This window comes from Lactuca sativa, chromosome 2, assembly GCF_002870075.4.
Source record: "Lactuca sativa cultivar Salinas chromosome 2, Lsat_Salinas_v11, whole genome shotgun sequence".
In the NCBI taxonomy this organism is placed as follows: Eukaryota; Viridiplantae; Streptophyta; class Magnoliopsida; order Asterales; family Asteraceae; genus Lactuca; species Lactuca sativa.
Window position 1 is genome coordinate 153,136,968 of NC_056624.2, and position 72,089 is coordinate 153,209,056.

A 72,089-nucleotide genomic window follows, 5' to 3' on the forward strand; every position below is an offset into this window, starting at 1 on the left:
GGCTCCTCCTGAGATGCAAGAGTTGTCTACACAGCTGCAGGAGCTATTAGAAAAGGGATTCATCAGACCTACCAGTTCACCTTGGGGAGCCCCGATTATATTTGTGAAGAAGAAGGACGGGTTGCAGCGGATGTGTATAGACTACCGGGAGCTGAATAAGGTAACGGTGAAGAACCATTACCCACTCCCGAGGATTGATGACCTTTTTGACCAGCTTCATGGAGCATCTTGGTTCTCCAAGATTAATTTGCGTTCAGGATATCATTAGATGAGGGTCAGAGAGGAGGATGTGCAGAAGACTGCCTTTCGGATGCGATATGGTCATTATGAGTTTGTGGTGATGCCTTTTGGGCTCACCAATTTTGCTATCGCGTTCATGGATCTCATGAACCACATGTGTAGACCGATGTTGGATAGGCCTTTGATAGTTTTGATTGATGAAATCTTAGTCTATTCCAAGACTCAGGAGCAGCATGAGGAGCACTTGAGGGAGGTATTGGATACTCTTAGGAGGGAGAGCTTCTATGCCAAGTTCTCCAAATGTGAGTTCTAGTTGCGCGAGGTGCAATTTATTGGGCACCTTGTCAACCAGGATGGGATTTCGGTCAATCTGGACAAAGTGGAGGCCGTGATGAGGTGGGAGGTCCCGAAGTCTCCATCCGAGATTCAGAGCTTCCTGGGATTGGTAGGATACTATCGGAGATTCATTTAGGACTTCTCCAAGATAGTCATTCCTTTGACGCGGTTGACGAGGAAAGTCGATTCATTTAGGACTTCTCCAAGTTAGGCTGTATGCATGATTGGAGTGGGAAGTGTTTTAAGACTACGGGATAGCCGTAACATTCACTAGTGGCCAGACAACGGGGCAAATGTTATAAGATTACGGGATAGCCGTAGCATTCACTAGTGGCCAGACAGTGGGGGAAATGTTATAAGACTGTGGGTTAGTCTCAACAATCATTAGCATCCAGATATCAGAGTGTGAGCGAGGCCTGTATCTCCTAGTTAGCGTAGTGTGGGCGAGGCCCGTATCTCCTAATCAGTGGGGTGTGGGAGAGGCCCATATCACCTAGTTAGCGAGATCAGAATTAGGAGAGGATAGATAGATAGAACTTGAGGGAGCTATACCTCCATAGCCCTAGATAGGTGAGACCTGGGAGCAAGGCCACTAAGTTGTACGGTTTGGGTGAGACCCGTGGGTGAGGCACGTGCGTTAGAAGCAAGGCAGGTGGGACCTGGCAGAGACCATAGGGTCAAAGTAGGGGATTGAGGATCCTAAGATCAGGTAGTTAAGCGGAAAGGTAAATAGAGCAGTTTTAGATAGCCGAAGTTCTCTTCGGAAGTTGCTGGGAGCGATTGAGAGGGTGATCAGAGGTTCAGTAACCAGGTGGAATCCGGTATTCCAGATAGTGGACAGATAAGTGTGGACCTGGGAGGACCCATTTCCTTTTGAAGATAGATAAGAGACAACATGATGTCTAGGTAGAAGTAGTGATGAGAGAATTCCTGTGAGAGGAGTAGCTTGCGGATTAGAAGAGCGAAGACACTTAAAGTTGGGTTGGATAATCTCAGAGTAACTAATTTAACTCTGTTGTGCAGCTCTCATTTGATCCTAACCATTTTAGGGATGAATCGTTTACTCGAAGGATTATCTAAACCTCTTGGCAAGTATAAGTATTCTACATTTGATTATAGACAAAGATTGTGTTACCGATGGTAGCATCGAGTTGATCAGAGAGAAAATCTTTGTGGTTGAGCAATTATTAATTAAGGTTTCGGTATGGTGATACAGGTGGACCGTCAGGGAGACAGACCATTATAGATCTTGGATCATGGAAAGATGGAAGTAGTTCCCCTTAGAGCGATAAGGATGATTTTTCATCAGGTTTCGAAGGTTCTACTGGTTGGGTCTGGTTGCCTTGGGAAGGCCACTAAGTACGCAGTAGGATAGTGATACTTCAAGGATGATGATTTCCATTGGCGGTGGAAAACACTAGTTGGTCCAGAGAAGATAGGAGGATAGTTGCGAGTGTGACGCGTGAGATGTTCGCGGGGTAGGTGAAGGTAGCGGACTTCGAGGACAAAGTCCAGTTTAAGTGGGGGAGAATTGTAACACCCGGAATCCAGAAGGCCAAAGAAAGGAAAGGAAAACCCTAAGTCAATAAGGCAACTTGTCGAGTCTGGGGGATGACTCGACGAGTAGGAGCGAATTTTGGTGCGCGGGTAGAAGGACCTACTCGACCAGTTTGTGGACCAACTCGACGAGTTGGTCTGGGTTTGGGAAACCCTAATTGCGAGTCTTTATACCCTATTTAAGGATCTTATTCTCCTTCCATCAACCCCATTTACAGTCTCCAAGTCCTAAACCCTAATCCACGAAACCCTAGAGCATTTTGGGAGTGTGTGAGCCATCCTTGAGTAGTTTATGTGTTCTTGAAGCCTAGAAGAAGAAGAAGGAGCTTGAAGGTTCAAGGAGAAGGTTATAGATCCAGAGTTTTCGTTCCATTCTCTTCACTTTCTGGTAATCAAGATCTTAACTTGGCTTATACTTCATTAATTTTTTTTTGTGGTCACCTTTATGGAGTTTTTGTCCAAGTAGTATGATTTATGAGTCATGGATGTCCCAAGTTGATCATACTTTTAGATCTAGATGCATTAAGGTTTGTAAAGACATAAAGGTGCAAATTTTATGTCATGGGAGTCCCATGCAAACTCGAAGGATGTTATTATGGCCTTTTAAGCCCCAAAAGGCCATGCATGGAAAAAAAGGCAGAGGCTTTACGAGAGCAAATGATGTTTAAGGCTTGGATCTATGTTATCACGCCTTAGTTTGGAATACTATGGCTTTTAGACAAGAATACATGTCTTAAGGAGTTAGGGTTTGAACTTAACCCTTGAAGGAAAGGTATTAACGGGTAAAGTTGGAAACTTTACCCCTCTAGCAGTGTTTCAAGAGTGTATAAGGAGTTTGGAGTGTAGGTCTGAAGGGTAGAGGGCTTAATCTGTTAAGATGGCCCAAACAGACAGACATACTTGGCGAGTTGAGTCGATATGTCCCAATTTGGTGTAAGGTAGAACTCGATGAGTCTGAAGAGGGACTCGAAGAGTCGACTCGTTCTGCCACGTCTGTGAGTAACGAAGGAACTTGGCGAGTCAGGAGGATGACTCGGCAAGTTGAGTCAACTTGGGGTGTTGACTTTGACTTTGATTTTGACCAAGCGTTGACTTTGATTTTGACCAGGGGTAAAATGGTCATTTTACCCTAAAAAGGATTATCAGTTCTTGACTAAGTATTATGTTGGTAATGAAAGCTCGGGGAGTCGAGTGATCAACAGTTCGGGGATCTTCCAGCTGGCAGCGAGAGGTTTATTCGTGAGATTTTACAGTCAACGTGTGAGGTGAGTTTTCTCCAGTAGGAACGAGTCGAAGGCACCAATGCCGACCTGTTTATGTATGATAGTGTATATTGGATTTAGATTCGATGTCGGGGTTAGCCCGATTTAGTTTATATGTTCCGGATTTTGCTCTGATGTTGGGCGAGACCCAATGAAGGTTTATTTGTATGTCACCGAACCACGGTTTGATGTCAGGTGGTACCCGAGGAAGGAATGCATGTTTAGTTATACTTGTTGTCTTTGTGATACTTGTATGTACCTGGTAGGGAGATGAATGTGGGCGGGGGCGCGTATCTCATCACTAGCTGAGTGTGGATGGGGTTTCATATCTTATTAGTAGTAGAGTAGGGGCGGGACCCAAGATAGTCGGGCCTTAAGACTAGCAGTTATAGTGATGTGATTGCTTGTTATGTATTAGCTTGATTATGATTATATGTTTGCATGTGTATAACGGGCGGGGCCCAGAGACAGGAGAGGCCTAGTAGAAATAGATCTTTATACCGAGAGCGGCTCGATGCCAGGTGGGGCTTGATGTCGGATTCGTCCAATGTCGGGCGGAGCCCGATGTAGCGGGCTAGGCCCAATGTTTGCAGTGTGTGATTATGTATATGGTATATGTTAGATTGGGGAGAGTCACTAAGCTTCATACTTATAGTTTTCAGTTTTGGTTTTAGGTACTTCCAGTTGCAAAAAGAAGAGCTTGGGATGACTGCATTTCACACACCAAGATATTTTGCCTAGGATATTTACTCTGATATTTTGATATATGATTTTGATACAGTGATTGATATGATGTTTTGAAATATTTTCACTTATGCTATATAAGATGATTTGGACTACTATGATTTTATTTATGATTTAAAAGGAAATTTTTGGACCATATTTTTGGAATGTTTCACAACTCCCAACTAAACCCTAGGGGTTGTGACTTCCTTGCTACGCGTATGGGTCCTGTGCTTTCAGTAGTACGGGCCCATACTACCTTTTACACCTACCCATATTTGCCTCAAGTATCATCACAACACCCTAACAATATACATATTTATGGTGATGTCTCAATCCTCACTCCTAGAGGAATGCTAAATATTTCATACTGGCCTACCGAACTCACACATCCCACCCATGAAACTTCCACCAACCCTGCAACACTCGTTTATGCTAGCCATACATAACGCTGGACCCTATAGACATTCGAATACTCAGTCCTACTCTAAGCCCACAACCAAACAAGGAACAGGAAATAGAGTTAAACCAAATATTCTCAGGCTATAAGATCTTAATTATGTACAGTCATGATGCATACACTAAGCAACTACAGTAACGATGTCAATGTCATATAAGGAAAACCCTAGGCTATTAGGCATCATATAATCAGGGAATTGTATCATGCGATTCCTGAAGATCCCTAGCCTAGTACTAGGTGTTGTTCTAACATATCACAATATCAAATAATTGTATGGTATTTTAGGGTCTACTTACTGGCTCCGGTCGATCGTACGCTCTGCATCCTCCTTTGATATTTTGAAAACCATTTGAAAATTGTTTTGAAAATATTTTCCTTGGTTTGAGACTGGATTCACACGAGTGTTCCTCCAATTCACTCAAACCAAGGCTCTGATACCAACTTGTAACGCCCATAAAATCATGCCAATTTAAAACTTTTTTAAATCATTCAAAACCAACAGTTATTACAAATTTGTTTTCAAAATGGTTCCATGTCAGAATATCCCAGAAACAAAGTTATAAAATGTGAGGAGTTATACGATCACACCTTTTCCTTCCCACGATCATCCGATGTACCTGAAACCAAAATTGAAACTGTAATCCCAAAGCTTAGTGAGTTCCCTCAAAATACCACTGTACACAACAATACGCATATAATTACAAACAACATACTATGGGTCCAGTCAACCATCAGGTTGGAATACCCCAAGCTCTCAACCATAGGGTTGAAATGCCAACATACTATCGGTCCAATTATCCTCGGGATGGAATACCCCATACCCATAACCATCAGGTTGGAATCCCTACATACTACGAGTCCAATCATCCTCGAGATGGAATACTTACGGCCTACAACCATCGGCTTGGAATGCCCAGGTCTATTGGCTTTTGCACAAAGCAGATAAGCCTCAACCACCAATCAAACATGTGCACATATATATCAGATAATCACGTAACAGTCTATAGACATACAAACCGACCTAACACGTCATAACAACATAATATCATCCTATCTACAAGGATATTGATCTAACAGATCATAATAGTATAACATCATCCTATCTACCAGGATATTGATCTAATGGATCATACTAGCATAACACATTAGGATAACAATCCAAAAAAGCCAACGTTGGTGCCTTCGACCCTTGAGTATAATGAGGAAAACTCACCTCATAACAATCGAACTATAGTGATAAATTCAAACTCCACCAAGTGCAACTCCAAGTCCAAAACCTACATCCACCAATGGTTCACTTCCATAAATTCCCAGTTACCAAAATACCCTCAGAAGTCAAACTGGTCAACCCTTGGTCAAAGACAAGGTCAACGGTCAAATTCGATAATCCATGTTGACCCGAATCGTCGAGTGCAACGAACAACTCGTCGAGTTCCTTAAGAACCCATAAGTCACCCAAAACCCTAATTGACTCGCCGAGTTTCCAACAAACTCGTCGAGTCCATGCGTGTCCAAATGTCGGGGAAAAACCTAACTGACTTGCCAAGTCCTCTTAGTGACTCGCCGAGTTCATTCAAAATCAAATACAGGAAACCATCGTCCGACTCACCGAGTCGGCTAAGTGACTCGTCGAGTTCATGCAGTCCATCAATCATACAAATATTTTTAAGCCACCCCTAAAGCTCCATATTGCAGATTTAACCTCCTAGGACATGGATTCCACGTAAAGTTGCAAACTTTACGTGCATGCATGGTCCTAAATGTCAAAACTAGACTAAGGGAAAGGTTAACTCAAAGGGAAAGGTGCATGCTTTCCAAATCTCATAACTTTATAGCTATAGGGACCAAGGGAAGTACGAATCTAAAGTTACAACCTCAGATCTTGTCCCAATACTCGAAATGACTCCCAAGTGTGCTAAAAATGGCCCTAAACCAAAACATAAAGAGGTTTAGCTAGAGGTAAACCAAGGTAACGACTTGTTACCTTCAAAATGATGCCAAGACGAAGTAGAGTCAAATCCAAAATCTCCTTTTTGCTCCAAGCTTTTTATACATCACACCTTATTCACACAAAGCACCAAAATCACTCTTTAAACCTCATAATCACTCAAGAACAAGGTCAATAGCAGTTAGGGTTTCTCTTAGCCGACAAATGGGTGGTAAAGGACTGGAGGGAGGGACTTAAAGTCCTTTAAATAGGGTGAAAATCCTAAAAATTAGGGTTTCATCTCACAGCTCCTACCCGTCGAGTCCAGGTCCTCCGGCTCGTCGAGTAGATCCAATGATCCACGCGGACTAACCCGCCTCTACACGACGATTTGGGGGCAACCAACTCATCGAGTAGGTCCATAAATATGTATATAATACTTTAAAACTTTTACCTGGGAGTCGGGGTATTACAGGATGTTACAGTTAATGTTTATGATAATATTGTAGAATCATGTGCTATCCCTTCCCAACCGGCCACAACAAACGTAAACATCATGTTGAAGTCACAAATTGTCAATATGTTTTGGTAACAATCACCTTCCCCCTACTTCTATATAAACCTTGTTTTTTTTACAGGGACAACAACATGTATCAAAGTGTTATCAAGTGCACCAACTGCTCATTTGAAAACCTATCGTAGCCTCCTATTATGTCCTAGAATGTTCAGATTAAAAGAAGTTAGTACACTTCATGACATTTCAGCAACATTTCATGACATTTCAACAACAATTCATGACAATTCAACAACATTTTGACATTTCAGTATCCATTAATGACATTTTAGCAGAATATGTGACATTTAAGCATAAATTTAAAACATTGCAGCAAGAACTTATTATTTATCAATATAAAAAACAACATCATCAAAGATTTGATAACATTAGCATCAAGATTGAGCAAGAACAAAAATATCAACAATGATTCAACAATCAAAAATCGAAAAATTAAGATGAAGCATGAAAGATGAAGTTGCTCCACCAAGAAAAACAAAAAACTCAATATAAACCCAAGCAGAATCGTTGTCTTCAGCAGAAAAAAATTATTGAACTCATGAAACCGCCGATGCTGGAAGGAGATGATGATCGGTGGGGGTTGCGCCGGGAGGAGGGAACGCCGGTGGGAGGTGCGACGGTAGGGAGGCTTCTTCTTACGACCGACGATGAGATGTAGGAAGAAAAGTATGTGACACCTTTTTTTTGATGGGTGGGCCAGAACCTGATCTTGTTCGCACCAACTCACCATGAGTCCTCTATCCATTGTCTCTTTCAAGAATTCTTTAGGCAAAATCGCTAAATCCCTCATTGTCACATCTGGTCGAACCACCCATAAGAACGATTGCTTTCTATTTGCTAAACCCCATGCAAACTCGATCAAATGTGTGTCATTCATCGTAGTCACACTTCTATAATTGACATATATAACATATCCTTCTTTCTTCTGGTCTAGCCATTGCAAACATGAGGAATCTGGCTTCCATAAACTCGAATTCAGTGATTGTACTGGGCTATCATGTGGAACATATTTGGCTAGTAAAGGAAAAGGGCCGATTGTGAAAATGTTGGGGTAATTGAATTTAGATGTAATGGCTTCTAATACTTTGTGCTCTAATGCATCGAAAGTGTTGAAGATGATCGCTGGAGCATTCAAGTTATTTTGAGCCTCCTCCCCCATGAAATCCAACATGATATCATCGAGATATGTTGTTCTAATGAAACTTGGAACATCTTTATAGCGAATATTGCTCATCCTCGGGATCCAATCGATTGTTTTTTCCAATGTTCCATCCGTTAGATACTTGCCATCTACACAGTAAAACAATTTAGATATGATTATCAAAAGACTAAAAAGTTTGAAACATATACACATTTGCTAACCTTTAAAAGGAACAATTCCTCTTTTGATGAACTCTCGATAATGTAAAAGACCCATGAAAGCACTACTAGAAAAAGGTGGGGTTTGCTACAAAAGTTTCCTAGGACCAAAAATTTCTCGCTACTTCCTACGCATTACTGAGGAATTTCCGAGGAAAACGTGCTTCTGATATTTTCTTTGAAGTTCCTTGGTAATTGGTAGGAAATACCGAGGAATTATCCGTCCTCGGAAGTCTCTCGGAAGTTCCTACGCTTTTCCTACGAAATAAATATATATTTAACGTTCCTAGGTAGTTCCTCGGTAGTTTATTTTTTTACCATTTTATTATTATAAACAAATGATATCATTTTTTTATATGGCAAAATGCCTCACATTTATGTTAGAAGTATTTCATTTAAGTGGTTCCTAGGAAGCTTCTTAGAATCAAGAGATTCTGAGGGATTTCCTAGGGAATTTTCAAACAAAGATTTCTCACCAAACATGTCAAACTTTTATCAATTATCCTACGGTCCGAATCATTAATTTAATACAAAAAAAAAAACTTATAAAGTTAACACAATTAGACAATTTCTTGGTGATTTCTCGAAAATATCGAGGAATTACCAAGGAAACAAATAAAAAATATTTATTAATTATTATTATTATCATATTATTATTAATTGTTATCATAAGAATTCTTACCATTACTAATAATATTATTATTATTGTAATTATTAACAAGATTATTATTAATATTATGTATATTATAACTATTATATTTTAATTATATGAAACCATTTAGTTTTTTATTACGATTTTCGTCAATTATATTTAATATTGTCATATTTTTATTATTATTACATTTACAATTAAAAGTGATAATATAAACAATCTTATGGCAATTGGAAATACCGTCATTTTATATTATTATTATTAATATTATCATTATTTTTATTTTCATATTATTATTATTATTATTATTATTATTATTCATACTAAAAATAATCCTAATGTTAAAAATAACAAAGCTAATCCGTTGGAAATGTGTAGGAACTTCCGAGGGATTTCCTAGGACTAATATTTGTTTTTCATTTGTTCGAAGTTCAAACGTATTTTTTTTCTTTCCATATTATGTACAACTTTTATTACACACTAAATACTTTTATCTTACAGAGTCATACGTATTATACACATACATAGCCATACATATGAACACATACATATAGATTTAGAATGGTAAACAAATATTTGAAGTAATGGGTTATGATGGTGCACACATATGTATGTATGTGTATATTGTGTATAACTTGGTGAAATAAAGTAATTCATGTATAATGAAGTTGGAAAAACTATAGAAAGGAAAAACTTCATTAAAACATCAAATGAAAAAATAGATTATGTTCCTAGGAAATCTCTTGGAAATATGTAGGAAATACCGAGGGATTTCCTACACAACATAAATTTTCTCACTAATCCATTGGAAATGCATAGATATTTCCAAAGGATTTCCTAAGACCAAAACCCGTTTTTTACTTTTTCGAGGTTCAAACGTTTTTTTTTGTTTCATATTTTGTAGAACTTTGTTATACATTATATACTTTCATCTTACCAAGTTATACATAGTATACACATATACACACATATCGATTTATAATGGTAAAGGAATGTTTTGAGTATTGGGTTCTGATAGTGTACACACATGTATGTATTTATATGTCGTGTATAGCTTGTTGGAATAAAAGTAATTCATGTATAATGAAGTTTAATAATATGTAGAACGAATAAACGGTGTTTGAACATAAAAAAATGAAAAATGGATTATGTTAATAGGAAATCGCTTGGAAATGCGTAGGAAATAGCAATGAATTTCCTACACAATACAAAATTTATACTAGTCCCTTGGAAATACATAGGTATTTCTAAGAGATTTTCTAGGACTAAAAGTCTTTTTTGTTTTTTCGGGGTTTAAACGTTGTTTTTTTTGTTCCATATTTCGTACAACTTTGTTATACATTAAATACTTTGTTATTCATTTAAATCTGATACATACATACATGCATGCGCTTGCACCTTCGTAATTTATTACTCAAAACATTCATTTTTATTCTCTCTCTCTCTCTCTCTCTCTCTCTCTCTATATATATATATATATATATATATATATATACTAGTTTATAACCCGTGGGAACCACGGTTATAAAATTAATTAAACTTTTATAGTAAAAATTTAAAATTATTAATCAATTATTTTATATAAATTATTAATTTAAGAGGTTTTTTATTAGTTATGTGAAATTATAATCGTTGATTCAAATAAATATGTAAAATTAATTTTTTAATATATTAAATATTTTTTATTTGTGAATTAATGAAAACAATAATAAAAAAATTTAAAATTTAAAATAGAGAATAAATATATTGACAAATAGCATCATATTAATGAGGAGGTCTAATAAATTTAAAATGGAAAACTAATAAATTGACGAGTGGCAACACATTAATTAAGATGTCTAATATGGTGACACATGACAAAAGAACTACTCTTTTATTAGTATAGGGATATATATATATATATATATATATATATATATATATATATATATATATATATATATATATATATATATATATATATATATTTGTGTGTATGTGTGTAACAAAGTTGTACAAAAAAGAAACTAAAAAAAATGGCGTTTGAACCCTGAAAGATATAAAAAAAAAATTATTTTCCAAGGAAATCCTTTGAAAGTTCCTACGCATTTCCGAGGGAAATGAATATTATTTTTCCAACTATTTTATATTGTAATCTACATCTTTCAACACATATTTAGATATGAAATTATTATTATTATTATTATTATTATTATTATTATTATTATTATTAGTATCTCTAAATATTATTCAAAGAGAACCCTTAATTCACCAATGAAACAATCATGACCATTGATTGTATTTCAATCATATGATTTTAACCATTAGATCAAATTGATGACATCATCTTCTCCAAATAGAATTCAAACATTTAATTATAAAATCTTTAAATTTAGCGATTACGTTTCAAACATAATTACATTTAATTATAGAATCTTTAATTATTGAATCTATTCGTACTTTCTAAAATATAATTCACAATTCAAGCGTAATTACATTTAATTATATAATCTTTAAAATCAACAATTATGTAATCAATTAAAGCATATCATTATATTTATATATGAGGTATCAATTTCTCTATAAATCTGGCCAAAAACATGAATAGTCGCCCATCTTTCTTCTTTATTTTTTTTCTCTTAAACCATAATTCTCTAATCCTCTTTGTCCTCATGTCAATGGTTGTGCTTCAGTTGATGTTTTGTGTGTTCATAACATGATGTAACACCATAAAGTGATTCCTTTTTGCTCATGTATTCTTAGAATTTGCGTATTGCCTCTTCATTGCATCTATAATTATCACACCTCTATTTTGGCTTCACACAAATCTCTACAAAATGAAGCAAACATCACCTTCAAGACATCTTTTGAAAACCTATACCATCATTAATCCTAATTAATATTGTTCATAGTTTAACTCCCTTATTTATAGTTTTTAGCTTCAAAATTCAAACTTGATTAGTTTTTTCTTTTAACAAAAACTCATTAAATAAGCATATCAATAATTATGTTATCTTTAATATATATATATATATATATATATATATATATATATATATATATATATATATATATATTAAAACAAAAATCTTACGATATCATCTTAAACAATTTTGGTCATTGATTGTATTTCAATCTTATGTTTTTCACCCTTAGTTCAAATTGCCGACATCATCTTCCCCAAATGGAATGTATTTAATTCCAATCAAAGTTTTCCAATTGTCAAACAAAATTAACTTAATCCATTGAAATAGAATGTATTTAATCATAATAAAAACTTCCCATGTTTTAAATCTTGAATTTCTGTTTATCAAGATTTTTAAATGGTCAACTCTAAAAACATATTCCTAAAACCATTTCAATTAAGACATTAAATGTCAACTATTAATATAAATTTGTTTATATTAGCAAACCATTAATATAAAATCCATTTTTATTAAACAATCATTAATACCAAAAAATCAGATTCAAATTATCACATACATATATGATTCATCCTTGAATCCACTGCTCACACTTATTTTCAATCGTTTTTTTTCCAGACCTTCTCCTACAACATCATTCTTATTGCTTATAACTTTGATCATCATTCTCCATTTCAAAACATCGTTGTTGTGCACAAGAAGGTCAGTACATTCTTTCGCTTTTTTATATTTTTTCGATTATTTTTTTGTTCTTGTATTAAATATATGTATTCATATATTTCGATTTTCCTTGTCATAACTTACAAGAAATAGATTAACAAATTTTCTGAAACTTTTCAAATAAATAGGAAAATATATTACGTACCTTTAATCTAGAAAGAAAAATATACTTTGATGGAATCCAGCTAAAACATAACATAGCAAAGTACTTTGATAGAATGACAAATGCACCCTACCCATTTTCCTATTTATGGTAATCAATTTTTTTGTGTATTCATTTAGCATGATACTTCAATTTTTATCCGAAGGGTAAATCATTAATTTAGTATATATAATGTTCATCAGAAGTGTAAATCAGTCATTTAATTTAAACATTGATCAGATCGTGAGCCATTACTATGTTTGTTTGTTTGATTATCTCAACCTGATTATTATTTATGATTCTATACAATATCTTAAATTGTTGGCTGAATTACATGGATTTTTTAAACTAATACCCTCATCTAACTTTAAATGATCTTTTTTCAACTTTGATGGTATGTAACAGAGTTTTGGCTAAAATTTTCAATTTTGTCGACATATAACAGGTTACGACTTAAATAATGATATTAGATATTTGGGCAATCAGGTTTTCTTCGGTTCTTAAATTATTTTGAAGAAAGCGGTCCAATTTGGTATTATTGATCTCACAAAAGGCAAGTCTCATGTCTCTTTTAACGTATGCATTGAGTTCAATAGTAACTCAATAGTTTATTGTCTATATTTGTTTTAAAAAAAATGTTAAATCTTTATTTAATGAACGCAAGTCATTAAAGGTGCAAGAAGTGCAAAGTATTAAATATGAGATGATCATGACTATGTCAAGCCAAAATAAAATTCTAAAGTAACAAATCTTAAATTCAATAGATAAGTACTTGTAATGCATAATACATATTATACCTCCCAAATAAATAACCCAAACTAACATCTTCCCCAAATAAATTACATTTTAACTAACATCAATACATTATGATTATAGTGTCTTGATTTTTAATTATACATTATAGAGAGTCGGTTAATATATAGTCAATATTTTTATATTTGTATTGGTTTTGAACTACAAAAACTATATTCAAATAATAAAAATGAAATGGAGCATATACGATGGTAATAATGCAAAAATAACCTTCAAATTTGGTCTGATACAAAAAATAGTCTAAAGCTTATTTCTAAAAGCAACAAGAAATAACAACGAACTTTCAAAAAGAAATGAGAAATTGCAGCGAACTTTTCAAAACTATCAAGAATGTATAATATAGGATGATAATAATGCTAAAAAACACCGACTTTGGTCTAATGCGAAAAAAATAATTTTATATGAAAATAGGATTGCAGTAATACTAAAAGAACCTATATGTTTTTTATCTGATGCAAAAATGGTCGAAACATACTTCTAAATCGGCAAGAAATAGCAATGAACTTTTAATTCATATTGAATAACCATTTAATAGCTATATGTAAAAGATATAAATACTCAGCAGTTAAGACCATAGGTGTTACTTAAATGTCCGCAAACGTCTTGAAGTAAGCATTCATTTTTCCATTATTTTATCATTATCATAAAATAAAAAAAAGACATCATCATGTGTTTAAATTGTTTAGTTCGTCTCATAATAACAAGTAAGTTGTGTGCCAATTATGTATTTTTGACATTTTCAATGAGTCACGGACAATATCTAAATCGAGCAAACATAACTACTTTTTTATTTATTTGTTAGAGTTTCTTTATATTTAATATTGTGGGGGGTTAATGTGGTTCATTTAGAATAAACATAAATAAGTTGTTATTTTTTGAAATAAACAATTCTATTTTGCAATATAACCATGAAATAACAATGTATTTTGAAAGTACATTGTCAAATGTTGGATTATATTTGCGTTGACCCGTTTTCGCTCATGGTTAGCTATATGTAGCTATTTCCAATGTCATAAGTAAAAAAGGTTTAAAGGTACTTTGTGATGAGCAAAGTCGTTCAACTAATAAAACAAAAAATATTGTCTACGAAGAGGTCCTTCAACGACTATATATATTTACCAACTTCAGTATATTTTCTACACATTTCAATAATACCAATAACCCTTATTTTCTTATAATTATTCTGCAATATCTATATACATTTATATTTTATTTATTCGTTCTCCCGCGTTTAACGCAGGTCATAATCTAATTATTATATATATATATATATATATATATATATATATATATATATATATATATATATATATATATATATATATATATATATATATATATATATATATATATACTAAAAATAATCCTAATAATGGTGTTATTTAAATAAACCTAAAAGGGTACTTAAGCCCCGAAAAATAATATTTTAAATAACTATGTAAATAATTTTAATTAAATCTATTGATAAAATTCTAAAAAGTGTTTGTGATAATAATTTCGTTCATAATAATACTATAAAAATGTTTGTAAATATATTTATAAACAAATGTTTGATTTCCTTGGTAATTTCTCGGTATTTCCGAGGACTTTCCTACGAAATGCCTAAACTTTTTGAAAAATTTATATCCTAAATATCCCATCCTAAAAAATTCAACCTTTTCAGTTCCCCCTAAATGCTCTCTTTTCCCGCTTTTAAGCTTACCCCATAAAATTGTGTCGCCACATTGCAATCTGATCTCTCACCTCCTTCTCTTTACACACACTCTCTCTGATATCTCTCATCTCGTTCTCTTCCCCCCTTTCTCTCTATTTTTGACCTAGCGACCCTCACTGCCACACTACAACCCACCATTAAAGGCGGTTTGGTGCATCAGTTGATCTGTAACCCTCCGCCACCATCCAGTCAATGTCCGGCCAGTGAGTCCGTTCTCCAGTCTCTTCTTATGTGACTTCGTCTTTCTGCATGTAACCGCCTCGACGCCTCTGTCCGCCAACGCCCTTGTCGCCTCCCTCTGCATATTGATCTTGTGGTTTTTGTTTTCAATTTTGACCAATATCTCCTTCACATTGAACTGCAATCATCGCCTCTAAGAATTGTCGGACCTCATGGAAGGTAAAGTCCTTCAATTTTCTGCATCCTCTTTTCCTTCTTCAATTTTCTGCATCTTCTTACTGTCGGTAGGTATGAGCAATCAATTACTACATGAATCAGAAAATTAATTCCCACTTTTGGAGATTATATATATAAACACTTATGAGATGATCATTAACACTTTATTGAGGTCTTTGACTTTTTTTTGTTTTTTGTTTCTTTTGCAGTTGATGCCGTGTAAGGTCTGTAAGCTCATATATTCATTTATCTTATTGTCTAAGTATGGAAATGTTATTTGGGTGAATTAAGTGTTTGATTTATTTCGGTTTGTCTTGTAGTTTCAATGTAGTTGAAACGGAGAACCTCTAACCCCATAGAAAATCAACTAGCTGAAGCAGTTTGGTTGCCTGATGGGCCGTAAAAATTAAATCAAGGAATGAATTGGTAGTGAATGACTTAAGCTACCATTTATGTTGCAGCAACCAAGCAAGGGATGGATTGCCTTTATGCTTGAAGTGTTATTGGTATAGATGTCAGTCCAAACTTCATCCATCTAGTTTTCTGTATATAGTTTATGCAAATGTAAAAATTACCTCTTTATGGTGTGTTTTCTTATAGCATCCAAGAATAAATTTTGCAGGAAAGATGCTCAGAAGAGTGTAGTGTTGGTTGTTAGTAATGAATTGATCAAAAAAACATGGGAGAAAAGAATCATAGGATACGAAAGGGTAAACCAGTCATTTTTAACATTCAACTGTTTATAATATGCTTAGGTACAAGCTGAACTTGAAACAAATACTACAACAAATTCATCAAGTTGCAGCAATGGTCTTCTTTAGTTGACAAGGTATCATTTGTCTTTATTTACATTCCACATCCACCAAACAGGAATGTACAAAGGAATGGAATCCAATTCCATTCCATTTCAACTCTTTTTTTGGTTTGGAAGGGCAATAGACTTCTTGGTGGAGCTGTTCTGTCAAGGCTGGTCCATGCAACAAGCTTGCAATCTACCTAATGACCCTTATATTATTGTTGTAAACACTAGCTAGTACCTTTTAAAACCATTATCTTATTTTTGTGTTTCAACATTTATATTATGTTTGTTTTTAAACCTCTGTTTAGAAGTTATGTTGTAATAAAGAATATTTTGGATTTATGTTTATTGTGTTTGTACATACACTTCAAACATAATCTGGTCATTTGTATTAGATTTTTTTCTCTACATTTTGGACAGAAAAGAATCTGGTTTTGTTTGTGTTTATTTTGATTTTTTTTTAAATTAGATTTTCTAAGAAATGCCTAGGAAAAATTATTCTAATAGTGTCACTAAAAACTGTCGTGAAATTTATTTATATCTTGTTTTACCCCTTTGGCATGGTTGGGAGCATATTGAAATTTATTTATATCTTGTTTAATATCAAGGCCATTCCCCTTTAAAAATTGCAATTAAAATTGCAAATAATGTTCGACTAGTTAAACCATCAACATAATAGTTTTTAAAATCATTTTCCTATTTGTAGATCCCCAGCCAATCGGCTGCATGACCTCATTCTCTGCATCTTTCTATTTCTACTAATTAGCATCTTTCGACAATTTGATAGAAAGATTCCTCGAGAGACTTTCAATTTGCGTTTTGAAAATAATTTTGATGTTAAATAATTAAAATAATGTGATTAGTTATAATAAAACATCGTTATAACAAAAAAGTACTTTGGACGTACTACTTTCGTTGTCAAAATCGTAATTGTCATATGATTAGTAGTGTGAGTGTTTATCGTTTTCTAAATATTTAGTAAACTAATAGACTTGCATTTCTATACATTATCGAAATATTAATGCTCTAAATAGTACTCTGTGTTTTCTATCAACTATAATAGCAACAACTTATAAATTGTTTATAACTAAATCTTAGTTTCTTTTATATATAGAAGTCTATTTTGTTGGAAGAAAACTCGTGTTAAATTAGAATAAGTTACTAAATATTAGTGAATCTTTAGACTTTCGGTATATATTTTATTTAATTACTTGTGAGTCTTATGTATTATACGGATTTATGAAAAAAAAATTAAATATAAACGTCTAAACATTTATGGGTTTGAATTTAATAGAAAAACACGAAAAATATTGACATGTGACAACACGTCGTCTCTCGTTCTAGTGTTGAAGCTGAGTACCAGGGGTAGCTAATGTAGTTGTTGAAACTGCTTGGCTCCATAATCTCCTTCTCAAACTTTATTGTCCCATGTTTCGTGCTATGGTTGTCTTTTATGACAATGCCAACGCTATGTACATAACATCTAACCCAACTTAGTACCAAAGAACCAAACATATGGAAATTAATTTATATTTTGTTGTACACATCCCTACTTGAGAGGGATTTCCATAATTCTTAATAGTTTACTACATAAGAACAAATATAAAATTGGTTTTTATTCCAACTAAATGGTTGACTCTAATTATGACAAATTTGACAGAAAAATTGTAATCTGTGTTTCTTATTCATATCACACAAAAGCAAACAACCCAAAAGTATTTATACTCAACAAAAGAAAACCTAGATAAACTAGGAAAAGATAAATATGTCAGCTAATGAAACAAGATAACTAATGGATCAAAGATAATGACTAATAGAGAAAAGATAATGACGTCAACACTCCCTCTCAAGTTGGACTGTGAAGGTCACGAACACCCAACTTGCCTCGGAGATATTGGAAGCGATCCGCACCAAAAGCTTTGGTAAAAATGTCTATGGGCTGATGCTCAGACCGAATAGCTAAAGTTTGTGTTTCTCCACTGGATACTCGCTCACGAACAAAGTAACAATCCATTTCTACATGCTTTGTGCGTTTGTGATAGACAAGATTAGTAGCAATATGACGAACAGCTTCATTGTCACACATTAACGGAGTAGCCCCCTTTTGGGCCTCATACATGATCTTTCCAGAGCATGGGTCAGCACTAAGATCACAAAGTAACCACCTCAACCATAACACTTCACATATCATACTTGGCATAGCTCGGTATTCGGATTCTACTGAAGATCTAGCAACAACACTCTGCTTTTTCGTCCTCCAGGAGACAGGTGAACCAATGGTAATGAAGTATCCTGTACAAGAACGTCTTGTTGATTGACAACTCAACCAACTTGCATCACAATAAGCTATTAGGTCTAAATTGCCTTCAGCCTGCAAAAATAAACCCTGACCTGAGGTAGACTTTAAGTAACGAAGAACTCTAAAAGCAGCATCCATATGAGATTATCTTGATTTACTCAAGAACTGACTTAATTGATTAGCACTAAAAGAAATATCAGGGCGAGTCACGGTGAGATATAGAAGTCTACCAACAAGGCGACGATATTTTGAAGCATCTACCTCAGGACTAGCATCTTCTTTTTCTAGTTTGAGATTTTGCTCCATAGGGAAAGCACTAGGACGACACCCTTGGATATGACAATCTTCAAGAATGTCAAGAGTGTATTTCCTTTGACTTATAACAAATCCCTTGGATGATCTAGCTACCTCAATACTCAAAAAGTATTTGAGTAGGCCCAAATCCTTGATACTAAATTGTTTATGGAGATGATCTTTACCCTCTTTGATTTTGCAATTGTCGTTTCCCATAAGAAGCACATCATCAACGTAAATGAGAACAACAACGTGTGTAGTTTTAGCATTGTAAATAAACATAGAATGATCGGCTTTCGATTGCTGAAAGTTATCATCAATAAGAGCTTTAGTAAACTTCTGGTACCAGTTTCTCGAAGCTTGCTTCAGACCATAAATCGATTTTTGAAGTTTGCAGACACGATCTTCTTTTGATTTGAGAAACCCTTGAGGCACTTTCATGTACACTTCTTCCTCCAAGTCCCCATGTAAGAAGGCATTATTTACATCAAGTTGATGTACCTCCCAATGTTTTTTAGCAGCAACAGCAAGAGCACAACGAACGGTAACAAGTTTTGTAACCGGTGCAAACGTTTTGTGAAAATCAACTCCTTCGATTTGTGTGTACCCTTTTGCAACAAGGCGGGCTTTATACCTTTCGACTTCTCCATTCGGCTTGAACTTGATCTTATAAACCCGTTTCGATTCAATTACTTTCTTTCCTGGAGGTAGAGTAGTTAGAATCTAAGTACCATTCGATTCTAAGGCTGCAATTTCCTTTTTCATCGTCTCTTGCCAATTTGGGTCTTTAGACGCTTGCAAGAAGGTTTTCGGTTCAATAGTAGAGGTAATAGTTGCAAGAAAGATACGATAGGGCCTAGAAAACTTGTTATACGTGACATATTGAGATATGGGATGTGGTCTTGCTGTATCTGAATTGAAAATAGTAACAGAGGGATTGGTAAGTCGATGATAAAACCATCCAGGTGCTTTGATTTTGTTCTGACCCGGGTACTTTGTCGAGGAGTTTCCGTTGGTAAATTCGTGCTAGGCTCATGGCAGAACACAACAGAGTCATCATGAGAGTTATTCACATTTTCATTGATTTGTTCTTCACTGTTATTGTTTCCATTTGCATCCCCCTTTTTTGTTTCGCTTTCAGCAGCCTCTGTAGTAGGTTCAGTCACAATTGTAGGACTGTAATTCTTGATAAAAATTCTTTGCATTATTCATACATTCCGCAAAAGTATTATCGTCAATGTTTTTATATCCTTTATAATTGTCATCAAAAGGAAAGACATTTTCGATAAAGGTTACATCACGGGTGACTTGAATCTTGAGGGTATTTAAGTCATACAATTTGTATCCCTTTTTTCCATTGGTGTATCCAAGAAAGATACATGCTCTCCCTCTTTCACTAAACTTGTTGCTTTTGGCAGTTTTGTTGTGAGCATATACCAAGCAACCAAACACTCTAAAATGATCATAAGTTGGTTTCTTTCCCAATAGAATGTCATGAGGGGTCTTATTTTCTAGAACCGGGGTGGGTAATTTATTTATAATGTATGGAGCTGTTTGCACACATTCCCCCCAAAATTCAATTGGAAGAGATGCTTGAAACCGGAGAGCTCTAGCTATTTCTAACAAATGTCAATGTTTCCTTTTGAGAATATCATTCTGTTGAGGTTTGTATGGGCAAGAGGTATCAAGAATGATTCCATGAACTTTATAAAATTATAGCATAAATCTAGATTGGAATTCTGACCCATTGTTTGTTCGAATCCTCTTTATACGTTTTTCAAATTGAGTTTCAACCATGTTGTAAAACTTAGTCAAGTAGTATGGTGTTTCAGACTTGTTTTTCATGAGGTACACCCAGACACCATGACTATAATCATCAACAATAGATAAGAAGTAATGTGCACCACTAAAAGAAGCATGATGATAATGACCCTAAATGTCAACATGAATTAAATCAAAGCAACTAGTAGTTTTTGCAAAGCTAAGAGGAAAAGGTAATCTGCTCTGTTTGGCACGAATACAAGAATAAAAAAATTCATAACTAGAGCCTCCAATACTTCCTATTTGTGGTATTTTCTTGATGACTGCATCAGATGCATATCCTAATCTTTTATGCCAAACTTAATGTTTACTCCAAACCGACATGGCCACCTCTTTACCCCGAAATGGCTCCAAATTATACAATCCATCTTTCTCTCTACCAGTCCCAATCAGGTTCTTCGAGACTAAGTCATGTACATAGCATTTATTCGGGAAAAAGGTCAAAAAACAGTTTAAGTCCCGAGTGATTTTTCTCACAGATACCAGATTACATTTAAAACTTGGTACACCCAACACATTTCTTAGTTTAAACTCATCAGATAGGTGAATGTTCCTATTTTCTTAACATCCACAGATTCTCCATTTGGAATGGTTACAGAAGTATACTTAGGATTAATTTTCACATTCTTCAACTAATTTTCATGGTGGGTAACGTGATCACTAGGACCCGAGTCAATGATCCAAGGCTCAGCAAGATTAGAAATCTTACCAGTCATGTTGTGTAGTGGTGTAGATTATGATGACATGCGCGGAATTAGAAAGATCTAGTGAATCATCATATAAAATCAAGAACATAAGGAGTAAATAAATCTTTGTAAGATCATATTAGATCTAGAAAGAATATACAAATGAGTTTGTACAAAGTTTCTCTCTCTAGTCTAACACTCCAAAATGGTTCCTTACATAAAATGAGTGCCACTCACTTCCTTATAAAGGATAGGCAACCCATTACACATACAAGTGGGTAAAAGCTCATCCAAGCGTGACTTTGCACCATAACATTCTCCCCCTCAAAGTTAGGATTGGATGCCCCGACTTTAGACTCCAACGAGCTAGCGCGATCAAGACCAAAACTCCCCCTCGAATTAACACCGGTCTTTAAATTCGCAAACGAATATCCGAGAAATCCGCTTCGAATACCCATCATTCTCCCCCCTTTTATAATCAAAAAATGATTATAAAACCCATCAAGGATGAGAAGCGCCCGAGGAATGAACAATACAATACTCCCCTTGATGTGTACCAAAAATGAATCACCAAAAATCCTGCACGGAAAAACAAAATCCTCAAAAAAATTTCCAATTTGTGAAAATTTTTGACTTTTTGGGTGAAAGTTGCAAGATTTTTCAAAAACCGGGTAAAAATTGTCATTTTCTGAATCTTGCAGGGACCTGTTGCGCCCAAAACAACAAAATATGCAAAACTCTCCCCCTTTTCCAAAGCAAGGTAGAAAGCGTCAATTTGCACAAACTGCAGTGGCCTGAAATGCATTTTCTTCAAATTCTCAGCAAAAACAGTCCTTTTTCGAAAATAGGTATGAACCGCCAAATTTTCGAAACCTTAGGGACTATTTTCGAAAGTTATGCCTTTTGTTCCCAATCATACGAAGAGTACCCCAATCAAACGAAGCTTCTGAAAATTTTCGAAGTTGGGTAAAAAGTGTCAAATATTCAAAACTTCAGTTAATAGTCGTAGTGTCAAATATTCGAAGGTTCAGGGACTGAATTCGAAACATTTGCTTTTCTTCTTCAATTCATACGAAGCATTGTGCTAATTCATACGAAGGGTTTTAAAATTTGTCAAACTGTCAAAAGGGGCTATATACGAAACTTTAAAGCTTTCTTCTTCTCCCTTCGTACGAAACTACATTAACACCTTTGTACAAAATTATTATTTCTTCCCTTCGTATAAAAGTTTTTCCCTTCGTACATCAACTCCATTCGTATGTGAGACCTTTGAATATCACTCCAGACCTTGTATTCGAATTTCAAGCAATTCAATAAACCATTTTGAAATCTTGACCAACACAACCTTCGATCATTGAAATCAATTTCTATTTCGATTTTGACTTTAACAGAGTGACTTTCGTTATCAAAGTCGACCATTGGGATCAAAATCAATCAGTCTTCAATCGGAACTAGCAATCCACAAAATCATCGACTATCCAAACCCATATTGAAATCAAAACTTGAAATCGTCGTTAGTCTTCCACCCATTCTTCATCAGTGAATATCCAATCAAACACGAATTCGACTGTAGAAGCCAAATAAACCCAGCAATCGACTCCAAACTTTCGAAATTAGATATACAATTCCAAACAATTGACCCATAGCGATGGCATCCACAAATTGACCAACAAGCGAATCTGATTTTGTCATCAAATAACACAAGCACCGTTCGTTCAAAATTCAGAGTGATACACCCAAATCGAAACTCCAAACAACGACTCTTCCCAGTCAATTCAAGCAATAAACCCACATCGACATGAATAAGTCGATTCACCACTTCCGATTTCCAGAACATCGTCTTTTTCAAGAAATTTGACCAGTCACTTTGCATTCTTCTCTTTTTATTCAACATCAACATTAGTTAACAAGCATCCAAAATTGAAAATCAATCCATCGATTCTACACACTTTGATTCAATCCCCAAGATCACAATATCAACATCGAATTCCTCACTCTGAATTCCATTTCGATTTCCTGATAACCTCCTGAATCAATAACAATATTATCATTGAAATCAAAATATGATTTCAATTTTGACTTTTCCTCGTGTTTGACTTTTCCAGATGTCGAGAAACACCGAATTTATCTTCACAAAACAAGTCTGATTCCTTCTTTGAACCAGTAAATCAAGTATTCAACTTCTTGATTTGTTCGTTCAATAATGCAATCGAACAAATAAGACTTGAACATCAATCGGAAAGAAACAATGAGAAGACGAGAGTAAAAATGCAAAAACAACTGATTATGAAGATACAAGAGCCAATGGTACAAGTACAAGATGCATATGTACAAGTGATGAACATCCATTAACGATTGAATGAGTTTTAAGGATTTGTGGGCTTATTCCATTAAACTCGGATCTATATGAATATTGATCGGGCTTGAAATCTATTAAAAAATGAACTGAAGTTGGATTGGGCTTTGAAATGAATCAAACGAAAATTTTCCAAATTGGTTGAATGAACGAATAGTACTTGAGATTAAAAAAAATTGATTATGGTTTTGATTTAACAAAAAAAATTATGTTGGATCAACAATGGGGTTGAAACAGATTAGATCCAACGAGGCAAATCAATCAAACAATCAAGAATGCAAAGTACGAATCAAAATCATGGATGTTTTGGAATCCATTTGAGAATTTGAGATACCTTTTTCACGAATCGAGTTCCATGTTAAACAATTGAATCAAATTTAGAAGATTTTGGTTCTTTAGTTGGAATGAGAAAATCTCCAATTTGAACATTGTACCACCCCTTATGCGAGATGTACAACTCGTTCTTCGTGTTCTTCAACAATCCAAGAACATCTTCAAAAGAACAACCAACATTTTTGAGTTTTGACTTCAAATTCAATGCAACACTTGGAGATTGTTGCTTTGGAACCTAAATTTGCTTCACGGATTTTGGCTTCACAACATTTGACTATTTTTGTGAGTAAAACCGCTTATTTTTCCAATTAATCTTCTTCTTCTTTTTCTTTCTCAACTTTTTGCATCTTGAAGACTTGATCTCATGAACAAACCCACTTTCCACAACATCAACTTTGTGAGTTTGAATCAAATCTTTTGGAGTTTGATATTTGTGAATTTCTTGGATCACCGACTTTCGATACGGAATCATTCCTTCAAACGAATCACAAGAACACAACATATCATCGGTTTGAACTCCAATTGAGCAAAATACTTTTTCATCATGAGAATCAACTTGAACTCCTTTTTCTTGAACATCAAGAACATCACATTGAACTCCATTGTCAAGAACTTCAACAAACTTAAGAGCACGAAGATCATTTGGGTCTTCAATAAGAGAAACATATTTCTTATTGAACAAATATTTTTCTTCTCCATTCTTATCATTACTATGATTTGATATGGACCATGTAATATCTGCCAACCATTTGATCTCACAAAGTGGTTGAAATATCAACCTTCCATGATTATCCTTCAAACCTCCATAAGAAACCATAGTTTTCCAATATATCAACTTGTTTAGCACCAATCCATAATATTGATCTTTATTGACTTTGTATTTGATATCTTCAATGATCACAATCCAAGAATTATAAGGCAAATTCACCATGATCACAAAAACTTGAATATTTCTAGAGAGAGAAAGTATTTTCGAATGAGTTTTCTAGAGAGAGAAAGTGATACAAACAAGTATTCTAGAGAGAGAAAGTCGAATTATGGATTAAATCAAGGAATAATTCGATTTCTAGAACACAAAACAATCTCTAAACATGAAGATCAATAAGAACATGAAGAATCACCAAATCAAGATAGCCATCAAGGATCAATTCTTGATCCAATCAAGAACACCTGCTTTGATACCAATTGTAGTGGTGTAGATTATGCTGGCATTTGCAGAATTTGAAAGATCTAGTGAATCATCATATAAAATCAAGAACACAAGGAGTAAATAAATCTTTGTAAGCTCATATTAGATCTAGAAAGAATATACAAATGGGTTTATACAAAGTTTCTCTCTCTAGTCTAACACTTAAAAATGGTTCCTTACATAAAATGAGTGTCACTCACTTCCTTATAAAGGAAAGGCAACCCATTACACATATAAGTGGGTAAAGCCTCATCAAAGCGTGACTTTGCACCCTAACATGTTGGCAGTGGCACAAGCATTTTCGTTGACTTATGTGGCATGCAAAAGCTTGAGTAACTTATCATAGTCTTCTTTAGTTATGTTTGGCATATGTTTCTCACCAGAAATTGTTGCAGTAGCACGTGGTGATACCTTAGCTTTGTAATTTTGTGGTTTAGTTCCCTTCGGTGTCCACCACTCCGGGTAACCAACAAGTTCAAAACAACCCTCCATCATGTGTCCGGACTTTTGACAATGTGTACACCAGCGGTCATCATTTTTTCTTTTTTTGTTCGACGACTGATAGTTTCCCTTGCCAAATGCTTTATTTTTCGGTTTTCCTGAAACATGAAAAGCTGCTATGTCGTTGTCGAAAGAATGAGCCATTGCAACCTGTCGTTGTTGCTCATCTTGACTTACCAGGTGGTATGCGATACCTAGGCTAGGTAGAGGATCAGTACTCAATATTTGTGTTTTGACCACATTATATTCCTCCTTTAAACCCATCAAGAAGTTATATAGTCTCTCTTTCTCTCGTATCTTCAAAAACTCCTTTGCAACATCACAGGAACATCCCTTGCATGTGCAAGTCGGTGTGGGGCTTATAGATTGAACTACATCCCATATACTTCTTAATTTCGTGTAGTAGGCAGAAACAGTAAGATCATCTTGACGTATTGTTGTGACCTTTCTTCTAAGTTTATAAGCTCGTGGTGCGTTTTTTTCCAAATCTTTTTGCAAGATCCATCCATATGTCATAGGCTGTTATGGCATATTTGACACTACCTTTGATCTCTTTTTCCATTGCACTGATTAACCATCCTCTCACCCATAGCGTTACAGCTATTCCAGTTCATCAGGTCTGTTGAGTCTTCTTTAGGCATGGGTAGGCTTCCATCGACAAAGCCAATTTTGTTCTTGGCAAGCAGCGCATTAGTCATCTCACATTGCCAAACGCTATAGTTTCCGTCCCGAAGCAAACTCTCCCCAACGAAATTCTGTCCAGGGTGATCAGCCGTGGTGAGGAAGTATGGTGATCAAATATCCATCACCGTCTTCTCACTTGAGGAACTGGCTTTTTCTCCACCTGCAGTCATCGAATCTGATCAGATCTTCCAAAACTACTATGATACCATTGACAAATTTGACAGAAAAATTGTAATCTGTGTTTCTTATTCATATCTCACGAAAGAAAACAACCCAAAAGTATTTATACTCAACAAAAGAAAACCTAGATAAGCTAGGAAAAGATAAATATGCCAGCTAATGAAACAAGATAACTAATGGATCAAAGATAATGACTAATAGAGAAAGGATAATGATGCCAACAAACTCTAATTATGATTCTTATTATCTAAAGTGTAATAATCAATTTAAAAAAAAAAGAAGGTTAATACCCCTTAGTTACAAGTCAGCTCAATTATGTTGCATCTTCTTAGATTCTTTTTCTTTAAAATAAGAGAGGTGACTTTCTATGTACTAAAAAAAGTATAGACTTTTAAAATGCGATCAGCCACATGTTGGTGCTTTCCCTTGCATCGAAAAAATAATATTTTGTTCTATGCACCGTAGCGGTCTAATTTATTTTGTAAATTGAATTTTGACGATTGTATTGATAAAAGTTAGACATTGTTGTATTTTTTTTTGAACAGCGGAATTTTATTAAACTAGCAAGAAGCTAGAAAAGAACCATTACAAAATAATTTTTGTAGAAATACGATTATGGAGCCAAAAACTCCATCTAATCTTGGCTTTAGAAAACCTATTAGAAATCCAAAAAAAATGACTTATAAACATCATCAAAAAGAAGGGATATCCTAGGGGTATCCGCTCCAAAAATCAAAGAATTTCTAAAGTTCCAGACACACCAAAAGCAAGTGCAAACCACTACATCAAAGGCCTTTCGTTGCCCATGTCTCATGGAGATAACATCTTACCACACAATAAGAGACTCAACGGAAATCTGATTGGGAATTTGAAAACCTCACCAAGCAGCAATACGTGACCATAAAATAGTCCACTCAGCACTTCCTGCAAAGATATGGTCAATAGTCTCCATATTATAAGAACAGATAGGGTAAGTAATAGAATCCACCATAATACCCCTAAGGGATAAACATTCCCTAGTAGGGATGCTGCGAAGCCTGATCCTCTATATAAGAGTGTTTATCTTAATTAGAATCCAATTGTTCCACCGGCTGATGGGACCTCCCGAAGTAAGCATAATGTCATCCAAATAATTCCAAGCCAAAGAAACAGAGAAGATATATGATGAATCAATAGTCTAGCCTAATCTATTAGGGACGGACTGGAGCTGGAAATCCTGCAAAAGAGAAATCAAATTATCCCATTGCTCATGCTCTACTCATCCTCTAGGAATACGCCTAAGAGTATTATGCTCCCAACCCCTAGACAACCGATCACTAACGGAAGCATGTATAAAATTATCCAGAGAAAAAACTCTAGGAAAAGTGTAACAAAATGACTCATCACCCAACCAGACGTCTTGCCAGAAAGACGTAGAATTCCTGTCCCCAACCTGATAAGGCAAAAAGATTGGATATCTATTCATCTCTCTCAGATGAATAAACATATGAAGGACCCCATGCCAAGGGCTGACCCTGATCTCATAGGGGTCAAAGATCTACAACCACCATCAAAACCAAACGTAGATTCTATGACACAAACCCACAGAAGGCGAGGGTTGTGAAAAAAATCTATACCACCAACGAAAGACCATGGCTCTATTGAAAGAAAACAAACTCCCAATCCCCAAACCACATTTATCCCTGAAAGCTAAAACTTTATCCCAACTAACCCAGTGTATCCTTCTCTCATCTAAGTCTGCGCCCCAAAAAATCTAGCCCTCAAAACCTCCAAAGAGGCCAAAACCAAAACAGGATAAAGAAAAATAGACATCATATAACTCCCAAGCGAACCCAAAACAGACTTCACCAAAGTGAAACGACCTCCAACAGAAAGACACTTGGCTTTCTAACCCAAAAATCTACTCAGGAAACGATCAAGGATAGGGTGCCAAGCAGAAATATGATTCACAGACTGCCCTACTGGAACACCAAGGTGAGAAAAAGGCAAATCAGAGGCAGCACACCCGATTCTTTCTGCAACACTACCAATATCGGTAAAAGAAACACCCACACCAATCAATTTACTTTCAAGCAAATTAATTTTGAGATCAAACGCCATATAAAAACACCAAATAATACGAATAAGACGGTTGATATTCTCAGGATCCCAAGAAGTAATCAACATGACGTCATCCACATAAAGAAGATGCGAAATCTCGACCCCTGAAATAGAAATCCCCCTGAAGGCGTTATCCGAACGGGCCCTAACCAAAGCAACATGAAGCCCTTCCATAGTCAAAATGAATAAAAAAGCGGATAAAGGGTCACCCTGTCTCAAACCACGATGAATTTGAAATTCATCAGTCGGGGGACCATTGACCAAAACAGAGGCCATAGCAGTACATAATAACTCCTAAACCCATCCACACCATCTTTCTCTGAATCCCATAATTGTCATAATCTCCAAAAGATAATCCCACGATAAGGAATCGTAAGCTTTTTTGAAATCCACCTTAAACAACATCAACGGATTTCGAGAGGTCTTGCTCCAGGAAACCACTTCATTTAGAAAAAAAGGACCATCCAATATTTGTCTACCTTGGACAAAAGCAGACTGTTCCATATTGGCAACACTATTAATAACCTCCGCCAGTCTATTAGCTAACAATTTACCAATAATTTTATATATGCATCCAATTAGACTAATAAGCCTAAAATCTTTTACAGTCTTCGGGTCTCTGATTTTTGGATTAATAGTGAAAAGGAAGCATTACACCCCTTTGGGATAGAAGAATGATGGAAGAAATGTAAAACAAATGCCTCAACATCATTCGCTATAATCTCCTCCTGAGAAAAAGGTGAATTTAAAAAATCCACATGCAATGAAGATAAAGTACTAAACTAACTAGCATCAGTCTTAGGCCTCTAATGCTTTTGATCCGAGAATAAAGCCTGATAGTACTCATAGAAACCCTTTTAAACCCTAATTGGGTTATCAACCCACACACCATCAATCAAAAGACCATGGATAGCAGTTTGGCGTGTCTTCTGATTAAGAACCCCATGATAATAACCCGAGTTCTCATCACCTTCTATACCCCACTAAATCTTTGCTTTATGAGCAAGATCTAACTGAACTAAGTGATCCAAATATGATATCTCCTTTAATAAGGAAACCCTCTGTTCCCTCAAGGTAGAAGAACCGTCCGCAACTCTGACATCCTCAATTTTTACAGCCAGAAAAGACCGATTTCGTTTATGCTTTTAAAATAAAATTAGAGTAATCTTTCAAAAGGTGTTGCGGAATTTGTCCCCAAAACAAAATATGATAAAAACTTATCATAGCATTTCTTAAAGAAATGTATTTATCATTTCATTACAAAACTCGGGATGTCCACATCGATATAGACCAAAAGCCTAAATAGTACAATATAGGCCTTACAACAATTATTTACATCTACTTGCCTATAATCCAAAATCCCTCGTCATTATCCAACTATGCTCTTGTTCCACTACTTGTAATATAAAAAGTTGAGTGGCTCAGGCTCCTAAGCCTGGTGAGCATACATGGTTTTCAACCCACAAATAATAAATTTATTAATTTCATCAACCAACAATAAATTTATTAATTTCATCAACCAACAATAACCCCGATTACATGTTCCCGTTATCCTCACTTTATGTCTCTAAACACCTATACAAGGGACCTAGCCTAAGGATCGTCATCGGGATGGACTTTACTGCTAAGGGGATTCCTCAGCCATATATGTCCGTAAGGCAACCATGAGGGGGATGGATGTAACACCTGTGTTTATGGGCTTGTCATTAATAGCGATGTAATAGTCTAGGTTAACCTTTGTAACCCATTTTGAAATAATAAGAATGTCTTATTTGAATATTATGTGTTTTATGCATAATTGCTAAATTGTGTGTCTTAATTGAATTAAGAATAAAAATAAGTGTCAAAATAAAATAGTAGATAAAGATGATATCTTTGGATAATTTTGTAGTAGTTGAAACGAGGTTTCTGAATATATATAGAATGCCGAAATCCGAGTTATAACGAAGAAGTTATGACCTGTCGAAGTATCGCGACAGAACCGACAACGCTGAATGACGTAAAAAGTAAAATTTATGTTAGAGCGATATTTAGCGTTAGTGATATAAAAAAAAGTCGTAGAGTTTGTTAAACCGAGAGCGTGCATAAAAAGAATGCCTAAATCTGACTTCGTATGAGGAAGTTATGATTTTTCTAAGTTTCGACTTAGCAGTATGTAGCCCGAATACTCGATTTGAGACCGAGCGGTTTTTAGCCGAATCAATCTAAACGAGAATTGAAGATCTCGTTATTAGTAGTGAAATGATAAAAAGATAGGCAAAAACGGACGTCAGATGAAGAAGTTATGAATTTATAACGGAGTTTTCCTGTCCCGGCCTACTAAAAATAAATAATAAAAATAAAGCAAAATTAGCTGACGAAGTCTCAACGAAAGTTGTAGAGCGTAGTCTCATTTACACGAGGATATAAAGAATGTCTAAAACGGAGTTCGTATGAAGAAGATATGAATTTTTGAAGTTTATTAAATAATTAAAATATTAAATTAGTTATAAAATCCAATATTATCCAAAGGGGGGGGGGGGGGGAGTCAGCATTCTTATCCGGGTTACGTCCAGCGTAACTAGGATTTACGCCCAGCATAAATCGAGGATCCAGACCCTATGAAAGGGAGTTGAGGCTTCCGAGTTTCTTTGCTCAATTCCTCTTCTCTCTCTCTCTCTCTCTCCCGTTTTGCCTCGATTTTCGTGCAAGAAATATCCCGAAGCCCCGATATCATCCCGAGCCCCGAAACAAGTCCCGAAGCCCCGAAGATCCCGAGAAGTGCAATTCCCGAGCTGAAGCTCTGCCCGGGAGGAGCCCGGTTTTCGTGAAAATCTTCCAGATCTACCGAAGAATACTACTTCTACAAGTCGTAGTGCTGTCCGATCATCTTTTGATCAAGTGAGTGTGTAGTTACTTTCTTCTAACGCATAATTATGAAGTATTAGATACGAAATACGTGTTATGTGTATATTTTGTTGGTATATGTGTGAATGTATATTCACTTTCTTCAATCTCATAGATATGATTTATTCTCTATGAAATACGTGTTATGTGTATGTGTCTCATATGTTGTTTGGAATATATATTGAATAAGAATGCTATACAGGTTTTAAACTATGTATAAAAATATATATTTTTATCTACTAATATGTTAGGTAGAACATGGGTAGATATTTGATGTGTGATAAACAGATGAGAGGCCTCGATGTTGTTTTTGATTGAGTCATCTAGCGGAGTTTAGATGACGACCACGAACTTTTCTAGATAGTTCTGTGGAACGCTAGCAGGCTCGCCACCTGTAGGTGTTAATGAACTTGGGTGTTCATTCGCTGTACTCCATCCCCCCTCATGGTTGCCTTATTTGACATATATTGCTGGGAAACCCCCGAAGCATGTGTTGTCGCCTCGATGAAATATTCTTAGACTAGGTCCCTTGTTTTAGTTATTTTAGGGACGTAAAGTGAGAATAACGGGAATGGGTAATTGGGTTATTGTTGGTTGATGAAAATTAATTTAATTATTTATTGTGGGTTGAAAACCCTATATATGCTCACCAGGCACCCAAGCCTGACCCACTCAGTTTATTTGTATTACAGGAAGTGGCGCAAGGGCATAAGATGGATGAATCATCAAGTTGTTTTGTTTACAAGTCTGTATATGTATATATTTGTTGAATGACTTGTAATGTTATCGTTTATGTTTTATGGTCTGTATCGGAACATGACATCCTGGGTTTTGATTATATAATGAAAATACATTTCTTTATGAAATGCTTTGGTAAATATTATTTTATCACGTTTTGTTTTTGGGAACAAATTCCGCAACTCTTTTAAATCAAAAAGATTTACTCTGAAATTATTCTAAAAGCATAAATAAAACCGGTCTTTTCTGGCCGTGATTTTGGGGATGTCACAATGGAGTACACCGGTGAGTACGTCGTTCACAAACAACTACAGGTTGTGAGCCTGCCAGCTTTCCACTGGATTATCTAGAAAGGTTTGTGGTCGTCATCTATACTCCGCTAGATGACTAGAACAACAACAACATCGAGGCCTCTTATCACTTTATTTCATCACACATCAACTATCTACCCATGTTATACCCAACATATTTGTAGATAAAAATACATATATAGTTTAAATCATTCTAAACCTGTATAAAGCATTCATTCAACATCCATCTCAAATAAACAAACAATATATATACACATAACACATATTTTATATAAAACACTTCATATCTATGTGTAAGATGAAAGTGACTATACACTGACATGATAAGACGACGATTGGACAACACTTCATCACTTAAAACTATCTTTTTCGATGAAACAGGGATGTTTTCTCAAAAACCGGTGTTGGGCCAAAATTATGGTTTATACTTTACTTTTCTAGGAAAATGTATTTTTCAGTCTTATAATATGTGTTTACGGTTGTGTTTGCGGCCAGGTGGGTGTTTACGGCCATAAAACCATTTACGACCCATGTTCCCCAAGTATATATATAGGCGTTAGGGGTGAGGAGTGGTTGATGAACAGAAGAGAGTGTACGGCCAAGAGAGAAAGAAAGGAGCATAAGTGTGTGTAAGTGTGTGAATCTTGTGTAAGGAACTTCATTCTAATCAAATCATACAAGATTCATATTCTTCTTCTTCTTCTCTTCTATTTTGATCTGGCATTATCCGTTTGATCGAGATTCCACACCATCAAACGGATCTGATTAGTACACAAGTAGATTTGGGACTTACAAGTGGTATCAAGATTCCACACCATCAAACGGATCTGATTAGTACACAAGTAGATTTGGGACTTACAAGTGGTATCAAAGCTTGGATTGTATCAATCAATTTTTACAAATCTGGAGCGTATTTGATCTTATTTTTGAAGGGTTTCAGCGTTTTTCATAAAAACAAGTTCTGGATCGAGTTTTGGAGCAAAACGTTGTTTTTCTTCGCATCTGTTGAAGGGTTCTCGGCCTTTGAAGAGTTCTCGGCCTTTGAAGGGTTCCCGGATCTGATTAGTACACAAGTAGATTTGGGACTTACAAGTGGTATCAAAGCTTGGATTGTATCAATCAATTTTTACAAATCTGGAGCGTATTTGATCTTATTTTTGAAGGGTTTCAGCGTTTTTCATAAAAACAAGTTCTGGATCGAGTTTTGGAGCAAAACGTTGTTTTTCTTCGCATCTGTTGAAGGGTTCTCGGCCTTTGAAGAGTTCTCGGCCTTTGAAGGGTTCCCGGCCTCGGAGTTTACGTTCCTAGGTGTATGGCTCAGCAGCCTCGCATGTGTTCGGTCACGTGTGCCGCCCGCGGTTCACGATCAGCCACGCTTCGGAGTTCACGACTCAGCCTTGTCCTCGCATCGCAATCTTGGCCTCGCACCTCGTCCTCGCATCCTTGCACGCACATTTGGAAAAATTGAAAATGATTTTGGGGGTGCTAGGAATCGAACCTGGGCCATCCGATTCATCTTCCCCCGGCCTTACCAACTCATCTAGCTTTGCTAGATGTTCCTTTCATTCCCCTTTTTAATTCATAAAGCTTCGTTGTTTCGCCTTTAGTTTCGCAAATTTGTCATTTTCAGTCCAAAAATCAATTTCTTTTATTTTTAAATTACATTTTCTTCCAAAAAAATTTAGTTTTTAATTTTTGACTTTTATTTTTGACTTTTGACCTAAAATTTTGACTTTGACTTTCTCGTTTAACCTTCAACTTTTCAAATTTAGCTTTTCGGTTTGACTTTTCAAGTCTGGCTTTTAAATTTGACTTTTAAGGTTGACTTTTGATTTTTTTTGGTCAAAGGGCATTTCAAAAAAAAGAGTTCTTCAAAAATCAATGTCAATGAACTTTCCTTGGAGAATTTACGTGAACATTACGAATTACTACATAGAGGGAACGAGGAACTAAAATACGAATGGTACTAACTTAGGAAATGCCAAAAACCATTGAAAGATCAATTAGAGGCCAAGACAAATGTTTATAAGAAATTACAGTCAGAGTACAATGACAAATGTGTCCATTATAGATATCTTAAGAAAGATTTTGACGTTGTGACTGCCGAACTTGTGCATTAAAAGCAAAATATAATGATGTTGAATTCAATTTTAAGAAATTTGATGTATCAAGTGAGATAGTTGTGTCCATGATTGACAATTGTTTAAAATTTCAAGATAACCAACAACAGGGTCTATGTTATGAGAGTGTCCCTCCCCCCTTCAATAACAACTACTCTTATACCCCTCTGACTAAGGAAGAAATTCGAAATGAAGCACATCTTCAGTATGGCTAACCCGCTGCTCCAGCTTCAGTTAAGAGTGAACAATCAGGGCCAACAGAGGGTGTTGAGGTGAACACTTCTAATGTTTTTGTTACATATGCAGGTAAAGTAGCAGAAGATGAGAACAAGGAGAACACTATTGAACAAACCAATGACTCCTTGAACTCAGAATTTGTTGCTTCTAACTCAGTTACTTCTGATCAACCTGCTGTTGGTAAATACATGCCACCAATTCAAGCTAAATAGAGTGCCTGTTGCAAGTGTGATTATGGGAACAATAAGAGACAAGGCAAGGATACGCCACCAGGGGCAGGAAGAAACAACGTCCCGGTGAAGAAAAAGACATGTTTTCACTGTGGAACACCTAGACACATTACCAGAAATTGTCCTAATCGCACATACGCTCCCTACTACGCACAAGGCTGGTAAAACGTGCCAATAAGGAGATTTTACAAAAGAAAGCCTTCGAGGCCACATTCAAACAATGGCGAATGAAATACCATGAAGGGTAATAGTTCAACTCCTAAGGCCAAGAAATCAACTCCCAACAACAAGAAGGGTATGCCGGCCAAGAAGTCCAATCCAAGAGATGCTCCAACGAAATCAAGATAATTCAGATCAAAGTCATCTAAACGATCAGATTCCAGTTCAAAAGAAAATACTGAGGCACCCATCGGATCGAACAAGAAGTGGGTTAAGCCCAACTACGGATGGGTACTAAAGGTTCAATCTCCTAATGCTTCTAATATTTCTTCATCTTCTATTTGTGATAAACAGGACATATCATGGGAGAGAGTACCGTGCAAGGATGAAAAAGGTCAGCCCAGTTTCAAAATGGAATGGGTTCCAAAGACCAACTGATTCTGCTCTGTATCGGAGCAGCTATGGAGGCATATCATCAGACTTCGGTTTGTTGGTAATGGATATTCTAGTCATAAGATAAGGGTCATCTCTCAATTGTACAACATTCAGAACTATGTTTGAGATTATGTGTCGTTTTGCGGGAAAGGAGGAAACGAAGATATCACAAATGGGGTTAGTGCTTAATGACATGAAGAATTTTTGGATCTGTTATGAGATTATGCGTGCTGTTCTCAGACCTTCTGGATGAAAATTCAATCGGTTACTTACGGTTTGATTTTTCTTCTCGATACTCCTGAGTTTATCTTACACTGATTCGTTTTGAAGAAAATCTTTTATTTTCTTATATGTCTTTCTTTAGTAGGTTGTTTTGGGAAGTGATATCAAGATAAAGTGATAACGGACAGTCTAAACATGTATAAGGGACTGAATCTGAATTGTATAGACTCTGCGTTCAATGGGTTGGTAGGCACGAATGATTTGACAGTGTGGATTTAGATAGGATTGTTTGGACTGGCCATACGACGTTGGGGTAGATTGAGCAGTGAGATAAACATGAGAACCCATGGGATACATTAAATTAATATGCATTAAGAACTGTGGTTCGACTTTTCCTTGATGTATGGACTTATGACCTTAATTCTGGTTCTAATAGGGCGACTGGGGTTTTTTTTTTTTGATAAAGTAGGTTTGTAGAAATTATTTTCTTGCTTTCTATCTGTCAGTCATATGTTGCTTCCTCTACATGATTGGAAGAGATGCGGCCTGGAATGCAACATATGCAACTCTATTTCTACGCACCTCCTAATCTATGAAAGACTTTCTATCTGTTAGCCATATGCTGTCTCCTCTGCATGATCGGAAGATCCGACCTGGGACACATCATATGCAACATTCAACCTCTCAATCCCTCTATCTCTGTTAGTCATATGTTGTCCCCTCCACATGATTGGAAGAGATCCGACCTGGGACACAACATACACATCTATCTCTAAATCTGTCTTCCTCCTTAATAATTGTTTACTCACCTAAAGTAAGGAGTCCTTAGGAAGTTCTTGATAACCAGGGTATATCGGGAAGTGGGGAACATGTTCTAGTGCAATTAAAATTGAACCATTTAGAGGTTATTTGTAGATCTCGCATCTTAATTTAAGTAGACAACAATACCCGTGGTCGTCGTCAGCAAAATAGTTTATTTAGAAAAGTTTGTCGATATCCTTCGTGTTTAAGTGGACCACAATACCGACAATTGACTAGATCTATTCATGAAGGTGAAGGTATTGATATACAAAGTTAAGACTGTTTCAAAACTTTGATCCCAAATATTTTTGTTTTTGTTAAATTTGTTCATAGTTTTCCTCTATGCACATATTTAGAGGGAGTATTAAAAATTCAGAAAATCAAACAAAAAATCAGAAAATTAAAAACAAAAATCAAACAAAAATCAAAAAATTAAAAATCCAAAAAATATTGTTATTTATGTTTTATTTCTTGTTTAGAAAAATCAAAAATCCAAAAATATTTTTGTTTTTGTTTTAATTTGTGTGATAAGTTTTCTTTTAGTTTTGTTTTGTCTTGAAAAGTGAATCCATGTGTCTATGAGACTCATAGAGACTGTATCGAAGATTTTTTGAGCCAAGGCTTCATCCGTGATCATCGAAGAATTCTCATTCGAAGGAGCAAGAAATGAAGATTATTCTTTCGACATTCAATCTTTCATCACCTGAAGCAAGGTGAAGCTAAAATTGAAGATTATGTGACGGATTGCATTGAAGCCTCCTCAATCAGTGTGCTGCTATCTATAAACCTGCTGAAGTGATCCAGAAGATTAGTTCTCTCTATTATTCTCTATGATGATTCTCATGCTGAAATCGCCATCTTTCAAGAATCTTTTCAAGAAGCCTCCTCACCTAATGTGCGTTCTAAGCCAAAATTTGAAGAAAAGCCCAACTGCTCAAGATGAAGTTATTCATTGAAGATTCATCAAGTTCATCTTGAAGTTGTGAAGGATTTGAAGATAAATGCTGAATCCAAGCTTTCAATGAAGATTAACAAGAAAAGTCAACTACCTTTTTAGGGGGAGTTTGTTGGGTCAATTAGAAAAGAAAGATATAAACCAAGGGGGAGATTGTTGGGTCAAAATTATGGTTTATACTTTACTTTTCTAGGAAAATGTATTTTTCTATCTTATAATATGTGTTTACGACGTGAGGAGTCATTCTGTCATAATTCGGAATCTAGAAGCTGCGAGAGGATAGGATCCAAAGTTCACGACGTGAGTTTTATGACACTCACGACGTGAGGAGTCATTTTGCCACCTTCGGAAGCTACAAGACGGATGTCAAGTCTACGAAGAGATTAGCTCGAAACTCACGACGTGAACAATGAGATTCTCACGTCGTGAAGGTCCAAAATCCTCCCTATAAATAGCAGGTCCGACCTTGACACTTACTTACACCATTTCTATTTCTCCTCTCTCCTTTGCTGAAGCCCTCTTGCATCCCGAGCCCCGACGACCTCGTACACCGACTGTTTTTGCTTAGATAACATAAAATCGCGTTGCTAAGGTGAGTTTCACGGCCCACTTTCTAATATTTTCGGGGGAAAACGCATGCTAAATATTATATATATGTTAATATTATATCTAGATGATAGTTAATTCGTATCAACATAGATAGTTATATTAACTGGGATATAGTTATTTTAAATATAACATTTTGAAAATATACACATATTATCAACTTGTTAACGTGTTATTATAATGTAGATCTTGAGTTGTACTTAGGATTCTATATATATGTTTTGTGCGATATAGTTCCGAAGTTATATTCGGAAGTTCTATATGTTAAGTTATAAAGTATGTTGCTATTATTGGTTTTATGTCAAGATAAAACTGGATATGTTATATGTTGTTATTGTTAGTTTTATGTTATGATAAAACTTAGTATTGTTATTGATAGTTTTATGTCAAGATAAAACTAGGAACGTTATGTGTTGTTATTATTGGTTTTAGGTCAAGATAAAACCTGGTTATACTTCAAGATATAGCTGTTATACTGCCTAAATGTTATGAAGTTAGGAGTAATGTTTAAAAGCATAGTCTAGTGACTTAGGGTTTTAGACCGGAAAATGCTTTTGTTGTTAGAGCTATAGGAAGCCGTCAAAGTCTACATGAGCTACCTCATTCATCAACTAAGATTGGGGATCTTAGTGGAAGTCCTCTGACCTGTAACCCTTAATCCCGTGTGAGCGAGGAAGTCGTGTATGAATAAGATACGGGTTGACTACCCCACTCGTGGTTGATTACAACCCAAGACAAGCGAGTGACAATTCGTTCCTTTTATTTTTATTCCGGCGTTGATGAAGCACGCAGTGTTTGTTTCTCATGGTAAATCATGAGTGTATTGTTTTTGTCAGAGGTTTTGTTGTCAAGCAGCGGTTACAGACTCATGGTAGCAACTTGTTAGAAACATTATACTTCGTCGCTATACAAGTATTAATGTTAAGTATAAGTTTCCCCTACTTATACCCTAGGTACTACTTGTATATTAAGTAGATAATTATACCTAACATACATACTCGTATAGAATTGAAATAGATTTATACGTAGTGGTTTTTACTCGTATAGAATTGAAATAAGATTTATACGTAGCAACTTTCGTTTGTATGGAATTACAAACACTTATATTTATAGTATATGAGACTTATAGGTAAACTACTTATTTGGTAAGTAAAATTTTATACCTAGGATATATATAGTAAACGTTGGAGAATCAAAATTATACTTTTAAAACTATACTTTTGAAATTAGGAATATGTATTATTTTTATATGGAGTCAAAACCTACGGACTCACCAACTTTATGTTGATGTATTTTAAATGCATGTGTTTTTAGGAAGTTGATAACTATGATACGAGAAATGACATTACACTGCCCGGTGTATCCGCCAACGGCTGGGGTGTGACAATTTCTGGTTCAGAAAAATCAAAAATCCAAAAATATTTTTGTTTCTGTTTTAATTTGTGTGCTAAGTTTTCTTTTAGTTTAGTTTTGTTTTGAAAAGTGAATCCAGGTGTAGATGAGACTCATGGAGATTGTATCGAAGATTTTCTGAGCCAAGGCTTCATCCGTGATCATCGAAGAATTCTCATTCGAAGGAGCAAGAAATGAAGATTATTCTTTTGACATTTAATCTTTCAACCCCTGAAGCAAGGTGAAGCCGAAATTGAAGATTATGTGACGGATTCCATTGAAGCCTTCTCAATCAGTGTGTTGCTATCTATGAACCTGCTGAAGTCATCCAGAAGATTAGTTCTCTCTATTATTCTCTCTGATGATTCTCATGCTGAAAGCGCCATCTTTCACGAATCTTTTCAAGAAGCCTCCTCACCCAATGTGTGTTCTGAGTCAAATTTTGAAGAAAAGCCCAACTGCTCAAGATGAAGTCATTCATTGAAGATTCATCATGTTCATCTTGAAGTTGTGAAGGATTTGAAGATAAATGCTGAAGCCAAGCTTTCAATGAAGATTAACAAGAAAAGCCAAGTACCTTTTTAGGGGGATTTTGTTGGGTCAATTAGAAAAAAAGCTATAAACCAACAGGGAGATTGTTGGGTCAAAATTATGGTTTATATTTACTTTTCTAGAAAATGTATTTTCAGTCTTATAATATGTGTTTACGATTGTGTTTACGACCCATGTTCCCCAAGTATATATATAGGTGTTTGGGGTGAGGAGTGGTTGATGAACAGAAGAGAGTGTACGACCAAGAGAGAGAGAGAGAAAGGAGCATAAGTGTGTGTAAGTGTGTGAATCTTGTGTAACTAACTTCATTCTAATCAAATCATACAAGATTCATATTATTCTTCTTCTTCTTCTCTTCTATTTTGATCTGGCATCATCCGTTTGATCGGGATTATGCACCATCAAACGGATCTGATTGATACACAAGTAGATTTGGGATTTACAACCGGGCTTCACGCGGGCAGAGTTTCGGCTCGAAAAACTCTTTTTCTCGGAGACTTTGGGGCTTCAGGCTTTCTTCGGGTGCTGGGGTGTTCCTGAGGCTTTGGGGGGTTTAGGATAGGCTAAAAGGGGTATAGAGAGTGAAAGAGAATGAGAATTGTAAACAAAAACCCGGAGGTTGCATGCTATTTATAAGAAGTTGATGTCTTGCATTACGATTGGCATACACTCTTGTATACTGGGCGTAGTGGCTACGTGCCCTCTAATCGAATTCCAGGCTTAGGACGTGTCAAAGCTAGTAACACGTTGCGAGGCTAGTCCCAGTACGCTGGGCATACTCTTTCGTACGCTGGACGTACTACATACGTGGCTCCGGATGTGTCAAGGGTGCGAAATATGTGTTGCATGTGAGGATAAGGGCGACATGGACAATCCGAGGCCTAACTTCCAAGTATGCTGAGCATACTCTTGTACGCGGGGCGTAATCCTATTTTACAAACTTCAAAAATTAGTAACTTTTGCAAACGAGTTTCATTTTTGACGTTCTTTATATCCATGTGTAAGTGAGACTATGCTCTACAAGTTTCGTTTAGACTCCGTCAGCTAATTTTGATTTTATTTTTAAAGTTATATTTTTAACAGCCCGGGATATGAAAAGTCCGTTAAAAATTCGTAACTTCTTCATTCGATGTTTGTTTTCGCCTGTCTTTTTACTGCAAACTACTATCAACAAAATCTTCGATTCTCGTTTAGGTTGCTTTTGCCAAAAATCGCTCGATCTATAATTTGAATTCCGGGTTGCATACTGCTATGCCAAATCTTAGAAAATTCATAACTTCCTCATACGAAGTCAGATTTAGACATTCTTTTTATGCACACTCTCGGTTTAGCGTATACTACAAATTTCATTTAGATCGCTAAGGCTAAAAAGCACTTTATCGTAAATTCACTTTTTACGTCACACAACGTCGTGTCGGTTCTGTCGCGAAACTTCGACATGTCATAACTTCTTCGTTATAGCTCGGATTTCGGTATTCTGTATATCTTCAGAATCCTTAGTTCAACCACTACAAATTTCTTCATAGATATCGGCCTTATCTAATATTTATTTTAGACCCTTATTTTTATCGTTAATTTATTAAATTATAATAATTAAGTATAAAACACATAATACTCAAATAATTCATTCTTGACAAAACTGCAAAAATGGTCCCCGTTGTATGCATTTTTTTGGGGTTTTAGTCCAAACCCCAACATTTTTGGCTTTGTGGTCCTTTTGACCATGTTTGTTCGTAAATTTGGTCCCTTGTAAAATTAAAATGACTGTAATGCCCTTATGATATATTTTTTTTTATGTTTTTTCAATTTAATTTAAATAAAAAAGAAAATAAATAATTAATTTGGGCCCACATCTCTCTTTTTTTTTCTCTCTTTCTCTCTCTCTCTCTCTCTCTCTCTCACACACACACACACATACACACCTTATCGTTTTCTGCTTCAAAAAAAAACCACAACCCCATTGCCACCGAAAGTAATCTCAGCCTTTGCCACCGCTCATCCGCCATTGTCTGTCATAGCAAAAGCCTAAACTTCCCTAAATCAAGAACCTACACAAGCTTCTCATATCTAAACTTTTGTTGAGCATATACTACAACAACAAGAAAAATTATAGTTACAAGAATCCTAATCCCCCCCAAAATTTAAATAAAAATCAAGATGCAGGTTCAAAAGCTCATAATCCTAAGAAAACTACGGGTTCGAGATTGGGGTTTGAATGTAATCATATTCATGAGGAAGAATTCGAATCACGGATAACCTGATAAAAACTCACAGCTTTTAAAACCTAAAACTTGAAAAAACCCTTCCTCATCGCCTCCACCGCCATCTCTCCCCTCCTCCCTTTCCCCAACGACTTCACCATTAACTTCACCACTCCTTTCATTGTTTCAACCTCTTTCTCAATCAAACCTTCTCTGCTTTTCCCTGACTGGAAAAAGCCAAAAGCACCAGAAAAAAACTACATCAAAACAGAGAGAAGGGAGAAGGGATATGGTAGTTGAAGTGAATGTTGGTAGGATTGTAGTTGGGTGACGGTTAAAGTTAAACTACACAACACTGACTTAGGCTTTTCTGCTTGCGTTTCTCAATGAACCCGATTTGGGGTTTTTTTACCCAACTCAAAACAAAGATAAAAAGAGAAGTCAGATGTGTGGTGGCTGACAATCTCTTAACATGAGGTGTAGATGATGGTGGATAAACTTCCAGTTGCAGTTTTCAATTGCATTCCTGCTTCCTAATCTTCCTTGAGCAATGAGCAATAAACAGTCAAGTAGTAGAGAAAAGAAACATTAGGCCCTCAATAATTTTGTGAAGAAGATGATGGACGTATGATATTTTTGTGATGAACAGGATGTGTAGATGGTGGCTTCAAAATTGATGATCAGTGGGGTTGGTTTTATGTAGATGGAGATGGGTTTGTTATACGTACCCTCTTTAATATGTGTTTGTGTGAGTTATGTGTAAGTTTAAGTGTGTGTGAGAGAGAGAGAGAGAGAGAATGTGGGCCCCTATTTTTATTTTTTATATATAAATACTTATAGGAAAAAAGAAAAAGTGAAAAATAAATATAATAAGGGCAATTTAGTATTTTCAGTTTACTGAAGGACCAAAATGACAATCAAACTACCTCAAAAGGACTACCAATCCAAAAAAGTCGTGGTTTGGACTAAAACCCCAAAAAATTGCATACCACAGGGACCATTTTTGCAATTTTGTCTTCATTCTTATTATTTCATAACAAGTTTCAAAGGTTGACCTAGACTATTACATCATCTTTAATGCTTTAGCCCAGAAACACAGGCGTTACAAGTCTCTCCCCCTTAGGATGATTCTGTCCCCGAGATCATATATCAATAAACAAATGCGGATAGCGATTCATCATGTCACTCTCCATTTCCAAGGTGAGATTTGGCCCATTCGTATGTTTCCAACACACAAGCAATAAATCGACCATTTTGCATCGCAACTGATGGGTTTTATACAAAAGAACATCCTATGTGCTCATGCAAACCCTAATGCTTGGATCTAGGTTTCTCTATTGTACATGCAATTCATCCAAGACTCAAGAACCCTAATCTAGCATATGTATTTCAAAACTATCATATAAGAGCAAATCTAGATGATTACCTCTTCAAGAATGGCTTGAATCTCCTTGTCTTGGAGCTTAGAGTCACAAATGTCACTCCTCTAATGGTTTACAAACACCACAAGCAAGAGAATGACTTATGAGAAGGAAAGGAGGCACCAAAAACGTCCAAGAAACTCCAAGGAATGCTTAGCCACGTTTCTGGGTGCCCTAGGGGTCTTTATATAGTGAGGCTATTAGGGTTTTGAACTAGGAAACCCTAATCTGATTGCTTAGGCCTTAAGCAGCCCATGGACTCCCTCCTTAGAGGCCTTGGACGAATTCTCATGGGTTTCCCCATAGATTTCATCCACTCCAACCTTTATGGAGTCCATTAGCCCAATATCAATCTATCACACAATTGGCAGTTCTACCCCTTTATTTAATTAAGGTCTTTTAGTCACAAAACTAATTCATAATTAATTCTTTATTATTATTAATTAAATAATATGATTTCTCCATTAATATATTATTTTCATAATATATTAATAAATCATAATTAATCCTCTTTCTTCATAAATCATCCTATCAAGTTGCTTTGATGAAGGCAATCCAAAAGGACCATGATCAACCGGGTCAAGTACATACCAAATATAGTTACGGGCTTAGACACTAATCCAATAGTCTCCCACTTGGATAAGTCTAGTAACTATAATGTAAGTACAATCCAATTAGCAATTGTAGCTCTCAAAGACGCTGTCGAACTCTGATCGTATCAGTAACCTGTCTTTTAGATAAGGGATCAAATATTCCTCCATTCTAGATATCGTATGAACTGAGACATGGATTTAAATCATACTCTCTGTTCATGTGTTGTTTCCCAATTTCCAATTTACGATGACTGAAAACAGACTACAGTTGAACACATCAACTTAGTATCGGCTTGGCCAAGCGCTTAGGGTGTCATCACTAAATCATCGAGGGGCCCATAAATATCGCTTTTATCCCAATTTGGGTAAAAGGAACGGATAAACTTCAACTCAATGCTCGCTTGTACCTAATCATCAAATCACACACAACAATATGTTTTATAACATCAAGTTACTGGTGCGTTTACATATTACCAATGCGCAACCGACTCGCATAATACAACTCATACATCTCGGTTTCAAGAATATAGGATATTATCGTCTCACTAATCACTCGTGATAGAATCCATGAAGCAATTTAAGTGAGTGTAATGCTCAAATCATATCCATAAGCACTCATGAACGTTGCAGCAAACCTTTGCTATGTCTAATACACTTTAGACAATTTAAAAACCAATTCATGACAATCTTCTTTCATACCTACTCCCAAAGTATGAGCGACTATGGAACGTTCGAATAATCTTTTCAGGAAGTCAAAACATGCAAAGTGAAACACAATAATAATTGAATCCAATATGGCCCTAAACTTTTGAGTATAAATAAAACTCCTTTTATTTAGTCACCATATTTTTACACATTATTCATTATATAATATTTTGAGTAGTCAACTTATTACTTGAATTATAACTACAGTTATCCCATGCTCTTAGCATGCACACTATGTTTAACTATGGTCTTTACTTTGTGAAATAGATCAATTGAACACATTTCATATAATACTCATTTCACAACTCCCAATCCTTACCATAAGTGTAAGAATACCAAAATCCTGCCACTTATAGAATATGTTAGATTCTAACATTTTATGCAACGATCCTTTCGTAATGTCATAGCGCCAAAGTCACAAAGACTTTGCCAATGAAATTACAATTTTTTATTGGAGATTGTTACGAGACAATTCCATAGATGCGAAGTCTCACTTTCAAAGTACATTTCTTTGAACATCCTTCTTGCATAAAAGTTTCTTAATCTAGACATAAATTCTTAAAGTCCAACTCCCAATATGGAAACATTTCCATATTTTCCATATGACAACTCATTGTAAATAGAATCCTATTTATTTATAATAATGTTGATGTGGTTCATTCATTACTATACTTCCAACTATTCACAAGCGACAAATCCTTAGCGAACCTCAGATCGTCCTTTAACAGTTGTTTAACAATTTTTGTCAATCCCGGTTCTAGTCCCCTTTCCCTCTTAATGCCCTAAGCATTTGGAAAATTTTAGAACAGTCAAATATTACAACAAATGCAATCGATCCTATACTTGAAGCGTATGGGACACGATGCATAATGTTTTACATAAAGACGTGATACTTTACTAGTCTTTTGCCATAATATTTCTATTTGCCATATTCTCACAATTCGAACTATGAAAAGGGATGCCGTAATCATAATCGAATTTTGAGAAAGCAATTCATATATTTGACTAAATTATATTAAAATTCACAATCTAAGCCTTTAGATTTGAATGAAGTGTACTATTGTCTCACTTAATTATAGTAAAACAACCTTTCAATCCTTGCAGCTTTGCAAAGTAAAACTCTTGTTTTATATAATTAATATTTCTAACTTGTAACTTTTTAAAATAATAATCATGCTCCCACTAACATGATGATTATATCTTTACCAGCATAACACTTATGCTCCCACTAGCTTTGACATGTATCCATAAAATAGCTGAACTTTTAGAAATCAATACTTATTGACTTTCTTAACCAAAGTTCATATTCCTGATACGAGATGCTTGGATAAGCCTTTATTTAAGCTTCTCAAATTCATACACATTTCCTTAGATAACCCATATATGTGTCTAAACAATTCAAGAACTTATAGCAATAAGTCTCAAATGTTCAAACTAATTTTCCAAGTCTCACAATTCAAACTATGAAGAGGGATGTCGTAGTCATAATCGAATTCGTGGAATGCAAATTACATAATGCTATCTTCAAAATATACCTTAGTGAAAGCATTTCCTAACAATCATTTTCATGAAGGAGAGAAACCTTATGACACTTAGATTTTGTGGTGTATGTGTTCCTATCCATGTGAATTTGTCATAACCATAATCATAAGATAATGTTGTGACAAATCCAAACTCTTATGAACAGAACTTGTTCATTCTTAATTTCTTGCCATCAAGGGCCCACCATTGCTTCTAGGTTATTAAGCAGTTCACCCCTACAAATCAATGTACTTTCCATTGATCAAGGTTCCTTGCCCCTAAGCAACCCATTGAGAACTCATAGAACTCACATGCATAGTTGACCAAACTGGAATGGCGCAGAAACAAAATTATGTCAACACGATAGGTTGCAAACCTCAAGGCGTGTGCTAGTGATTATCGATTAGGTTTATTCTTGATTTGTTCTTAAAGCTTTTCAAGACCGTTTAGACTCCCACTGACTACTTGACATATATGATTCTCTTGTCAAGAAACATTCCTTGGCAAAACAAATATTCAAGCGTTAGTGTGAAATCCTATCAAGACTAACACTTCATTTAATTGGTTCCCGTTGATCTTTGTCTTCTTCAAGACATCACAACTTACCAATTTCAAATGCGTAGGAATAAGAAAACTTTATCTAATCCATATTTGATAAGTGTCACAGACCTACTTAAGATATGTCACTCAATGTCACAATCTTAACTTTAATATTCGATATAGGAATGAAGTATGATTTATCTTAATGACTTAACCACTACAACAATTCCCGATTCCTCTTTTTAGCCAAACTAGTGCAATAAGTTGTTCTTGGAGGATGGATTGTGATATGGTTCTTACAATTACTAAGACGATCATAAAACCTGATACAGAAGCACTTTCCCTTCTTTTTAGATTGGAGAAACTTCTTATCTTTATGCCTTAACTGATTCTTCTTATTCGTCCTGCCATTCATTAAAACTTTTCAATGGTTCAGAACCATGCTTAATCCTCTAAGCATAACAATATTCACTAATCCTTTAGTAAATATGACGAACAATCTTATTATTATTTATAACAAACTTGACCAGTGCACATGATTGTGAACCCGATCTCCAAGTCCTTGTCTTTACTCTTTGTCAAGGAATTATTCTTACATTTTCCAAGTACCAAGATTTCCATACATCACATGATTCAAATCATATGATTCCAAGCTTCTGTCCAATTGAGACTTGGGCGATGAGAATCTTTCCTTACTAAGAAAATTTCGACACTTCCATAAATGACATACTTAAGAATCACATCCATTTATTATAGAAATACGCATACATCAATTTTCACAACGATTTCATTGTAAGGATATATATAAATAAGACAAACCAAAATTTATTTTATTCATAAAAGTAGCGGAAAACATGTCCTTACAATGCAAAATCAATTAAAAAACTATGTAATCAAATATTCCTAACAAATCTATCATAACTTTCTAAGCTCAAAATCTGATCTTCGAGTCCATGCGATCGTAATTCGTTTCTTCGTGATCAGACTCATCTTGCTCTTCCATCAAGGTTCCTCTCTTTTCTCTGGTCCTACAAAACATCCAAATGTAATCTTATCACATCATGTATTAAGAATCAATAAATAGGAACTTAATCAGAATTAGATAGTGGATTTTACCTGAAGTAGAGCCATACTCCTTGACTCTCCCATCTCTTAGATTCCTCAGGTGCTCAGGGTAGCTTCGTAGCCAATGCCCTTTCTCTTGGAAACAGAAACATGTGGATTCATTTGGAGTGTCCATAGAAGCATGGTAGGTCGAGTCACCAGAAAAATATGCCTTATCACTTTGCCAAATCATTTCTGATTCAGTAGCAATAAGCATGTAAGTTAGGTCAATGAGGGTCGTGTCAAGATCCATCATATAATACTCTCTTACGAACTTATTATATGATTCAGGACGTGACTAAAGAACCCAATATACAGCCAATTTCCTTGGGAGAGTCGCACCTAACATCCTCAATCTGTCGATGTGTGATTTCATCCCTAGGATGTGAGCACACACAAGATTTCCATCTTCAGGTTTCATTGCCAACAGGGCTTCAGTGATCTTGAACCTTTCAAGTCTTCGATCTTGTGGGTTTGGGAGAACAATTAGAGGAGGTGGAGGAAGTGAAATCATGCTAGTCCACAAGGAAGGGATTGATCTTTCACCTTGATTATTGAATAGACTTTCACTTTGAACAGGAAAACCTTTTCCATGGGATTCGGGAATACCACGGTTAGATTCAGACATCTACAAAACGGGAGAAAATTAAGTTAGTTGATTGAATCCTTAATAAAACACCCAAATTGAGATATTAAGGCTAGGATCCAACACAATATCCTACAAATTGGAAGAGGGATGCCGTAATCCAACTTGCAGAACATTTGAAGGTAGGTAAATGACAATTTACCAATTTCCACCATGAAAAAACGAAAAAGGAAATTTAAGTTTTAAATGAATTGAAATTCCTAGATCTTTTGAGATTCATCGAACTTTTCAATGGCATGTTTAAATCTCTATATGCCCCTCAAATTTGTGATTGGGATGCCGAGGATCACAAAGCGGGTGTGAATAACCATGCAAATGTTGATGTGACAAAAGAACATGGTTTGGCATGCAGAATTAATGTTTGCAGAATGAGCATGGTGATTTGGGTGTTCAAGAGATATATTGATTGTATATGGTGTTACACAAAAAGGATCTAGATCTAGACTACATAAATAACACACACTTACACGCTTAACTGTTACATCCCTCAAGCACACCTCTACAAGTGGACAAACCCACCTTATATAGAGGTGTTTACATGTCTCTCTCTCTCTCTCACTAACTCATGGGTCTAAAGGATAATGCACCACATGCAAGTGGGTCTACACAAGTCAAACCATTACAAAGTCATACATGAAGAACTTTGCACCCCAACATTCTCCCTGTCAAAGTTAGGAATGGACGACCCACTTCAAATCTTCCAAAATCGAGCAACTACGCGGTTCGAGCCTTAAAGGTGACACATGTCGAAACAAACTTCAATCTTCAATTCTTCCATGATTCTTCAATTTGGGCTCTAGGATGTAATACCATACAAACCGAGCAGCAACGAATGATTAAGAGAATCCCAAACTCCAAATAATCACCCTAAAGTTGTGCATAAAAACACACCCCAAAAATCTTCAATAAAACCAAACCCATTTCGAATACATCATTTCCGAACTTCCAGTTGCATCATCTCGTAGGCTTCAAAACTTCAAGATCACTTCAGTCATCAAATCCGCGTAATATGAAAAATTCAAGTTCGAATTTCCATATAAAACTTCTCCCCTTTTTTTTATAATTGAAATTTGATTATAAAACTCCCAAGAAAAAAGAACGTGCTCTCTTCGGAAATTTTTCGTGTCAAAACTCCCCCTTAACATGTGGCATAAACTTTCTGCTTCAATCCGGAAAATCCAGAAAATAATCAATTTTTAGCTTCGTTCACAGATCGCCTTTGACAAAATTTCTCAAAAATGGGTAGAAATTATCAATTTCAAAATTCTGCAGTGACCCGGTGCGCCAAAAACAGTAAAATATGCAAAACTCTCCCCCTTTTCCAAATCTAGGTAAAAAGCGTCAATTTGCACAAATTGCAGGGTCCTGAAATGCACAATCTTCAATTTTCAGCAAAAAAGAGTCTTTTTTCGAATTTGGGTGCAAATTGCCAAAATTCAAAGTCTCAGGGACTATTTTCATAAATTCTGCCTTTGTGCAAAAATCATACGAAGAATCCTCAAAATATACGAAGCTCCAAAAGATTTTTGAATTTGGGTGAAAAGTGTGAAACATTCGAAACATGCTTTAATTTTCGAAGTGTTAAAAATTCGAAGGTTCAGGGGTCAAATTCTAAACTTTCCATTTTCTTTCAATTCATACGAAGCATACGAAGCTTCACTAATGAACAGTAACACTTCGTGTAAAATCAAAAACCCCTTTTCGTATATTTCTCAAACAAACACCCTTCGTTCAAAGCAAAAACCCCTTTCGTTCATTCGTTCACAATTAACCTTCGTTCAAACCCAAAACTAAATTTTCGTTCTTACAGTCTTCATTTTTTCGTTTGTTGACTACATACCCTTAGTTCATTCACTCTTCCCTTTAATTCATCAATCCAAAACACCAACAATTAACTGTTCGTTCCCAAATCATCGACCATAAACCTTCGTACATCAACGATTTCTAGTCGACAATTCGTTCTTTTGCAAACATCGACAACCCAAAGACTTTGATCGATCGACTCTAAGAATCACAAACATATAAAATCAACTTCGATTTCAAGTTGTACACATCAAATCGATCATATCCAGATCATCTATTAACTGGTTTTGAAAATCATCAAAAGATCAACATCACAAAGACCATTATCAATTCGATCTTTTGCAAAAACCAAACTTGACCTATCATTATTAGTATCATCTTCCCGAATCAACATCAGACACGAACAATCAACACCATATGAGACAAATTCAATTTCAATACTTCCTTCCCTTTAGATTCAAACATACATTCATCATCGAACTATAACATTCAATATGAATCAAGTGTATATGCCATAGTCGAAATCAATTTTGACTTTTTCATTTGACTCCAAAAACCTTTCATCAACTGTTCTTCAAATTCAGTGACAAATAATCAAATTCAACTTGATTTCAAATAGAAATATCAAGTGAATTGAACAAACGATTTTCATTTTCAATTTAAATCAGTTGCGATATCTGATTTGAATAAGATTCTTGATGAATACAATACAGCAGAAAACACAAATCTAGAAAAAAAACTTGAATATAAATGAAGTGAAATTTTGATCAGAATGAATATAAAACTAGATATCTATTAAAAGATATGACAATATCAAATCTGTTAGAAATAATTCTTTGTGCCCCAATTGAATACGAAAAGTAATCTAAATTGCATACGAAAAGTAGTAGACGATTGAATTTAATTGAAATCGGGCCTTGGAATGAATTATGAACAGTAATCTAAAATTGATTTTGGTCTCAATGAAATGAACAGTATTAGATCCGAAAAGTTAGACTCAAATTGACAATTAGTTGAAATCTCGGATTTTTGGGCTTAAACATGCACAGTAACGAAATTTTGGATTTTGAAAGATCTAAACTGATTTTGTTTTGGACATGATCAATTAAAAAAAATATTGGATCAACAATGGGGTTTTTCAAGAAAAAAAACGATCCAGTGAGTCAAAATGATTGAAAATTAAGAACGCAACGCACGATTTAATGATTACGAGAGATCATAGAGAGAGACTCACCAAAATTGCTTCAAATTGTGACAAAAGTTTCCAAACTGAGAATTGTTCTTCAAAAATCACCTTGATCTTGAAGATCTTCTCTGATACCAAATGATGTGACAAAAGAACATGGTTTGGCATGAGGAATTAAAGTTTGCGCAATGAATATGGTGATTTGGGTGTTCAAGAGATGTATTTATTGTATATGGTGTTACACAAAAAGGATCTAGATCTAGACTACATAAATAACACACTTACACACTCAACGTTTACATCCCTCAAGCACACCTCTACAAGTGGACAAACCCACCTTATATAGAGGTGTTTACATGTCTCTCTCTCACTCTCACTAACTCATGGGTCTAAATGCTAATGCACCACATGCAAGTGGGTCTACACAAGTCAAACCATTACAAAGTCATACAAGAAGAACTTTGCGCCCCAACAATTGTACATGGTGCCCCCAATGTTACAGTCACCTATTCGACATGCTGGTTAACCACATACACTCCATCGAACTATGACAAACATTGAGTCACCCTTTGCCACCTTTTCTTAGAACCCAATTAGTGTGTCGGTTAATCACACACGCTCCACTAACGTCTTAGCAAGGGTACAAAGTGTAATTTCATGGAATTGCATCAAATTCACTTTTGCCTAAAGTAACTAAGATTTGGGAATTTATAAAAGTGTTTAGTTACTTGTATTTCATTATACTTATAACGGAAAGTGGTGTCCTATCCTACCCATTCGGCTAACGACCCTCCACTAGTCAAGAGTGCGGTGGGTAAGAGTGGATACCCATTCAATCGCCATTTTATAGGCAATTTCCTTAAACACCCCTTATTGACCAACTTCGTGAATGAGATCTACTAACGGTAAGACTGACATTTACTCATACATATATAATATTAAAATTTTAATTCTATATAGTATAATGGTGTATTTTACACTTTTTAAAATACTAGGTGGTCTAATTTAATAAAATTATACTTTTCATTTAATTAAACACAAACCATATCATTATGGATTTATTAACTCTCCTTTAATTATACATTTAATTAACTTAACAAAACCATAAGGGTGTGATTTGAACATTTCAAAAACTAGGGTTTTAGAATTTAATATTTCAAAATCAAAAATTTTAATCAAAATCTTTAAATTCCAAAACTTGAGGGCAAGTTTTGAAACATTTCAAAGCATCAGGGTTTAGAATTTAAATATTTCAAAATTAAACTTTTAATAAAAAATTTAAATTCCAAAACTTGAGGACAAGTTTTGAACTTTTCAAAACACATAGGATCAAATAGCAAATAATTTTAAATTAAACAATTTAATTTAATGATTATCTAAATTTGACCTAATCAAATTTATTTACAAGATAATTCAAATAAAAAATACAAATAATTAAATGTATCTTATAAAACATGTAATTATCTTATTTTTGACAATTATCCATTAATTTGATTACGATATAAATAACCATAACATCAAATCTGGTTTTTAAATTTTAAAAACAATTTATGGTAATTATCTAAACCAAATTTGGGCAAAAAATCTTTCAACATATCACTGAACTCACGTCGTGACATGCATTGTGTCACGTCGTGAGTCGAGTTGGAAACCCTAATCTAGCATATGTATTTCAAAAATATCATATAAGAACAAATCTAGATGATTACCTCTTCAAGAATGGCTTGAATCTCCTTGTCTTGGAGCTTAGAGTCACAAATGTCACTCCTCTAATGGTTTACAAACACCACAAGCAAGAGAATGACTTATGAGAAGGAAAGGAGGCACCAAAAACGTCCAAGAAACTCCAAGGAATGCTTAGCCACGTTTTTGGGTGCCCTAGGGGTCTTTATATAGTGAGGCTGTTAGGGTTTTGAACTAGGAAACCCTAATCTGACTGCTTAGGCCCTAAGCAGCCCATGGACTCCATCCTTAGAGGCCTTGGACGAATTCTCATGGGTTGCCCCATAGATTTTGTCCACTCCAACCTTTATGGAGTCTATTAGCCCAATATCCAACTATCACACAATTGACAGTTCTACCCCTTTATTTAATTAATGTCTTTTAGTCACATAACTAATTCTTAATTAATTCTTGACTAATATTAATTAAACAATATGATTTCTCCATTAATATTATTCTCATAATATATTAATAAATCATAATTAATCCTCTCTCTTCATTAATCATCCTATCAAGTTGCTTTGATGAAGGCAACCCAAAAGGACCATGCTTAACTGGGTCAAGTACATACCAAATATAGTTACGGGCTTAGACACTAATCCAACAACAACTTCTTAGTCTTACGGTCAATGATTGCCTTTGGTTCTTCAATTAACCTCTTGCTTTCATCCAACCTTAATTCAGAAATTGGAATTATGTCAGGAACTTCTACGGTGAACTTCCTCAAATAACACACGCGGAAAGTGTTATGAGTACAATCTAGTTCTTCTGGCAGTTCTAGGTTGTAAGCTTGGTTTCCAATTCTCTAAAGAACTTTAAACGGTCCAATAAACCTTGGACTCAACTTTCCGCTTTTACCAAAATCTTATAAGTCCCTTCCACGGCAAGACTTTAAGTAAAACCGAATCTCCAACTTCGAATGAAATCAGTTGTCTTTTCTTGTTAGCATAACTCTTTTGACAATCCTGAGCTGCTAACATCCTTTCCCTAATCACTTTCAGCTTTTCAGCAGTCTTATGGACTATCTCGGGTCCCATAAACTGCTTTTCTCTAGCTTCAAGCCAGCATGATGACGTTCGACATTTTTGTCCATACAAAGCGTGATAAGCTGCCATCTTGATGCTCAAGTGGAAACTGTTATTGTAGGAAAATTCTACCAAAGGTAAATGTTCATCCCAGTTACCTTGGAATTCCAGGGTACATGCTCTTAGCATATCTTCCAATGTTTGAATCGTTCGTTCGTTCTGACCATTGGTTTGTAGATGGTAGGCTGTACTTAGACACAATTTCGTACCTAATCCCTCTTGTAGAATTCTCCAAAACCTTGACGTGAAACGACTATCATGATCTGATACAATCGTTAAAGGAACACCATGAAGTCTTACTATCTCCTTCACATAAGCATTTGCAAGTTTACCATTTTTCACTGGCAGCTATGAAATATGCACTTTTAGTAAACTGATCAACGACCACCCAAATCATGTCGTGATCGCTCTTCGTTATGGGCAGTTTAGTCACAAAATCCACGGTGATGTCTTTCCCATTTACCCATGGGTACAGGTAAATGTTCTAAACGCCCATACGATTTCTAATGTTGTGCCTTAACCCTCACACATGTCACACACTCGACTAAAAATGGTTCGAAATTATGTTTGTAACGCATACATTTTAACACTACTAGAAAACGGATACAATAGCTGCAGCACAATCCGTAGCTATTCCGTAGCTATAAGCCGATAGCTACGGAAAAATGTATGTAGCATAATAGCCCGTGGCTAAACTATAGCTAGGGATTAGCTACAGAATCACTACGAAATAGCTACAGAATTTTCTGTAGCTACCATAGCTACGGAATAGCTACGAAATAAACAGGTACACATTTCCTACAGAATAGCTACGGAAGTGAATAGCCATGGAAATAAATAGCTACGGAAATCTATAGCTATTCCGTAACTAACTTCATTTTTATTTAAAAAAAATTAATTTAAAATTTTCCAATTTTTTTTCAAATACCACATTCAATTCAGATTTGTCCCAAAAACCATATAAAATACACCAAAAAAACGTGCCTAATACCAAGTTTGACACATTCCATTCCATTGTCCAAAACACCATACAAAAGTAAGCACTAACAAAACAAACAAACAATATCAAGTGTTTACAAATTCAATTGTTCCAAAATACTTATCAATTGTCTTCAGGTGGATTATCGGGGGGAGCATCGGTTTGATTTCCAAACATATTCATCATCCATATAACCATTTCCATTTGTTCTTCCATTTGTTGTTGTTTTTCTATGGTAGATACTTGTGCACACAACCTATCAACCCAAAGAAATTGTAACACAATTCAGTACTTAAACAATAATAGCAATGTACTTCAGTTTATTATAACAATGCATTTTTTATAATACTTATAGCAATATACTTAACATTTAATCTTCAAAACTTCATTTGCCTTTTGTTTCGATAATGATGAATTGTAACCACCTACAACACACGATATAGTTCACTATAATAAATAAGTATGTTTTAGTCTAGAGATTCGCTTAAAAAGATGTCGTGTACAACAGTAGCATAAAAGAATGCAATATGCGAATACTATACTATTAAAATTAATGAAAGTACATTGCTACAATGTGGTACATTTTTCCAAAGTACTAATTACTTAACTAAAACCACAAATCAAAAGTCAATCTTTAAAATTTCTGATTCATGTTTCATTCCCTCCTTAACTCAATCATACCAATTACTACCCTATATTAGCTTGCAAAGAAATTTATGAATCAAGAGGGGACTTGTTGACCAACTCTATTATATTATATCTAAGGCCCTGATGGCTCCATGTCTTCCCATCTCAAAAAACTGACACAAAAATATCGATTATTGGTTTATAACAATAAAATTTAACTACTCAAACATGTAACATAAACAATAGACATCTTATCAATAAGATTGATAATTCCATTGCAACATAATTTTTAAAGGTCCCTTTCAGTACCTAAAAAACACAAAACAAAAGCTTAATTGAATTGTATTATCAAACTGAACCCAAAATCAAAACACACCCTAAATCAAAACAACGTCTAAATCGAAATCAATCCTAACCCAAAACGAAAATGTAAGTGGAATTATACCTAAAAAAGCTTACTTGAAACAATGATGACAATGGCAATGGCAAGCAGAAGATGGTGATGGCAAGCCGATGACGGCGACGACAAGCAGATGATCGGAGCTAAAAAGGGCGACGATAAATCGGTGATGAAGATATACAGATTTGGTGATGGCGGTGAGAGATGATTGGGGCTAAAAACGATCTCCAACAGCGGTGGTAAGATGGAACTCCGACGGAGTAAGCTCCAATGAAAACAAAGACGAGAGGGGGTGTAAGCGGGAGGTGCGAGTAGGAAACAATAAGAGAGAAGAAGGAAAACGAATAGGGAGGGAGATAGAGAGAAGAGGGAAAACGAATAGGGAGAGAGATAGAGAGAAGCGGGAGAATGAAAATTTTCGTCGATGGATCCGCTAAATGGAGGCGGACAAAAGTATTGTGAAACCCTAGACGCCAAAATACCAAATTTTTTTTGAAAAAAACAGGGTGGTGGGACTCGAACTCGCGTCTACCATACATATAACCAAGAAAACTACCAACCAATCGGGAATGCCTCATCCATTTTTTCATTGTCTATAATAGGATTTGACCACTTCCAATTTCGTTATTATTATTATTATAATTATTATTATTATTGTTATTATTATTATTATTATTATTATTATTATTATTATTGTTGTTGTTGTTGTTGTTGTTGTTGTTTCCATTATTATTATTATTATTATTATTATTATTATTATGTTTCATTATTCAAGTCTTTTTTTTTGATAAATTTTCTTACATATTTAAGACACGAACAGTTAATAGAAGTGTGAAAAAACAAAGAAAAAACAAAATTTGGTCGCCGAAAAATAAAAAATAAAAAAACTCCGTAGCTAATTAACTACGAATTAGCTACAATTTTTTTTTATTTATGATTTTTCGGGCACTAAACATCGTTTTTTCTGCTTCGTTTTTTTCACACCTCTATTATACATGATTATCTATATTTTCACCAACTTATAGCTATTAATATTGTTCATAAATCCGTATGCATCTTCGGGATCAATTACTTGTTTCACAATGGCGACGGTGGTGGTGGTGGTGGTGGTGGTGGGGGTGACGACGACGACGATGATGAGTATGACGATGACGATGGTGATGATGATGATGATGATGGTGATGGTGGTGGTGGTGGTGATGGTGGTGATGATGATGATGATGATGGTGGTGATGATGATGATGATGGTGATGATGATGATGATGGTGATGGTGATGATGACGGTGATGATGATTGTGATGATGGTGGTGATGATGATGATGATGATGATGATGATGATGGTGGTGATGGTGATGATGGTGGTGGTGATGGTAATGACGATGACGATGACAATGATATCAGTACTCGATTCAAGAGAGGCCGAGATAAAACCAGAAAACTTGTAGTGTGTGTGCGATCCCTCGGCAGTGATGTGTATTTTGATATTGGTTATGCTATATTTTTAGTATGGCGACATTGCAAGATGGACCAGTGGAGGGATCAGATGCCAGAGAAGGATTAGGCTTGGGTTCGGGGACCGAGCAGGTCGAGGAGCGGATGAGGGAGTTTGTATCAGCTGAGATTATGCGTAGTATTCTAGACCATACTCCTGTGATCTTTGGCATGGTCAAGGAGGATATCCTGGAGATTTTGGACGAGAGGCTTGGAGCCTTCCGCACAGAGATGATGACCTTGTTGGGAGTGCGTACATTGACATTCCAGGAGTTCAGAGCTTGTGGAGCTCCAGAATACCATGGGGCTAGGGACCCCATTGCTAGTGGCAGATGGTTGGCTGATGTCGCCAACGCTTTTCGTTCTAGCCGGTGTCCCGAGGGGGACAAGGTTCGTCTCGCCTCCTGTCTTCTGAAGGACAGAGCATGGGATTGGTGGGAGGAGATTGGTCATGCTATCGGGGATGATGCCGCGTTGGAGGCGATGACATGGAGCGATTTCTCGGCCAAGTTTAAGGCCGAGTTTGCACCAGTGATTGAGGTGCAACAGCTAGCCCGAGAGTTTCAGGATTTGCAGTAGACAACAGAGACAGTGGTAGAGATCACCGCCAAGTTCATGGAGAGAGCCCTTCTGGTTCCGCAGTATGTGGCGGATGAGGAGATGAAGAAGGCTCGGTATCACGATTTGTTGAGGAAAGATATCAGTCAGTTTGTGAGTCGGTCCAGCTACAAGACGCTGGAAGACAAGATCGCTCGGGCTATAGAAAGAGAGATTGATCTTGAGACGGAAAAGAAGAGAAAGTTGGCAGAGGTTCAAGTATCTATGGGATCGGGCAAGAGGCCTAATACATCAGACTCTAGATTGAGAGGTCTTCAGGACTGGGGCCGTTGTGGCAAGTGCGGCAGGACACATAAGGGTGCATGTATGAGTGGCAGCGGTGGTGATTATGGTTGCTTCAAGTGCGGCTGGATTGGTCATTTTAGCAGGGATTGTACTACTACCACCACCCAGGGATCAGACCTGATATATTTCCATTGCAGTCAGAGGGGCCACAAGAAGGCCCAATGCCTGAGTTTGCATTCAGCAGGACAGTTGATAGCACCTGCCCCTGCAACCTTGAGGATCACCGACGACCGTCAGGGCCAGGCAGAGGCACCTGCGGCAAGGAGCAGGGTGTATCAGTTGGTTTCAGATGAGGTGTGAACAGCCTGATGCGTCAGGTACATATCTTCTTTCATTTCTCTATCTGGTTATGTTATGATCTTATTGTTATGGTTATGCATCGGTATTGATAATGGTATTCTAGAATCTTGTGGCCTGCTAATGATTGAGTTATATGTCATCTGCATACCTTGGATGTTAAAATGATAATAGGGGGTAGTCTCCTTTAGAGCAGGTTACATTGTGTGCAGTAACTGTAGCATGCATGTGTGGGACTCGGTAGTGTCCCGCTAGTTTAGGGAAGGTGTCGTTAGGGGATAGATCGGTTAGATTCCCAGCTATGGTAAGCTTGGGTCTTTCAGCAGAGTGACCAGAGGATAGTAGGGAGGGTTGGGAATTCCTCCCAAGTTGTGAGCTGTGAGGAGCTAGTCGAATCAAAGTGAGGGAGAGCCACCCGAGTGGCCAAGGATAGAAGTAAGTGCAAGACTGGGGCGGTTTCGCAGTCTTGGTGAGGAAGGAAGCAACTCCAGTGGCCGTTTAGATTGTGGAGCAGTTAGGTTGGGAGTTGGGGAAACTATCCAACCCTGAGTTTTGCATTCATGTATAGTTGATGATTGGTTCGGGGAACCAGGTTCGAGTGCTTTCGGCAAGGTGCGATTTTAGTCGGGATATAAGACCGCGGGATAGCCGCAGGATTCCCCAGCAGCTAGTCAGTGAGGGAAGTGATGTAAGACTATGGGTAAGCCGTAGCATTCATTAGCAGCTGAGTTAACGGAGTGTGGGCGGGGGCCCATATCTCCTAGTTCGCAAGATATGGGCGGGGGCCCGTATCTCCGTGTTAGCATGATAAGAATCAGTAAAGGATAACTAGTTGAGATTAGCGGAGGAGTGGGCCTGCATAGTCCTGGATAGGTGAGACCTGTGGGAGAGGCCGCTCCGAAGTATAGTTGGTTGAGACCCGTGGGCGAGGCCCGCGTTCTTATAGCAGCAGGTGAGACCTGGTAGAGACCCTACGGTAAGGTAAGCGATCGAGGATCCCATATCTTTTAGAGCCAGAGTGGCTAGGTTGGTAGAGCAATTTAGGTAGTCGCAGTATCTTCATAAGTCGCTGAGAGTGACTGAGAGAATGTTCTTGCGTTCGGTAACCGGTGGGGGAACCAGTATTTCGGGTAATGGTTGATCAGTTGGGACCAGGGTGGTATCAGTTCATCCAGTAGGCAAATGGGAGTCAGCAGGACTTCAGGTCGGAATAATGGTAAGGGATTTGGTGTAAGAAGCCGTGAGCTGATCGGGTGATGCTAAGTTGCTCACCGCGGAATCAAATGATCTCAGAGTAAATGATTTGGCTCGATGATGTCGTTCTCGTCTGAGCCTCAAACGTAGCAGAGAGGGATCTGCTACTCGAAGGATTATCTGAATTCACACGATGGGTGGAGTTTTTAGTATTGGAGCATCGTATGTGGAATTATTCCACGAGTACTGGTGTGATGGTCGACGCTGGGAGTGGCCGGGATTGTAGTCTCAGCAGAGGATTTGTCCTTGATGGAGTTTGGAAAGGTTTGTTGCTTGTGGAAAGTGCCTTCGAATGGCCAGAGACAGCACAGGGTAAAGGGGTGGACCCCTTGTGTATCAAGTGTAAGTGTACGGGAAGTACCGGTTGTGTAAGAGTGTTGTGATCAAGGATTGTAATGATAAGAATAATTTGAAGATGATATTTTCAAGGATTGGACCGAATGGGCGAAGTGTGTAGCTAGTGGGAAAATTGTAAGCGGATTTTAAGGTAGTTGACCATGACGTACTTCGAGGACGAAGTCTGGTTTAAGTGGGGGAGAGTTGTAATACCCTGAATTCAGAAGACCTGGAAAGGAAAAGAAAACCTCAAAATAAGGAAGTGACTAGTCGAGTAGATGGGGTGACTTAATGAGTAGAAGCGCGGATTGGGTCGCAGGATAAGTGACCTACTCGACGAGTCAGAGGACTGACTCGGCGAGTTGGTCAGGTTTGGGGAAAACCCTAAATGCAGACCTTGTACCCTATTTAAAGAACATTATCACCCTTCAACAGCCTTCTTGATGCTCTCTCAAGTCCATAACGAAACCCTAGTGCCTTCCATGAGTTTGTGAGCCATTGTGAGCATTCTTTAGTGTTTTGAAGCTTGAAGAAGAAGGTGAAGCCTTGGGGATACAAGAAGAGACTAGTAGATCCAAAAACCTCTTGCATTCTTCTCCATTTTCTGGTAAGAAAGCCTCCACCTTGATCATTATGCATGTAGATCTCTTATATGTCACTTTTGGGGGTTTTTGGTCCAAGAACCCTAGCATGAGAAGAATGGACATCCCAAGAGCTTGTGTTTTCAGATCTAGCACCATTAAGGGCTGCTATGGCATAAAGGTGCAAGATTTATGCCATAAGAATCCCCATGCAAGCATATGAAGCGTTCTTTTGGCCTTTTTAGCTCAAAAGGCCATAAATAGAGGAAAAAGGCGGTAGCTTTGCATGGTTAGGAGGTAATTGGGTCCAGATCTATGTTTTGGATGCTTTGAGACCCTCAGAAATCGTTTGAATAGATTGAGACATAGAGGACTCGGCGAGTCAGACCGCTTTCTTGCCCCAAAACCCTTCTGTTAAGGTATGAGTTGAGATTGGAAAGGGACTCAGCCAGTCTGAGTCCATAATGATCATGAAGTTCATCGTACTCGATGAGTTCAAGGAAGAACTCGGCGAGTCTAAGGCAATCTTCTTAGTTATGAAGATGGACTCGACGAGTTGTTCATACAACTCGGTGAGTCACAGACTAGAGACATTCATATATGGATGATGAACTCGACGAGTTCAAGGATGAACTTGGCGAGTCGGTTGAAGATGGTCCCGATTATATGGTTGAAGGAGAACCCGTCGAGTTCTTTCCAGAATCGACGAGTGGAGTCAGGGTTGCTTTGGGATTTGAGGAGTATGGACTCGAAGAGTTGGTAGAACAACTCGGCGAGTCAAGTCAACTGGATGTTGACTTTTATCGTTGACTTTGACCAAGTTTGACCAGGGTTGACTTTTGGATTATTGTGGTCTAAATGTTGTTTTGGGTATTGATAGTTCGATAAGTCGAAGGGTCAGCAACTCAGAAGTGTCGGTTAGCAGTCAGAAGTGTTCATCGAATCTTCAATAGAGTGAGGTGAGTCTCCTTACTGTGTGCATAGGTCTACAGCCACAATGTCGGCCCATTATGTTATGTTTATGTTTATGCTTATGCTTGTGTATAGAAGGAAGACCCGGGGGTTAGCCCTAGGCACTTATTGATATTATTGATATATGTTCCGGGTTATGACTCGATGCCGGATGAGGCCCGAGGAAGGTTAGGATGCTAGAGGTCTTTGTGATTCTTGCATGTGTTGGTATGATAGGTTCCGGATCGAGGGTTCGATGTTAGGGTAAGCCCGAAGTATGTTATATAATAATATGTCTCCGAACCGGGGGTCCGATGTCGGGGTAAACCCAAGGAAGATTCTTATGTAGTATGTAGATTATACTTGTCTTCATGATACTTGTATGTGCCTGCTAGGGAGGTGAGTGTGGGCGAGGTCCTGTATCTCATCACCAGCTGAGTATGGATGGGTTTCCATATCTCAATGTTAGTAGAGCAGGGGCGAGGCTCATGATAGGGAGGATGTGAGGGTGGGCGGGGGCCCATATCTCACTACTAGTAGGAGTATGGACGGGGTTCCACTACTCTAGTAGCAGACCAGGGGCGGGGCCCAAGTTAGGTGAGGCCTTAGACCAGGGTATGGTTAGGGTATATCCATGAATGTTCTAGTATGTTATTTGATCGTATGTATGTGTATGGCGGGCTAGGCCCAGTGATAGGCGGGGCCTAAGGGAAACATATATGTATACCGAGCAAGGCTTGATGCCAGGTGGGACCTGATGCCACGCGGAGCCTGATGACGGATGGGGTCCGATGGCGGGCGAGGCCCAATGCAGCGGGTGGGAGCCCAGTATATGGTTAGGTGTTCATGATTATGTATGGCATGTTTGGATAAGTAGATATGTATGGTATGTGGTAGGTTGGGGAACTCACTAAGCTTCATGCTTACAGTTTTCAGTTTTGGTTTCAGGTATTCCCGATAGCGGAATGAAGAGCTCGGGATGATCGCATGACACACACCAAGAAGTTTAGCCTTGGATGTTTACTTTGATAAAATGAATATGTGTTTTAGGAAAAATACTTTCATTTTTCATATAACCCTTTTTAGTATGTTTGAAATGATTTAATGTTATGGTTTAGTAATGTTTTAAAAGAACTTTTTGGTCTTGATTTTTAGGATGTTACAATGGTGGTGGTGGTGGTGATGGTGGTGATGATGGTGATGATGGTGATGATGATGGTGATGGTGATGATGGTGATGATGATGATGATGATGGTGATGATGGTGATGATGATGATAATGGTGATGATGATGATGGTGATGGTGATGATGATGATGGTGATGATGGTGATGATGATGATGATGATGATGATGATGACGATGGCGATGATGACGACGATGATGGTGATGATGATGATGGTGATTGTAACACCATAAATTTTCAAACAAAATTTTCATTTTTAAATCACATTAAATCTGTTTAACACAATTTCTCAAAAACCATAATGCATCACATGCCAAAACACATTTTCACAAGGAACTGTTATTGCATGATCTCACTCGTCGGGACAAACCCTAACTGACTCGTCGAGTCAGTTCATAGACTCGGCGAGTCACCTCGACCTGATTCCTCATTTAGACGTTTTTAAGCAGATCCACCACTTCAAACACTAAATATAGGCTCTCAAGGCTCGGTTGTCACGTAAAGCTTCGATCTTTACCTCCATGCATGGCATATGTTGCTCTAAATGCCAATACAACTCCAACAAGGGTACTAAAACACAATAACTCTTAAGTGACTGAATAGAGCTAGAGCTTTTGGACTCTTTGGACCTCACAAGGTCCAGATCTGAAGTCTAGACCTCAAAAGGGACTCCATGCACTCATTGTCCCAACAAAAAGGTGGTATAAGCCCTAACCTTCATGAACATGAGATCTAACCACCATAATGAGAAAGGTGAGATCTTTTACCTTTCACAGAAGCTCTGGACGAAATCATCACAAATCTAATAGCACCTCCTTGTTCCTTGATTGAAATCCTTCCTTTTCTTCAAAAGAAATGCACCAAAAACACTCAAATGTTAGCTTACTATCTCTCTTAGCTTAAAGGCCGATTAGGGTTTCTCTCAAGGTTGTAGTATAGCTGGTGAGGCGGAAATGAGGGCTTAAGGCCCTTTAAATAGGCCACAAACCCGGGCATTTAGGGTTTCATCCAACAGTACCAACTCGGCGAGTCGGCATACTGACTTGTCGACTCATCTCATTAACTCACAAGGCCCAATTCGACTCTACTCGATGAGTTGAAGCGCCAACTCATCGAGTTGCTCAATAGATATCAAAATAAATGAATAAATGATATAACTGGGAGGCCGGATATTACAGTGATGATGATAACTATGGTGATGATGATGATGGTGGTGGTGGTGGTGGTGATGATGATGATGATGGTGATGATGATGATGATGATGATGATGGTGATGATAGTGATGATGAAGATGATGATAGTGGTGGTGATTGTGGTGATGATGGTGATGATGATGATGATGATAGTGATGATGGTGATGGTGGTGGTGGTGATGATGATGGTGGTGGTGGTGGTGGTGATGATGATGATGATGATGTTGATGATGATGAAGTATATGTGTTTGTGAGATGTATGTGAACGTATTCATAAGCATTATAGTGTTAAACCGTTAAACGAGTAATGGATCCCGTATGTACACACGACTTTATGAATGATATTAATAGCTATAAGTTGGTGAAAATAAAGATAATCATGTAAAGTAGAGGTGTGAAAAAAACGAAGCGAAAAAAACGATGTTTGATGCCTGAAAAAGTCGAAAATAAGAAAAATCCGTAGCTAATTAGCTATAAAAATTCTAACGGAAAACGTATCCTGTAGCTAATCCGTAGGTAATTAGCTATGGAATATGCTTTCCGTTAGAATTCAGTAGCTATTCCGTAGCTAATTAGCTACTGATTTTTCTTATTTTCTATTTTTCGGGCGCCAAATGTCATTTTTTTCACACCTCTACTATACATGATTATCTATATTTTTACCAACTTATAGCTATTGATATCATTCATAAATTCGTGTGCACCTACGGGATCCATTACTCGTTTAACGGCTTAACACTATAATGAATATTATGAATACGTTCACATACATCTCACAAACACATATACATACACATATAGACATAGACGTATAACACAATGCATTCATGTATATAAATATATAAATACAAACATAACTCATCACAAGTTGGTGAAAAGTATAGGCATTAAAATGTTAAACTGTGAAACGAGTACTTGATCCCAAATGGGCACATGACTTTATGAACGATATTAATAGCTATAAGTTTGTGAAAATATAGATAATCATGCATAATATAGGTGTGAAAAAACGAAGCGAATAAAACGACGTTTGGTGCCCGAAAAACCGAAAATAAGAAAAATCTGTGGCTAATTAGCTACGGATTTTTCTTATTTTCGGTTTTTCGGGCACCAAACGTCGTTTTTTTCGCTTTGTTTTTTTTTTCACACCTATATTATGCATGATTATCTATATTTTCACCAACTTATAGCTATTAATATCATTCATAAAGTCGTGTGCAAATAAGGGATTTGTTACTCATTTAATGGTTTAACACTATAATGCTTATGAATACGTTCACATACATCTCACAAACACGTATACATACACATATACCACAGCTCATTTATGTATATAAATATACATATACAAACATAAACCCATCACAAGTTGGTGAAAAGTATAGGCATTACAATTTTAAACTATGAAACGAGTACTTGATCCCGAAGGGGCACACGACTTTATCAACAATATTAATATCTATAAGTTGGTGAAAATAAAGATAATCATGTATAATATAGGTGTGAAAAAACTAAGCGAAAAAAACGACATTTGATGCCCGGAAAACCGAAAATAAGAAAAATTTGTAGCTAATCCGTGGCTAAGTAGCTACGGATTAGCTACGAAGCTCTAATGGAAAGCATATTTTGTTGCTAATCCGTAGGTAATTAGTATCTGTAGCTATTCCGTAGCCATTTTGTAGCTAATTAGCTACAGATTGGTATCTGTAGCTATTTTGTAGCTATTCCGTTACTAAACTAGGGCGTCCCATTCTGTAGTTATTCCGTAGCTAACTAACTACGAAAATTTTCCGTAGCTATTTTCCGTAGGAAAACCCCATGTTTTCTAGTAGTGTAAACCTACTTATAAAAATTATTCTTATCATCCTATTTAAAGCTACAAAACTCCCTATACGTATGTTTCTACCCATACACAAATTAATTTTATTTGAAACCAACAGGTCTCATAAATTTTTTGTAGCTAACAAACGTTTGACGGTATTGGTCCTTCATCGATTTTTTTTGTAGCTAACAAACAGGGCCGGCCCGAGGGCTGGGCGGGTTGGGCCACAGCCCAGATCATCACAATAACAGGGACATCAATTTTGGTTCACTTATTGTAGGTGTAATAGTATTATTTTTAGCCTAAATTTTGATCCACAAGTTCGTAGTAGCGCATCGTCTAATTGGCAAAAGAAAAACTAGTACAGAGAACCAATTTCAAAAATGGAATAGGAGGAGACGGCATTACTCGAAGCCAATTCAGGAAACGAGGAGACGTGATTGCTTCACTCAATCACACAACCGTCGTTCACATCGCCTCTATTATGTTCATAGCCTCCTTCCCTCATACATTATTCATCTGCATCTTCATCGCTGACCCTGCTCTAGACATTTGATCTCCAACGTCGACTGTAGTCATCTCCTTCTCCAATAACTCGGTTAGTCTTGTTTGCTTTTTCTGGTTTGGTAAGCACATGCTTTTTTATTTTTTTGGAATCGATAGTGAACATGAATTGGATTGGTTGTCTGTAGATCTGTAAGTGTTGTCTTATGTTTGAAACAACAGATGTTAATTGTATTGGTTGTAATATCATGGTGACAGCTGAAGGTAATTTAATTGTTTGCTCTAATTTTGAAAATAATGCTCTCATGATTGGAACGACACTCTGAAGATCGAAATGGAAGATCACTTTTTGAAGGGAAATTAGGAAAATGGTACATAATAATTTATTTTTTTATCAAGATTCAAGATATGGTATTGCTATGTTCTTATGTGACTACATTAGGACAAGTATATGTATTTTTACAAAAAAAAAAAAACCTTATTTTATCCACTATGTTGGAAAGGAGTCCCTGGATAACAAGATTCGTGTTGCTTACATATCGTGGTTCTACGTCATGTAGTGTTGGTTTAATTGCCAAACCGCTTGTTTGACCCCTTTTCCCCTGTTGTTAGAATCTTTGTATAGCTGGTTAGTTTTTCTTTAGGCAGGTGTTATTTGTTTTTTTGGCCTCTATTTTTGTCGCTTTAGTTAGTTTGTAGTGGGACCTCCAGCTTCTTGTTGGTTTTTTATAGGGATGAGCATATTGACCGGGGAACCAGCCGAAAACGGTTCTGAAACCGGAACCAGATGGAACCGGTCGGGCCAGGACTGGTACTATAATCTCATCAATTTTTGGAACCACGATCTGGTAAGAACCGGTCCAAAACTGGGAACCAGACTGGATAACTCACTCAAATTTTGAAAGTTGCATAACTCACTCAATTTATATTTTTTTTACCTGAATCTTTTTCCTACATATAGATTATGATTTGTACTTAAGTTTAGACATTAAAAACGTTTGATTTAGTTAAAAACTGAATGAGTTACAAGCCCCACAAGGAAGGGTATCAAATCAGATTTTTTTTTATGTTTCAGCAATTGAATGTAATCTGAATTTGTTGTTCAAATGTGCATAACTCACTCAATTTAACTTGTTTTGACCTGAATCTTTTTCCTACATGTATATTAGGATTTTTAGTTAAGTTTATACTATAAAAACGCTTTATTTGGTTAAAAATTGAATGAGTTACAAGCCTCGCAAGGAAGGGTGTCAAATTAGAATTTTTTTATGTTTCAGCAATTAAATGTAATCTGATTTTGTTGTTCAAATATGCATAACCCACTCAATTTAACTTGTCTTGACCTGAATCTTTTTCCTACATGTATATTAGGATTTGTAGTTAAGTTTAGACTATAAAAACGCTTGATTTGGTTAAAAATTGAATGAGCTACAAGCCCCGCAAGGAAGGGTATCAAATCAGAATTTTTTATGTTACAACAATTAAACTTAATCTGACTTTGTTGTTCAAATGTGCATAACGTACTCAATTTACGTTTTTTTTTTACCTTAAACTTTTTCCTACACGTAGTTTAGGTTTTGTAGTTAAGTTTAGACTATAGAAACGTTTGGTTTGGTTAAAAATTAAATGAGTTACAAGCACCGCAAGAAAGCGTGTCAAATCATACCGGTTCCATGCAAAATCGAAAACCCGGCAAAAACTGGACCCGAACCCGGAACCGGTGGAATCGGAATCGGAAGAACCGCCGGGCCGGTTCTGTTCTAGATTTTGGCCGAAGCTGGTTGTAACATCCCAATTTTCGAGGCCAAAAATTTCATTTTTAATTAAGTTAAATCACATCAAAGTTTACTAAAACATTTCCCATGTCATATCATTTGTAAAAGAAACATAACAATGTGTCTGATAACCATATTGTCAAAAGTAAAATAAATCAGAGTATATTCCCTGGAAACTCCAAGCGGAAAACATGTGTGTGTGATGCACTGCTACACCGCTGGCTCCTTCCCCTTAGGCGAAGAGGTACCTGAAACCAAAACTAAAACTATAAGCATGAAGCTTAGTGAGTTCCCCCATCATACCCATAGCACATAATCATCGGTATCTTTCAACCAGTAACCGGGAGCTACCCTCCCCTTCGGTATCTTTAAACCGGTAACCGTGAGCTACCCTCCCCTTCGGTATCTTTAATCGGTAACCGAGAACTATCCTCCCTTTCGGTATCTTTCAACCGGTAACCGGGAGCTACTCTCCCCTTCAGTGTCTTTCAACCGGTATTTGGGAACTAAACTCCCCTTCAATATCTTTCAAACGGTATCTGGGGACTATTTCACCCTCTATCCCTATCACATATTACATGTTGTAACGCCCGCAGATCCGGGCTAGTCAATTTAGAGGTAATAAGGGTTGAAAACGACTTTTCGATAAAAGATTATTTAGAATAAATAATATTAACCAAGTTCTATAATATGTCACAAGGTTTCCGTACATATAAAGAACGCCAAAATCCGAGTTATAACGAAGAAGTTATGGCCCGTCGAAGTTTTTCGACAAAATCGGTACGGCACCGGGAGGCGTAAAAAGTGAATTTACGATAGAAGACTTTTTAGCCTTATTAGTCTAAACCAAAGTCATAGAGTATGTTAAAACGAGAAAATCCATAAAAAGAACGCCCAAATCTGACTTCGTATGAGGAAGTTATGATTTTTCAAAGTTTCGGCTTAGCAGTGTACAGCCCAAATCTAACATTTGTGGTGGTGACACAGGGGTAGAATAGACATAAGATTTACCATTTCTTGAGGCACAGGGTACAATATAATGTAATTTTACACTTGGTGCAATGAACAATAGTTCTATCAATTGTCTCACATTGGTGACATTTATGGGGATCCTGGAGAAAACCACAAATGGAAAACATTCATGTTATTAGGATATCATCCTTTTTCATTCGGTCTTGATTTTCATAAGTCATAACAAAAAAAAGAGTAATTACCAACGGATATTTATTCTTGATAGCTTTATTTTCGTTATCTTGATTCACCACTGCATATGTTAAAGCAATTAAAGAAGCAATTTATTAAAATCCACTACTTAGTACATCTAATCCAAGTTGGGGGAGAAAACCCAACATCCGGTTTTGGGGAAGAGACCCACATCTCAGAAAGATTATCTTCCATAGAATGTTGTAGGACCTGATTCTTACCAATTTGGGGTGTTTCAAGTGAAATGGCTTTTTTTTTGTAGGATCTGGTGGTTGAATCTGAACAAGTTGTAAGTTTGTTGCATCATCTATAGTCTTCCTCTTTCTTCTCTTGTACCTTTTATAACAAGTTTCTCCTTCTTCAGGATTATCATCTGATTCTCTTCTTCTTTTTGTGCTCTCCCCCTTTTTGTCATTATCATCATCCTTTGACTTGCCTAACTCATAATGTGATCTTGTACTTTCTGGAGTGATTCTTGGACTGATTTCAACCTTGAAATTCTTGCTGTCTCAAGCAGGACTGACCTTGCTTGAGATTTAGAGACTTCTAGATCATATTTTGGTAGGATAGATAGCCTAAGAATTTTTCTGAGATGATCGAGAGTAATTCTAACCGTGTGTTCCCTATCATTCACAATGTCCCCTGCACTACCCTCTACTCTACACGTGTACCAAAATTCTAGCAGAACTTGAGGGATGACACGTGTACCTTCAATGAATGCAGTAGACAGAGGGTGTCCTATCCTATAATGACTTTCACCAGTTCTTCATATCCCATGCCTCTCTTAATTACCGTTAGGAATGTTCAGGCATGCCACTAAATTGTTTCTTTTGTATCGTGGGACTTTGTTGTCTATAAACTCTTCTCCAGCCACCATGTCTTCTGTGATATCCAATATAGGAACATCTGGGATATTTGGTATATGACCATCTTGATCCATGATAGATAACAATTAATTTGATATTTGACTTACAAAGTCAATTTTTGTGAACTTACGCAGTTAGGTTCAAACTCATCGCTGATCTTAAGCAAATAAGATGCAGTTGGTGAATCCACAGGATGAAATTGGTGAATCTGCAGGAGTGAGAAATAGAGTCATTAACCAATTCCTGAAAGTTCGATAAATATTATCCAGTTACATTTTAATAGAGTCATCCTTCTGGCCGCTCTCATTACCTCCGGCTGAGCCGCCAGTGAGAACCGTCGGCGTACGGAGTTGGAGGTACTGGTTGGGGTGGTAGCTGGATCGGCATCTTCTCTACCTTCTCATCTCGGGATGTTAGGCATCGGAGGATTCCCCGACTTTGATTCTTATTTTTGTTTATTCTCTCTCTCTCTCTCTCTCTCTCTCTCTCTCTCCGAGAGGTAGTTTTCAATTTAACCTTTTATTTCCACCGGA

General features: G+C 36.5%; 2 protein-coding genes and 1 long non-coding RNA gene across 4 annotated transcripts; 1 reads left to right on the plus strand and 2 right to left on the minus strand.

Annotated features, from left to right (window-relative positions):
* Positions 1 to 7,347: 7,347 nt before the first annotated feature.
* LOC111906480 (linamarin synthase 1) lies at positions 7,348 to 8,496 on the minus strand. Its single transcript, XM_023902237.1, has 2 exons — positions 8,442 to 8,496; positions 7,348 to 8,369 (listed from the first exon to the last, which is right to left on the minus strand). Exons 1-2 carry the CDS (start codon positions 8,494 to 8,496, stop codon positions 7,348 to 7,350), a joined length of 1,077 nt encoding a protein of 358 aa, XP_023758005.1.
* A 6,846-nt stretch (positions 8,497 to 15,342) lies between these two features.
* On the plus strand, positions 15,343 to 16,925 carry LOC111906463 (uncharacterized). 2 transcript variants are annotated; one of them, XR_006188211.2, is made up of 4 exons: positions 15,349 to 15,781; positions 15,988 to 16,002; positions 16,099 to 16,292; positions 16,401 to 16,925. It is a non-coding gene; the product is annotated as an uncharacterized LOC111906463 (long non-coding RNA). The 2 variants fall into 2 exon arrangements; XR_002855211.2 differs by having other exon boundaries at positions 15,343 to 15,781; positions 16,099 to 16,925.
* An 11,882-nt stretch (positions 16,926 to 28,807) lies between these two features.
* Positions 28,808 to 29,296, minus strand: LOC111906478 (uncharacterized). The gene has a single exon (XM_023902236.1). The coding sequence runs from the start codon at positions 29,294 to 29,296 to the stop codon at positions 28,808 to 28,810; it is 489 nt and encodes a 162-aa protein (XP_023758004.1).
* Between the last annotated feature and the right edge of the window lie 42,793 nt (positions 29,297 to 72,089).

Excerpts from the sequence above, each read along its gene's own strand:
- LOC111906480 (XM_023902237.1), bottom strand. The coding sequence starts at position 8,496 with ATGGGTCTTTTACATTATCGAGAGTTCATCAAAAGAGGAATTGTTCCT. Across the intron at positions 8,370-8,441 it reads AGGAATTGTTCCTTTTAAAG|ATGGCAAGTATCTAACGGAT; the intron begins GTTAGCAAATGT and ends TTTACTGTGTAG.
- LOC111906478 (XM_023902236.1), bottom strand. The coding sequence starts at position 29,296 with ATGGCCTCTGTTTTGGTCAATGGTCCCCCGACTGATGAATTTCAAATT.